Source organism: Cajanus cajan, chromosome 1 (assembly GCF_000230855.2).
Source record: "Cajanus cajan strain Asha chromosome 1, NIPB_CcT2T_4, whole genome shotgun sequence".
NCBI lineage: Eukaryota > Viridiplantae > Streptophyta > Magnoliopsida > Fabales > Fabaceae > Cajanus > Cajanus cajan.
In genome coordinates this window covers 72491285-72563373 of record NC_138517.1, presented here as the reverse complement: position 1 = coordinate 72563373, position 72089 = coordinate 72491285, and the positions used below count along the sequence as shown (strand labels likewise).

The window sequence follows — 72089 nt, the reverse complement described above, 5'->3', positions numbered from 1 at the left end:
AATATGTGGACCCTTCTTGATGTTATATTTATTGAATTATTCTTATTGTTGTTACTTATCTATTATGGGGTAGAAGGGTGTCACAAGATCAACTCCATTTCTTCATTTTTTATTTTGTAATTTCTTCCTTTCACTCTTTGATCTTGTAATGGCCATGTGTGGCTAAACTCATTAAGGATTGGTTAGATGTAACTACTAACTCCTCTTCTTCTTAAATATATGCATTTTGATCTCATTATTTGTGCATTGATTCTTCTCTTAACGCTTATATCGGCTTGATCACCCGTTGTATGATTTTTGGTTTTTGAATCCAGTTGGAAAACATTTTCGAAAACCCGAACTGAATCTTGCACCTAATCACTTCTTGTTCTAGGAATAGACTTGATTTGGTTAGTCACATTGTTCAAGTCATTGTTCTTAATGCAAAGTGTTAAACTCAAAACATAGAGGAATCATGTTTTGAGCTTAATGACTTTAGGATTCAACCTTGAGGAATCTTGTTGGATTACTTAATGAACGTGGAAATAATGGAATTAGAATCGCATTTATTTTAAGAAGATCTACGAGTTAGCAAGTGCTCTGAACCAATCCTTGTTCTTAATCATTGTCTTTACTACGTTTATTTTATTGTGTTGTTCTAATCTGTTTTCACTCATCTGCAATTTTAACATCACTCTCTTTTAAATCATTAGAGCAAGAATTACTAAACACTCAAATCCCTGAGGACGATATTTAATTACTACATCAAAACTTGGTCCACTTGCCAAGTGGAGTGTTTGCAAAAAATCTTCATCAAGTTTCTGGCGCCGTTGCCGGGGATTTGGTGCTACTTAGTAATTCTTAATCTTGTGATTTTGTAATTGTGTAGATAATTCATTTTGTGAATATTTATAATATATAGATATTTGTCTTGTTGTGTTTTGTGGACTTACCTTGCTGTGTAGACTTCTTTAAAAGTGTATGCGAGGGAAAACTCCAGCCGAAGAATTGCATTTTGATCCCGAAATTGAAAGAACGGCAAGGAGGAACAATAGTAGAACAAGAAGGCTGAGACAGTTAGAGAGAATCCAAAAACAACAACAAGATCTTCTGAGTTCTTCTACTTCATCAAATCAACCACACTTCGAAACAGAAATGGCTGAAGAGGGAACAGGTGGACCAGGTAGGCAGCCAAGAAGGAACCTAGGTGATTATGCACAACAACATGGTCCTAGGCATTTTTCTAGTATTGCAGCTCCAAATACTTCTAGGGCAATGGAGATGAAGCCTGCCTTCCTTACCTTGGTTAGCTCACAACAATTTGCTGGCCTTGATCATGAAGACCCATACTCACACCTTTCAAATTTCTACGAGTTATGTGGAACAATGGGAATACCTAAAGGTGATGAGGAAGCTGTATATTTGAGGTTGTTTCCCTTCTCTTTAACAGGAAAAGCTAAAGTTTGGTTACAATCTCACCCAAATCAGAGTTTGACAAGCTGGGGTGATGTGGAAAACAAGTTTGTGAACAGATTCTATCCATCATCCAAGTATATTAAGGCCAAGTCAGAAATTACTACTTTCAGGCAAGGTGCAGATGAACCATTTTGTGAAGCCTGGGAAAGATTTAAGTTATTGCTTAGGAAATGTCCTAACCACGGGTTTGAAGATATAGCTCAACTCAATTTCTTTGTGAATGGAATCAAGCCTGAGGTGAAGATGTTATTGGATGCAGCAGCTGGTGGCACTATGACGACTGTGAGTCCAGAGGAAGCCACTCAAATCATAGAATCTCTGGCATCTTCTGATCACCAAGCAGAGCATGGGAGACACCAATCTCATAAAAGAGGAGTTCTTGATCTTAGCACTAATGATGCAATCCTTGCTCAGAATAAATTGCTGTCCCAACAAATTGAAGCATTGACTAAGCAGATGGCCAAGATTCCACAACAGCTTCATGCTATTGCTTCTTCTTCAAATCAATCAAATCCTTCTCTAAAATGTGATTTTTGTGGAGGAGATCATCCCAATGGTCACTGTGCAGAAATTTCAAATGAAGAAGAGGTCAACTATGTGGGGAACCAACAGAAAGGAGGTAATTTTAATTCCCATAATTATAATACTAACAATTATATGCAGGGGAATCAAGGTTGGAGAAACAACAACAACAACCAAGGATATGGATGGAGGAATGAAGCTGGACCATCCAATAGGCCACCACCACAACAACAACAGCAACACCAGCCTGCTTATCCTTCTATGCATGAAAGAACCAGCAAGTTGGAGGATACTCTGAACCAGTTCATGCAGGTGTCTATGAACAATCAGAAGAACACAGAGGCATCTATCAAGAACTTGGAGGTGCAGGTGGATCAGCTAGCTAAGCAATTAGCTGACATGTCTAAAGGCCCATTTTCAGCCAACACCAAGACCAACCCCAAGGAGTATTGCCAAGCCATAACAACAAGAAGTGGAAAGGTGGTAGGTAGTGATGTTGGGGTAAGTGAGAAAAATGAAAAGAAAGAAAATGTTGAATTGAGGGGGGTTGAGGAAGAGATTGAGAAGAATGAGGAAGGAAGCAATAAAAATGAGGGTGTAGATAGTGAGAAAATAAAAGAGAAGAATGGAGTAAAGAAGGAGAAAAATAAAAAGAAGGGCAAGGTGTAACACCCCAATTTTTTTAAAAAGGCATTTTTGTAATTAATGGCATTTTCGCAATTTTATTAAAGTTTGAGGGGTAAAAGGGTAACTTGGAACGGGCTGTTCCAAAATTGGAACGGGCCGTTCCAAGCAATAAAAATATACTGAAATTTCAAGTTGAGAACGGGCCCAGAACGGGCCGTTCCAACAAGGAGAACGGGCCGTTCCGGAGGGAGAACGGGCCGTTCTGCTGAGATTGAGAACGGGCCGTTCGGGTTTCAGAACGGGCCGTTCTGCTTTTTGGGAACAGGCCGTTCTGATATTGGAACGGGCCGTTCCAGTTGAAAATTTTGCCTATGTTTGAAGGATCCGGAACGGGCCGTTCCAAAATCAGTACGGGCCGTTCCGGGTGCGTCAGATTGCCTATAAATAGGAGGCAGGGGGCTGTGAAAAAAATCATACAGCCAGAAGTGGAAATTTAGAGAGAGAAAGAGAGAGAGAGAGAGAAAGAAAGAGAAAGAGAAAGAAAGAGGGAAAGAGAGGGAAAGAAAGAGGGAATCCAGAGGGAGGAGATTCTGCTCAAGTTTTAGCTCTTACTTATCCAGGTAAGGGGGAGGAGAACCTTATCTCTTTAAAATTTTGTCTACTACTATTTTTATGTTATTTTTTATGTATATTTATTTAGTGGGGTGTCCCTAACCTCATTTATTTGTTTAACCTTTGATTATTTTTGTCTATAATAATTATTAAGGTGTTCATATTTTATATTGTTTTATTATTTTATAATGATCGTCATTTTTATTTATGTTATTGGTACTATTAATATATTCTTGTTACGTAAATATATTATAAATATATTTATAATCAACTATGATATAATTGTGATATCTTGGACTCGTCTTGTTATTATTTTTCATGGATTTATAAAGATAAATATTGTTCTATGGCCATGAAGATAAAGTTTGAATTATTTGTAGCTGGAGGTTTGACCTTGGGGATTTAAATGAGTAAGAAATGAAGGTGAAATATTCTATTGTTGATTAAGGTGAAATATCCTTTTATTAGTTGATGTTATGATGATGCTCATTTATCCTGACTAGTCACTACAAGTATAATTCAAATTTTATTGTATCATGAAAATCTAATATATGAGTTGTATATATATTTATATTTATATATATACATATATATACGTTTAATATTGATTACAAATAATTCTGTTTATTCTTTTGAATTATTGTATTTATTGGATATTGTTCTTACTCCTCTCTTTTCTTTGTTTTTATAAATTAAATATATTACAAAATAGATGGATCTACTTTGGATTCCAGATCATTTTGCAGTTGATATAGCTGTGGTATTCCTTGGAAGGAGGCTATTTGATGAATCTATTACAATTTTTGTAAATTTATTTTCACTATCAATGTAAATATTGTAATAAAAGTGAAAGAAAAATATATTGTGTAAAATAATACATTATTGTAAATATTTTAGAACGATATATCATGTATTAAATTCACAAAATATGATTGTTCTTTACCTTTATCTTTATTATGAAAAAAAAGTATTGTTAACGATATAATTGTGAAAATATTATATAAGAAAATATATAATTATTATTATATAAATTGGGTGTTAGAATCGGGCGTTACACAAGGAAGTCATTTCCACTGTTCCTATTAAAGACTTACCTTACCCTCATGCCCCATCTAAGAAAGAGAAGGAAAGACAATTTGCAAGGTTTTTGGACATCATCAAGAAGCTCCAGATAAATATTCCCTTCACTGAAGCCATGGAACAAATGCCTACTTATGCTCGGTTCATGAAGGATCTCTTGACTAAGAAGAGAAGAATTTTTGAAGAAGAAACTGTGGAGCTTGAGGCTGGGTGTAGTGCCATCATACAAAAATCTTTGCCTCAAAAATCCAGAGATCCAGGCAGTTTCACTCTCCCTGTATCAATTGGTAATCTATCAGTGGGTAAGGCACTCTTAGACCTTGGAGCCAGTATTAACTTGATGCCTTTATCCATGCTGAAGAAGATAGGAGAAGTGGAAGTGAGACCTACAAGAATGACCTTGCAGTTGGCAGACAGATCCATCAAGCTTCCATATGGTATAGTGGAAGATATGATAGTGAAGGTTGATAAGTTCATGTTTCCAGTTGATTTTGTAGTCATGGATATAGAAGAGGATGTAGAAGTTCCTTTGATATTGGGCAGACCCTTTATGAAAACAGCTCGAGTTATCATTGACATGGATGAAGGAAAGCTGAAGGTGAGGGTCCAAGATGAGGAAATGAGTTTCAATGTATTTGAAACAACGAAGTTTCCAAAAGGCAACAAAGATTGCTTTAGAATTGATGTATTAGATGATGTGCACATGGAAACTCAAAATGATTTCAAGAGCTCATCGCCACTAGAGAAGGCTTTGCCTATCTTTAATGAAGAATTGGAAAAGGTCATTGGTAAAGCTTGTCATCTGCCAGTGGAATTGGAACATAAAGCATTTTGGGCTTTGAAGGCCTTAAATTATGATTTGAAGGCAGCAGGGGAGAAAAGAAAGCTTCAATTGCATGAATGGGAAGAAGGGAGATTGAAAGCTTATGAGTCCTCTAAGTCTTACAAGCACAAAGCCAAGATATACCATGACAAGAAGTTTCTGAACAGGAACTTCCAACCTGGCTAGCAAGTATTACTGTTCAATTCCAGGTTGAAGCTTTTCCCTGGGAAGCTCAAATCCAAGTGGTCAGGTCCTTTTTCAATTAAATATGTCAGATCCTATGGAGCCATTGAACTTGAAGATCCTGCCTCTGGAAGGACTTGGTCAGTCAATGGTCAAAGGCTCAAGCATTATCTGGGTGGTGAAGTTGAAAGACTCACTACCATCACTCATTGGAAGGAGCCATGATCAAATAGGGACTGTCAAGCTAAAGACATTAAATTAGCATGTTCTTGTTTTAATTTCTGTTTTAGATTCTAAGTTTTAGTTTGAATAGTGAGTAGTTAAGAGTTTTTGTGCATAGGGTTGTTTGATTTCAGAATGGATGTGCTTGATGATTGGCATGTTTTGGGATGTGCTTGATGATTGGCATGTTTTGGGATTTGTTAAGATTGCTGATCTTATTGAGGATATGTTTGTGTTTTGCGTGTTAGGATATATGAAGTTAATTTGATGTTTTAGAGTGGTTGTGTAGCATTCTGAGTTTTGGGTTTGTGATTATTTTGATGCTTTGTTTTGGTAGTAGAATTTGTATTTTGAGTTTTGAATTTCATATTTGATTGCAAGGGGTGTTGTTGTTTGGTGTTTATTATGAGTAGTGGCTTTGGTTGCAACTAGGTGATGCATAGTATGGAGTAAGACATGTTTGTCATTTGGTGTGTTTGATTTAATGTTCATATCTTACAATTGCTGCTCATGTTTACTTTATGGTTGATATGTTGCTGCAATGCATATATTTTGTTCTAAAACATTTGTGTGTGTGCAGTTTCAATAGTGTGTAATAATAGGAAGGTTTAAAGTTTCAAGTTCATGTTTCAAGTGGGTGCTTTAAGTCATATCTCTTAGGAAGTAAAAGCTTGTTTTGATGTGTTTCAATGATTATAATATTTTGTAAAATTTTGAGTTCCTTGATCATGTTGGCTGCACATTCTGTTGAAATATCTTGGTGACTCACATTGGCTAGAGCAGTTTTGAGAATTGTGAGGTATTGGTTTAATTAGGAAGTTCAAGAAAGAGTTCCAATTGAATGTATGTTGTGTGAACATGATTTTAATAGCTTGCTCATGTGCTTCAAGGAATTTTGCTATTCCCTTAATTCATGAAAAATCATTGGGAATCTGGGTAGCAGTGATTTCTAACTAAGAAATCAAATTTTAAGTACTGGCGCTGCAGTGTCAATTCCATGGCCATAGCGCCAAATTTCTGCAATGGTCTCTCACATGGAAAAAAATCTCAGCGCTCAAGCGCTAGTCCCAGCGCCTAGGCGCCAATTCTCGGGTTGATCAAATTGTATAACCATTTCCAGAGCTGCAGCGCTGGCGTCACAGCCATAGCGCCAACCCTCTAGAGCCATTTTTCCTAATTTAAACTCACTCACCGCTCCAGCGGTGGCTTTGGCGCATAAGCGGAGAGGCAAAATGTTGATAAATAAGAGGTTTTAAGCATTTTGGGTCAGTTTTAAAACTGAACCCTTCTATCCACTTCTTCGTTTCTCTTCCTCCCCCACTCACGAAACTCATTAACCTCCTCACGTTTCATCTCTTCTCTTCATAATCTCCATAAATCCTTTGTTCTTCATCATCCATTTTGCACATGAACACGAAAGGATACATTTTTATTAGCATTACAAGGTACAATCTTCATCTTTCTAACTTCCGTGTGTAATGCATGAAACCTTTGCTTGCTCACTTCAACTTTTTGGAACCTTAAGCATGATTTTGTTATCTTTTTGAGTTCTTTAAAGCATGATGATGGCATCAGTTGTGATGTAGTTCACTTGTGGAATGCAATGCTTGAATTTGGGTGTTTGATTCTTCAATCTTGCACATGCATGATCCTTCTCATTTTCTGCCTATTTTGTGTTTGAAGAACTTCCTGAATGAGAAAAGTATTTGATTTGAACACAATGAAAGCTTTGGAAAAGGTGGTCACTGAAATGTTCCATTTTATGAAGAATTTTGAGCCTTGCATGACAAGAATTCACATGCATGTTATTTCTCCTTATCATGTCTATCAATTGCTTGATCAAATGCTTAAGTGAATATGTGTTCTTTATCTAAAGTGTGAAATCATTGATCATTGGAGCTAGTAGGAAATATTTGTTCATTGGTGGCTTTGAAATAACTTTAGTGTTTAACATGTTAGAATGTTTATTGATCATTCCTTATGCCCCATGAAGAATTGTGTTTTGTTTGATCAACTTGTAGACTAACTTGGTGCAAGAATTGGTTGTAAAATTTTCAGATAGTTTGTTCAAGAGGTGGCGGCTCAAGTAGAGGCTCTAAAGCCACTCATAAAATCTCAGCTGCACCAAGCTCACCACCACCATCTGAAGTGGCCTGGGGACAGTCCTATATTTTCTGGAGGGGGTGGAGATCAAGGAGATCAAGGTGAACAACTTCATGGTGGGGAGCAGGAGCATGAGCAGGCAATGATAAAAAAAGAGATGATGGAGGGTCATTATCACCCTCGTTTTGAGGAAGAGAAGTTCCACTTTAATTTTATGCCATTTTAAATTCTAGTTGTTTTAGGTTCTGTTTTGTTAATTGTTTGAACTATGTGGTAGTTTATATACTTTTTGTGAGAAAAAAAAATGTTTTGGGAAAAATTGAAAATCATTCTTGAAAGGTAGGAAATGAGGTGGCTTTTAGATCAACAAAAAGGAAAAAATACATCTTTTGATTCACCTTGAAATGGTTGTTTTGAGACTTGCTTTGAGGTTGCACTCATCCAACTTTGTTTGATCATGAAATTGTGAGTTATTTGATTAGTATGGCATGAAAAATCAGTAGTTGAACATTTAGCCGAGCTGGTGAGTGAGAGAGACTAAACAATACATCTATCATATACACTTCCACTTTTGAGAGCCATCATCATAGCATATGTGTTTGCATTGGTTGAGTCTTGAATGATTGTTCTTGTGAGAATTTTTTGGACAGGATCAAGGCATTCCATTGTAAATAACTGAAATCTTCTTAAGCCTAGAGCCAAACAGCCAGCCATAATGGAATCCATCCTTTAAAACCTGTTTGAGCCCTAACCTTCAAATAACCTTAAACCTTTCCCAAATACCAACTCATCACCCTGACCAAACTCTTGAGAGTAAATGAAAATGAATTGGGGATTAAGTTGGGGTAGTTGGTAAGAATTGCCAAGTGGAAAGAAAATGGGGAAAGTAAGCCAATGCAAGTTGAAGGGAAGAGTCACCCCTCCATCATTTTTCTCTGTTCACATTCAAGTGTGCTTGTTATTTTCATTCTGTCATTATTTTGATCTAAAACAAAAACCAAAAAAACAAAAACAAAAACAAAAACAAAAAAAACAAAAAAAACAAAAACGAAAAAATAAAATAAAAAAATATCAAATCAAATCAAATTAAGAGCAAAATAAGCAAGCACCTGTACAAAGAGTCTTAAAAGAGAGAGGGACCTCTTGAAATCTAGGCAAAGAACCTTAAGGAAAGAGGGTGTGTAATTAGAGGAAGAATTTGGGCTGAGAGATCTGGTTGGAGTTGAATATTTAGAGTGAGCAAGATGGAGTGTTTGGTTCATATTCATTTTACTCTCTTGAGTTTAAACCCTGTTAATCTGAAAAACCACATTCCTTTGTTAACCAAGCCTCGGTCAACCCTCAACTTTTCAAAAAAAGTCCTTATGATCCTTAATTTTCTCTCAAAGAGTAGTACTGAAGAGATGATATCAATGCTTATGTTCATAGAAATGGTGAATGGACTTGAGAGAAACACTCACCCTGGAGAGCCATTGTTGAGAGAGTATGTTCAGATATTGGTTTGTAATGTTCATGCTATGATTTGCCTTGCAATTTTTGTGTTTGGGCATGGTTGTTGTTCTGGGTACCTCAGTGAGTAGAAATTGGTTTTTGATGGTGAATTGATTGAGTGTTTACCTTATTGTTGATCCAGAAGAAATCCCATGATGGGAAGTATCCTTTTGTTTTTGATTGGTATCTTGTTGGGGACCAACAAGAGATTAAGTTGGGGTAGTTGTTGAGTGTCTTTTATGTATGATTTACACTCAACTTTTGGCACTCTTTTTGGGTAATTGTAGATAATATATATGTTATTTCACCCCTTTAATCTATAGAATTAAGTTATACTATAAGAGCAGAGGAGTAGTAGCAATCTTAAGGAATTTCCTCAATTTTTGCAAGATTTTTGGCTAGGAAGAGATCCACAGCCATAGCTGTGGATCTGGAGCTCGAGCTGTGGAAGTTTGGGAAGAATATAGAGGTCCAGAAAGTTGGAGCTATAGCTGTGGATCTGCAGCTATAGCTGTGGAAATCTGAAATGTACTTTGAAGCTCCAGAGAGTTGAAGCTAAAGCTGTGGACTCACAGCTAAAGCCGTGGAAGCACCCAGGACCCAATAAAAACTCCAGAGACTCACAGCCATAGCTGTGGCTTCACCGCTTGAGCGTTGGAAGTTCCTTAAGATTGAAGGAGTTGTCACAGTTATAGCTGTGAACCCACAGCTGCAGCCTTGGAGGTTTCTTCACCCTGAAGGACTCTCCACAGCTATAGCCGTGGATCTGCAGCTGCAGCCGTGGAAATAAAAGTTACTTTTTGGTCTTGTTTTGAAGCCAATATAAAAAGGAAAAACAGGGGGCATCATAGAGATCACGAAATATACAGAGAAAAAGAGATTAAGGGCTTGGGAAGAAGGAAGAACAAGGGGAGAGAAAAGATTTGGAAGCTGGATCCTTTGGGAACGAAGATCAACTCCATTTCTTCATTTTTTATTTTGTAATTTCTTCCTTTCACTCTTTGATCTTGTAATGGCCATGTGTGGCTAAACTCATTAAGGATTGGTTAGATGTAACTACTAACTCCTCTTCTTCTTAAATATATGCATTTTGATCTCATTATTTGTGCATTAATTCTTCTCTTAACGCTTATATCGGCTTGATCACCCGTTGTATGGTTTTTGGTTTTTGAATCCAGTTGGAAAACGTTTTCGAAAACCCGAACTGAATCTTGCACCTAATCACTTCTTGTTCTAGGAATAGACTTGATTTGGTTAGTCACATTGTTCAAGTCATTGTTCTTAATGCAAAGTGTTAAACTCAAAACATAGAGGAATCATGTTTTGAGCTTAATGACTTTAGGATTCAACCTTAAGGAATCTTGTTGGATTACTTAATGAACGTGGAAATAATGGAATTAGAATCGCATTTATTTTAAGAAGATCTACGAGTTAGCAAGTGCTCTGAACCAATCCTTGTTCTTAATCATTGTCTTTACTACGTTTATTTTATTGTGTTGTTCTAATCTGTTTTCACTCATCTGCAATTTTAACATCACTCTCTTTTAAATCATTAGAGCAAGAATTACTAAACACTCAAATCCCTGAGGACGATATTTAATTACTACATCGAAACTTGGTCCACTTGCCAAGTGGAGTGTTTGCGAAAAATCTTCATCAATATAAATCAAGAATTTGTGTCCATTGAATCTCATATTCGCATGTGACTGAATTATTTAGAGATTATGGCTTGATTTATTGTGAATGAGTTATTGTTTCTAATAGTGAATGTTAAATATATGTTTAATATCGACCCTATTGTTATAAAGAATGTATTGAGTGTGTTTGATTATTCATCTCTTATTTCATGTCATGAGTTAGAGTGAGAAGTTTTCTAACCCCCTTTGTTTCAATATCTTTGTTATGAATGTTGATCTAAGTGAGACTCATTACGATAATGATAATGCTGGTGATGAGACTTAATCCTTAACTTGGGAGAACTTTGATAGGACATGTGATATCAAGACTTCAACTAGGGATATTTTTTATTAATTCTTATGATATAATTTATGTTTAGTTTTATATTTTCACCTTAGTATGGAGTTTCGTTTATGAGTTTGTTATGTGAGACTATTTACCTCATGTTGGAGATTTCAATTTAATTATTTATGCATGGATTTGGATATTTTATATCCTTGTTATAAATTTTAAATTTATATACGTATGCAGGATAGATGGTGTCACATAATTGAAACCCTTCTTGTGTGTGTTTGTGTGTGTATAGAGAGAGAAGGAATCCACTTACTTTAAAATTAAGTCTACTTAGACTTACTCCACTCAATAACATATTTTACATCAAATTTCAATGATTTAACTATTAAATTAAAAGTCCTTAACACATATATTAAGTCTACAAATTTTTAAAAGTTTTGAAAACTATTTGATACTCTTTTTTTTTTTTTTTTTAAATTCAAGTCAATGTATAAAGTACTTTTATGATTATCTATCAATTTAAATTAATTAAACAGAGTATCAAATAATTTATATTTTAAAAAAAATGTAGACTTAATTTGTGTATTAAAAACTTTGAATTTAATAATTAGATTGTTAAAATGTGATTTAAAACATAAATTATAGGGTGGTCTAAGTCTAAGTCTAAGTAGAGTAAGTGGATCTCTCCTCATACATATGTGTGTGTATATATGTATGTATGTATGTATAAACTTCATTAATTGAAAACACACATGTAACTCCCTCAATAGGACTACAACTATAAATGATTGTTTTGTTACTTCTATAAAGATAAATGATTTTAAAGATGTTGAAAATGAGAACATTATGCAATATTTTTAAAATATGAAATCACGTAGGGAGCAATTAAAATATATTTTTTAATTCTAAAAAATTTGAATTTATATATTTATTACTACAAATTTATATATTAGTATTGTCTCTGATACTTTAAATTCCTAGATCCATCATTTCCCACAACCTATAAGAAGAATGCTATGGATACCACTATTAGAACATGTAATGGGTAGCAAAACCATAAGCAAAGAAAAGGAAAGGTGAGGGAACAAAATAATTTTGTATTTGTTGGATGACCATGTTATTTTTGTATATATTTTGCATTCGTATATAAGGAAAATACATATAAAAAAAAACCGTCATACATCATGTTCATAAATGCTGTCAATAAAATATGTGTACCTATCATCATTATGTTATAGATTTGTTCAAATCATATAATTGGTGGAGCATTGCTTACCAAAATAAACAAACATAATTATAACAAAACTTTACCCACTAATATAACCAATTATAATTAATTACAACATTACAAAATAAAGCAAAATTTTTTCTACTTTAAGGATTACAAGTGAGGTCAACTAAGAAAACGAATTAATACTTTGGGGAAAAAAACACTAAGTAGTTGGTAAGGTAACTTTAAATTTTCATACACTTATTAATATGGTCATTTAAAGTTGGCTCCAAGCATCCAGCAGAACTACTAAAAGTGTTGACCAGAAAAATTCTTGATTGATCAACAACTGAAAAAAGTGTTGAACTTTAAACTTTTGACAAACATGAAATTGCATGCCATAACTTTAAAATATTTTTAAAAAATCTATGTACAACTCACCACATAAACAGTTAAAATTACCAGCTCCCTAGAGATGAACAAGAACACAAATAAAAATAGTTCAGCTTAGGAGCAACGGTAATTAAAGCAACAAACTTTTTTCTAGAATTAATGAGAAGCTTAGGTTGGTTTACACCAACAAGCACGCAGTAAAAACTAAACCAAGAAAATGGATATCTTTACATGAGCTCTTGTTCAATTTTTTATGTTCATTAGCTCATTCTCTTTGCTTTAACATTTGTACATATCTATTCAATGGTAATACTTCAATTTAAAATTTCGTGTATTAATTTCTCAAAGAGACATTCACAGTTAAAGCTACTCACAGTGAACAGAGTTTTAAAATATGCAAAGTTAATTTTTTTCTCTGCCTATTATAATTTTAAAAATCGGATCGGTCATCAAATTGATTAAGGTACTGGATTAATGTGTAAAAGATTGAATCGGTGAATCACTAATTGAACTGCAAGATCCGGTTTCTATTAATTTCTTAAAAAAAATATTCATGTTGAATATATTTTATACTTATGAATTTCAATAAACTCGTCATATCTTAAATTTCAATTTCCATCTTATTTAAAACTATCTTTATTTTTTAGTTTGTGTAAAGAAATACATAAAAAAAGTTACATGTTAAATTGTGTATTAATACAAATTAAAAATATAAATAATATATATATTATTTGCAATTGATATCACAAAATAATATATGTAATATTTACATATATTATATTATTAAATATATAATTTAAAATTAATAATACACTATAAAAGTTATTTAAGTACATATATTACACACAAATACATTAGAACAAGCGGTCATTGTAATGTTTGATAAGGCTCTTTTCTCTCCCATAAGAGGTTTGATTCTTATAATGTGCTTTCCTTTGAAGTTTTTTTTTTAAATTGATAAAAAACATCTTTGTTGTTGAATCGGTTTGACCCTCTCTGGTTCACTCGTTGAATCAGAAAATTGACCAATTCACTTCTATTTGAAACGGGTTGAATGCATAACCGATCCAACTCATGGCTCGAACCAACTAGATGATAAGTCTCATATATTTACTTATTTTTTGTTACAAATCCTTGAGTAATTTTAACTCCTACATTCAACCTTGCACAATCTTTGTTCTCTTTTGATCCAAATTTTTGTGCATATATAGCTAACTTGAAAATCATCTAACAATACACTGATACACCTCATTTTTTGTGTAGGTATTGAGTAGAAGAGGTTGGTGTTAAGTATATCGTAGATTGAAGCTTGCGAGAGTTGAAAATGAACAGCTAAGGAGTTGGAGAAGCAATTTGCGTCGAACTTGTGTTTCCTGCGCCGAGCGTGATTTGAGGCAGAGAGCATTACTCTCTGAGAAGCAACTCATGTTGGGCATGTGTGTTCTTGCACCGGGAGTAATTCGAGGCAGAAAGCATCACTCTCTTGAAGACGTTATCGCCCAACACGAGAACCCTGACCTGACCCATCCAACTCGTTTTAGGGCATACTTTCGAGGGTTTTCCCCTCATTCACATAGAGGGCATTTCCTAGGAGTTGTGGAAGGGATTCTTGGTGTTTGGAACCGTGCTATGTGTAGGTCTTTCCTTTGATTCTTCCATCTTCTTTTCCATCTCTAGTTTTGATTTTGCCCTCATAGTTGAGTGGTTGTACCCATTTTTTGTGGGTTGGATGTAACCAACTGAACTTGTTTCTAATTTTTATCCTATTAATGATAAATGCTTGTGTTCATTCGTTATTGTATTATGTTTCTATTCTTAATGCTTGTTTTGGATTGATCTCCCATTATTTGATAAAAGGTCCATTGGATATTGGAAAATAGCCCTTGAAACTAGCTTTGAAACAAAATATCTAGTGGGAATAGAAATTGAGCTTGACCCATTAGTAGTGTCAAACCCTAGCCATTAATGCGGGTTTATATGTTGGATACTCATGTGATTGATATTTAACATATGTTTCTAGGCTCTTTCTCTAAGGGGTTAGGTTTGAGTATACTTATGGGGTGACTAACTCTTATAATTTCACAATATCATTTCTTATCTCTTCCGCACACAAACTATTTGCTAAAATTATCCTTGGAATAATTTATGCTATTTAATTTCATACTCAACACAAATTATAAAATGAAATTATTCTTTAGTCAATAATAGTCATTAAATACTTATTTTACCTTATTTAGTCCCTATGGATATAATCTTTTATATTACTTGTACGATTGGTATACTTGTCGTATTTTTAGTCTGTGGTTAGAAATAGATTTAAATATAATAAGAAGAGAAATTAATCCGAAGCAAAATTCCAACACTAAACCACCAATTCCCGATTTAACCAATTTGATTGGCCAGTTCAAAGTGATTTTTAAAACATTGCTCCCTATATATATAAAGTTCCAAAAAGGCATAATCCAAATTAATGAAAAACCTAAACCCTCACACATGAAAAACCACACATTCACCTCTAAGCCACGTCATACATTCCAAATCATTAATAATCCATAATTTCTCATACTTTTCTTCATTTCATCTTTCAAAAGATAGGAATAAACAATGTCACAACAACTTTTTGCATTTGCATTTGCATTTTAATTAAACATGATAATTTTGCAATTCAAAAACCCTTAAAAACACAACAGAATGATCACACAAAATCATCGAAGCAATTTCATCAAAAACACACAATTATCCTATAGAAACAATCGATTCAACAAGATATGGATTCGAAATGAATCGTTCAATTCACCTCTCTAGAGACCATGTTGAGGTTTTGTGAAGACTAATCACCAGATGGTCCATCTCACCGTAGAGGGATTAAATCGAAGTTTGTACTCCTTCACAAGATTTGAATGGCGAGTTTAAGAGTTTTTGTAGATAGAAAGAGAAGAACGTGTAAAATTTTAACTCTATCACAATTTAGTCAATTATTACTCACTTATTCCAAGAATAAGTGGATAGTGGATACTCTAGTTTCTTTTCTACTTCTTTTTAACTATGTCATTGAAATTTGTACAATTTCTCTCTCTTCACTCTTCGTAGGTGGCCTTTCTCTCTAAGTCAATCTTACCAAACATGGGACAATCCAGTTTAAATTTTGTGTTGAAATTCTCTGAAATTCAGCAATAAGACACGTTTTGTTTAAGGCATATCAAAACGCGTTTTACATGGGTCCATGACTAATATATATTAAATACTACTCAGCTTCGCAAAGCAAAAAGCACGGAAATTATTCCACTACGTTTTGTTCTTTAGTTTCACTTTGTTCCTCGCTTACATTCTTCTCGCTTTCCTAATAAACATGTCTCCCTTAGTCATGCTGATCTTGGGTATGATTTTAACCTATGAAATCTTTTAGTTTGAATTCATCTTAATTCATTTCTGGTGTGGTTTTCTTATTGTTTAGTGATCAAGAGTTGACTTATAAGTTCTGACTTGGTGTTAACATATTGCAGGTTTCCTTTTTGTTATATTCTGTATTTTGATATGGCTACGGCCCAAATGCCCCACGGGAATATTTACTCCAGACTCACAATTCATGACACTGACTATGGACAAATTTCTGAACGATATGGAGAAGGAGAAGCCAATCAGGTTTACCAATCAGCATCTAATGATTGCCACTGATAACTACTCTTACTTGTTGGGGTCAGGAGGTTTTGGAGCAGTCTACAAGGGAATTTTTAGTGATGGAACAATTGTAGCTGTGAAGGTTCTACATGGAACTTCAGACAAGAAAATTGAGGAGCAGTTCATGGCAGAAGTGGGTACAATTGGCAAAACTCATCACTTCAATCTTGTTCGGCTCTATGGATTTTGCTTTGAAAGAAACATGAGATCACTGGTTTATGAGTACATGGGGAATGGCTCTCTTGATAAGTACCTGTTTCATGAAAAGGGGAGCATAGGATTTGAGAGGCTTCATGAGATTGCAGTTGGGACAGCCAAAGGCATTGCTTACTTGCATGAAGAGTGCCAACAGAAAATAATCCACTATGACATAAAACCAGGAAACATTCTCTTGGACAGGGATTTTAATCCTAAAGTTGCTGATTTTGGCTTAGCCAAGCTTTGTAATAGGGAAAATACTCATATAACCCTGACTAGGGGTAGGGGCACTCCTGGTTATGCTGCACCTGAGCTTTGGATGCCTAATTTTCCTGTAACTCACAAGTGTGATGTTTACAGCTTTGGCATGCTGTTATTTGAAATCCTAGGCAGGAGAAGAAACCTTGACATTAACCTTTCCGATGAGAGCCAAGAGTGGTTTCCAATATGGGTTTGGAAAAGGTTTGATAAAGAACAAGTGGATGAATTAGTAGTAGCATGTGGGATAGAGGATCAACATAGGGATGTTGCAGAAAGAATGATTAAGGTAGCTTTGTCATGTGTTCAGTATAGGCAAGAATCGAGACCTGTAATGAGTGCTGTGGTGAAAATGTTGGAAGGTTCAGTTGAAATTCCAAAACCTCTGAACCCATTTCAGCATATGATTTTCCCAGATCATCATCCACTCCCAGCATCACAAACCAACATTGATACAAGTATGGGTTCAGGCTCCTCAGTCATAGTGACTGATCATGAAGATTCTAGCTTTGCACTTGCTCCTGTTGTCACCAAGCTCGAAATTGAATCAGCCTCAACGTAAAATTCATTCAGTGCCACAAAAGTTCCATCAATACTAGTTGTTTTGTATTTGGTAAAGTGGCCAGTAAACTTTTTTTTTTTCTTTTTCCTCTTTTCCCGAAAATGTAAGGGTTCACAATTAATTTGTACTTCAAGGATCAGTTTGTTTACCGTTCGTGGATCTATATCTATTTCTATATTATTAGTTAAAAAAAATATCATTTCATGCTTATTTTTATGTAAACATATTTATTTTTGTTTATACTTCATTTAATTTTTATTATAAAATATTTTTAATTGAATCACATTTATGTTATTTTATTTTATTAATTTTATAAAATAAATTATTTATCAATTTTATTTTTTTAGTTATCATTAATTTTCACGAGAAAGTGAGAAAATTATCCATAACAATAAAATAATAAATAAAAATTGGAGAATTTAAAAAGTGTGAAAAAAACACATTCTTACAATCTTTAATAAAAACATAAAATAAAAAATAAAATTAACACTTTATAAAAATTGCAAAATGTTTGTTAAAAATGATCACAATTTTTTTTTTAAAATAAGGATCAAAGGAATATTTTGTAATTTTTTATTTAATTTTTATTTATTTTGAAATTGCTCATAAATGTTTCCTACAAATTTAAATATAAGTAAAAAAAATGCGTCAATATCAAATATAAATAAATACCAATTAAATTTATTTTATTTAATATTATCAATTTCAAAATACTTTTTATTTAATTTAAGATTGTATTTATTTTTAATAATCTTTTTTATTCTTAATATCAAATTTCTAGAAAGGATAGTTTAGAAAATTGGATTATTTTTTTAATGATATTAATGTAATTAAAAGATGTTAACTCACTTTCTTATTTGACTTGGATTATTTTTTTTTATTTCTTATGTACAAGACCCACGAATAGTTATTGTATCTCTATAACTATCATTTTTATGATTAATTTATATGACTATCTAAAATTATCGAGACCTTCTAATTATTAACGTTTACTTATATCTAACTTCAAATACTTTTTATTTTTTATATCTTTATTTTTAAAATAAAATACACATATGAACAAAAATTTTCTTTTATGCTAGTATTTATTAAGGTAATTGAATCTTAATTTATATTTGGTTAAATTATATTTTTACCCTTTTTCAATGATTTAAAAATTATATTTTTAATCTTTTATTATTTTTTAATTTGTGATTTTAATATATTATATTTAATTTTATAATTTTACTCCTTCAATGTAAAATTCATAATTTTTATCCTATAATTAACTTTTATTTTGTCAGACAGTACAACATTTATTTTGCAATTTATTACACCGGGTTTTACAAACTAAATAACTCATAAGCTAATGAATATTCTATTCTATTTAACTTAATACCATCGACAATCAGGATATATATATTTTTTAACAAATTTTTTTTTCTGCAATTTAGTTTTTTTTTTTTTTTTTACTTGTTGTCCTTGTAAGTTTTCTCTCTCTCCATAATTATCGATGTAAATTATAAATATGTAATTTTAGTTCTTACTATCAAATTATATTACAAAAATACTAGTTTGTTGATTTTATGATGACACATTATTATATTTCACATAAGTAAAAAATATATATTTTTTAATGTATTTAGATTGTGAGTTAAGTATTTATAAACAGTGATTATATATATATATATATATATAAGACCCGCATGCATTCTTCTTCTTCTTTCCTCTCAACACTCTCATTTTCTCCTCATTTCATATTCTTTTGTTCCAAAATTTCTGAGCTTCCTTGTGGTGTTGTTGTTTGTTGAAGGTGCTGAGTAGAGGTGTGTGTTGCTAGTTGGAAGCACAGATCTTCTTCTTTTTCTTCTTCTTTCTCTTCCCCGAAGCTCGGATTGATCTTCTTCTTCGAGGTAAGGGAAGCTGGTGGGTTCATGTGGTGTTTTTGATGATTCGTGGTAATCCTATAGTTGCATATTAATGTTCTGGGTTGCTTTTAGTTGTTTGATTCAGTGGTAAGTGTTTCGAGATGGTTGCATGTGTTGGAAATTTTCTGATTTGCAGGTTGTCGTTCAAAAATGGTGAAGGAACTGTGTTTCTATCACAAATGGCTGAGCTTTTTTAAAGGGTTGAGCCCTTTGGGGGCTGCGAGCCAGGGGAAAGTTCTTGAGGTAAAGGACTGAGCTCTTGGGAAGTGCTTTGGAGGCGTTGAGCGCTTTTGTGCTTTTAGAATTTGAATTTATGGTTTTGTTGTAGCCTTGGATCTTAGCTTTCCAATAGCGCTGGAATCACCTAAAAAGGAGGTCTAGAACTCCAGATATGGCTGTTTTAGTGAGCATGGGTCAAGTTGTCAGTATTAGTTATAACTGTTGCGGTTTTTGTAAGTTTTGACAAAGTATATGATGCAATTAGGACTTTATGTCTTCATAAGAGTTGTAGGAAATCTTCTTATCTTTCATATGAGATAAGGACGAGCATGATAGGAGTAGTATAACTCTTGATATGCTGTTTTATGTGAAGGTTGCCATTTCACAAGGAGTGATTTGGATAAGTTAAATGTTGTTTTGGGTGCGTAGGTTAATTCATGTTGTATATGTTGTGTAAGTTGGCATGATAGATGACTTGTAAACATGATGGGTGAGTTGTATTATGTGTTGAATAGGTTGTATGTTGTGAAGTTGTTTACAAGTTGTGTGTTGATCTATTATATGTTGAACATATGATATTGTTGAAGCATGTTGAAATTAAGTGCTTAAAGTTGTTTTATGTTATGTGTTGACTAATTATATTTTGTGAAATATGATGAGATGATATAGTTGAGAGTTGTGAAGTAGATGATGATAATGTTGGGAGTTGTGAGAAGCATGATGTGAAGTGTGTAGATGTATTAAGACAATACAAAAGTTATTAGGTGTTGCTAAGTTGTTAGATGAGAGTTGTATGTTGTACTATGTGTTGAAAAAATATTAATTTATGATGGTTGAGTAGTAAATTGTGAATTGAGTTATTGAGATGTTGCGATGACTGTGTTGTTTAAAGTTGAAAGTTGATTGAGATGATGAGTTGAAAACTATGTTGATCGTGCTGTGATGATGAGTTGTTGATCACTAGGACTAGAGGAGATGTTTTCGATGTTGCTCATCCCATTGTGCGGATTGAGATAGTTGTGGTGCTCTAAGAGTCCAGTTTGTTGAAAAACCCTCCTTGGAAAGTTGTCCCTTGGAGTGAATGATGTGTTGTTCTCCTCTAGGACTTAGTTGGTCCCATGTGTGGGCAAGATCGAGGCACACGTGTATAAAGTGACCACGGTATAAAGGCCAAGTCGAGCTATACCGATTACAAGCGGTCAATTTGAGTAAAGTACGAAGTCGGGAACTTAGTTCCTAACCAAGTATCGGAGGGTTGTAGTATTTGGAGGATAGTTAGTAGGCTGATCCCATAGCTAGCTTAGTTAAGCTAGCTAATGTTGTGGTAAGCCTAAACCCAGTTGTCCTATCCTGACATAGTACTATACTTCCTTGTTTAAGTGGCAAAGTCTGAGAAACCGTTATCGTGTTGTGGATTGATATCTAAATTTTTTGTTTACCTACACTACTAGAAAGATTGTATTCTAAGTCAATTATTTTGTCATATCTACATCGGTTCTAAAACCGACTTAGATGAAGGCGACGTAGATGAATAAACATATTTAAGTCGGTTATGTAAAAACTGACTTAGATGTATGTATTCATCTAAGTCAGTTTTCATAAAACAGTCATAGATGTATGTGTTGATCTAAGTCAGTTTTCATAAAACAGTCGTAGATGTATGTGTTGATCTAAGTCAGTTTTCATAAAACAGTCTTAGATGTATGTGTTGATCTGATCGTTTTTATAACATGCTTACACCTGTGTCATGTCCCTATTAAAACCAACAATTACCTTCATCTGCCACGTTGCACTAAACTCCAGAGACTTGTGGAGACGTCTATTAAAGGTACATTTGGTGACATGAAACTCCACTCTACAGAATTTTTTCACTCTCAAATCTCATGGGAATGTTAAATGCAAGCCAAACATATTTTTAAACGTTCACAGGATTAACATTTCCAATTATAATATTACCGGAAATGTGATTCCTAGAAATCCAATTATAATACTTGAAACAAATGTCTTCTAAATGTTTTTCAATACAAAGGAAATATGTTCAGACATTTAAGTTACCTCACAAAAATATAAGAAACACATTTAATTACTAAAAATTGTGTTTTCAATTTGGTGCTTAGATTACTATAAAACAAACCAATAATGTTAGATTGAAGAAACGGCTAACTGCAAAGGGGTCAATTCAGCAAATCAAGAGGAAGTCAAAAGAATTCATGGAAACCCAAAAAACAGAAACAACAAATCAAGAACTATCATGTGAGTAATAGATAAGAAATTCTGCAGAATCTAAAAGCAAACACTACTAACTGCTAGAGGAGTTTCTTTTAGGACGTGCATTGTTAGTGTAAAGTAAGCTTTTACATAATAGACTAATCAGAAATCATTTTTATATAACTTTTAAGAGAATTATTATAAAGATTAACAAACTGATTATATATAATAGTCTTTGATTGATAGATAGTGTAAAACTTTTACATTGTCTGTGCAAGCATTCTTTATTTTCAATGTAATTTCTAATTTAGCTTAAAAGAATTTCTAATTTGCACAATAGATTATCATCCAACACAGGAAAGAGCGTCATCAATGATAAGTATATTTCCACCAAGATGTGGACAAATAAACAAATCGACCAGCCATTCTATTCGAGGCATTTAATCCAACATCCATCATAGAGCTGTAAGAAACTGCCATAACATGTTATACATAATTAAAAAAGTTGCTTGAGTCGGTAATAAAACAACACCCATAACTCGGACAAACTGAATATATCTTGAGTATTACCTCGAACTGAAAAATTAAATATTCACAGAAGATTGGAAAGTATTGTATTTTCAATGAACTAACTCTATCTGGTTAATGCTAATAGCCTAATAGATACATAGTATAATTTGCTTGCTTAGATTGCAGACAGGAGAACTTTCTCTTCAAAATAACTAATTGCAGTTTTACTCTTGTGCAGTTATGCTTACAAACCAGCTATTGTATCATGTTAATTATTCAAATTCAATCCTATCAGCACAAACTCCATTGAAAATAATCAAATAAGTCCTAAAAGCACGATCTATGGATAGCATTGAAGAAAACCAAACTGCCAAAGTTATGTATACGAATTCTAGAATTATATAAATAATATTGGCACTATCCTGTCTGTTACAGTCACTATTCAGCCCACTATTTGGTCTTCTACCATTGCAGCACTAAACTTCCCTGCTACAGCAGCCACTGTAGTTGCCAGAGGCCTCTATATTGCTGTACTTTACTATTTAAAACCCCATTAAACCATTTTTTTTCCTTGAGATAAATGTCTAACTTGTAGCAAAATAACAATACAGCTATAAATCCTCATAAGTGGGCAGAGATTAGCAATTCCCTGTAATATATTATATGGCCTTGAGCAGATAAAGACAGGAAAATTCCAAATCGATTGATTTTTAAACTGTAACTTTGGGAGGCAATAATTGTTTGAATTTAAAACAATACTAAAAGACCTTAGTAAAAGTATATGAACTAATACCAAAAAGGGTTGGGCACAGTGATAAGCTGTGCTCCAGTCGTTCCAGTAAAACACCACACCTGTACCAATAAATTCGTCTAGCACTCGAACAATTTCAAGATAACCTGAAAAAAAAGTATATATTAACTTAATACCATGGGCAACATTGAACATGTCATTCACCCTAAAACATTAAATCGGATACAAATGATGGAGCAACAACAATATATGAGGTAATACCATAACGAAGCACAATGATAAGCTGCGCTCCCTGGTTCGTTCCAGTAAACACCACAGATGGACGAAGAAATTTGTCTCACGCTCAAACAATTTCAAGATAACCTGAAAACAAAAAACAAAAAACAAAAAAGCTATGAGTATATAATAAGCCAAAAAAATACTTTATTATATAATAAATTAATGTCATGAAGAACATTGAACATGCCATTCAGCCAAAAATAGTAAACTGAATACAGTAATCAAATGAGGGAGCAACGATGGTACATTGCCGCAAATCCATTCTGGAACCCTCTAATAGCAAAAGAATCGTGCGCATTTTGCCACACGTGAATAGAGCGATAAAAGGGTTTCAGGAAACAGGAAAAAGCTTATGAACCGAGAATTACGAAGAGAGAGAGAGAGAGACTTACGAAGCACGCAGCAACTGGTGAGTGAGCTTTGGTGCAGCAATGCTCAACGGAAAAGCAAATTGAAGTGTGTGAGAGTGCGCAGTGAAGAGATGCACCTTTTCGCAGTTGCAATCTCCTCGCAATCTCCTCACAATCTGTTCCTCTTTTGGCAGGTTGGAATGGAATGGAGAAGCGTGGTGTTTACGGAATGGGAGATGAACCGAGAGAGAACAAAGTTTAGGGCGCGCATGTTGAAAGCGCGAATGTGCGGTTCATATCTAAGTCAGTTTTAGAAAAGAAACGTCATAAATTACAAGGGTTATCCAATTTTACTACGGTTATAATGTGAACCGTCGTAGATTACGTTACCTTTATTTACAAAATTGCCACCGCATTTTCTTCTACATTGGTTTTTAGAAAATTGACTTAGATTAAGCGACTTAGATAAATCAATTTGTAGTAGTGCTAGCAAGCCCAAAAAGGCTTGTGTTGTCGGTTCGGTAGGACTTAGCCACTTAGACTACTCACCCATGTTGTAGGAGATCTCCGAGTTGTAATGCGTGACGACGCATAAGTTGTTGACGAGTTGATTTTGTGTTGATGTAAGTTGTATATATGTTGTTGTGTTGTGAAGTTGTGGCTGAGTTATGCGTTGTTATGTGTTGTATGTTGAACCTGTTAAGGATGATGATAGTGTTGTGTGTTGTAAGTTGTTTATATATATATGTGTGTGTTGATTCTTTTCACTAGCTTACCCTTGCATGTTTCCATGTGGTGTGGACTACGATGATCATACTATGTATGAGAGTAGGGCAGAGATAGGCTGTTATGAGCGATTGGAGGCCACTTGGTGGTAGGAGCTGGAGTAGATGATTTTTTTTGTAGGTTACCTTAGAGTAGCATTCTGTTGGCGTTGTATATATTTATTGACCCATTGAGCCTTTATGGTTGGATAGATATATGTATTTTCTCATTATACTATTTCATATATTTAATGATGTGTAGTATTGTTCCGTAATGTAACGGCCAAGGCAGATCGTTATAAAAAAAAAAATATATATATATATATATATATATATATATATATATATTATCAATATAATATATTTACAATAGTCAGAGACGTTAAAGATGGATGCAATTGCGACGAAGAAAAAAAAAGAATGAAAGAGGAACGACACAAAGTTTGAAAAGAAAAAGAAAGTAAGTGCGTAGGATTATAAGGACTTCTACGTTGGTCACTATAAATCTAAAAGTTGGAATAGAATGACTCATTCTAAGTCAGTTGCACCACAACTAACATAGTAGAGCTAGCTCACGGTATTTACAACACTACTACCGAGTTTTTTACTATGTAGACTAACCCACGTTGTATTTGTGGCAGTACAACATTTCTATATTAGTGTATACAAAAACCTAACTTCTTAACAATATAATATTCGTAATTATTATAACACACATGAACCTAATTATTCGTCATGAATTTGTAATGCATATAATTCAATCACCAAAACTTAATTGATAAGAACCCCAAGTATACCAAGCATATTAAAACCTAATCAACCAAAAGATCAAGCAAATCAATTAATCAAAATAGATAGATAATGTCAATTCAAGGTCAACACTCATCTAGAAAATTTAACATACATAAATCAATAAAAAAAATAATTAAGGGATTGTGGATCGATTAATTTCGCTACCCATAATTTGAGTTGCACTCAAGAGTGAGACAATTCATTTTCTCGTTACATGGAAAATGTTCTTACCACAATAGGGGTTCCAAACTTTGATTCTGAACACTCCCCAAATTCTTTTTCCTTTGTTCGTAATTATAGTGACGCGAAGGTTCCCAAAAATATAAAGGTGTATTAGGAAAAACTATGTTCCCAAAAGGAAGATAAATAGATTCTTTAAGGAAATTTTTTTTGAGAAGGATTGGTCACGACCAAGACTTGATGGGGTGGCATTTAGGAGAATAAATATTGGGCAAGATGTACAGCTAATTTCAAAATTTGATGAGCATGAAATAAGGCAAGTAATATAGGATTGTGATGGAGCAAAAAGCCCTAGCCTGACAGATTCAATTTCAACTTCTTGAAGCAGTACTGGGATATAATGAAGAAGGATGTCATGAGGTATCTAGATGAGTTTCATTCTAATGGAAAGTTGATAAAAGGAACTAACTCTTCGTTTATTGCATTAATACCAAAGGTGAATCATCCTTAAGAGTTAGGAGAATTTAGATCAATATCTCTAGTGGGATGAATGTATAAAATATTGGCTAAAATCCTATCAAAAATACTTAAGAAAGTGTTGCCAAACATAATTGATCAAATTCAAAGTGCGTTTCTAGGAGGTAAAAACTTGCTGCACAGTACCTTGGCAACAAATAAGGTGCTAGATGAAGCCAAAAGGAAGAAGAGATCATGTGTTTTCTTAAAGGTTAACCTTGAGAAAGCATATGACTCAGTAAATTAGGAGTTTTTCATACACATGCTTGAAAATTGGGGTTCAGTACGAAATGGAGGCAATGGATAAAAGAATGCTTAAACTCGACAAGAGTTTTCCGTACTTGTTAATGGAAGTCCAACTATATAGAATTTGCTATTCACAGAAAGTTACGACAGGGTGACTCGTTGGCTCTATTTTTGTTTCTCATTATAGCTAAAGGTCTGAGTGGAATGATAAGGGAGGCAATGAGCAAGGGGTACTTTACAGGATACAGAGTTGGACAACATCAAGTGGAGGTTAATTTGCTTCAGTTTGCAGGTGATACATTATTCATTGGTGAGATTGATAGAAAAGAATGACTCAATCCAAGAGGGGGTGAATTAGATTTAATGACACTTAAAAAATTTATCAGAGTTTAAGGATCTTAATTTCTTTAAAACTTTTTTAAAACCAATTTCCGATGAAGTATATTGAACCGCTTAGTATATGGGAATGACTCCTATATGATTTCTTGATTAATCTTTATTGAATCAGCTTAAACAACAATTTATATGCAGTGCTTATGTTCTAATTTAAACCATTTTAATCACACAAGCATGTTAATCAAGACCAACCATTTTAACATTCAATTAAAGATTGTTTAATGTAAGAGATAAGGATGAGAGAAGAGTGCAAAGTATTTTATCCTGGTTCAGCCACTCCACATGTGACCTACATTTAGTCCTCAATCATAACCTGATCAAGATTTGTTCCACTAACTCAATGAAGAAGTTTTATAAGCATACCACACATGCACACACTTCAACACACAAGATAGACCTTTTTCTTGCACCCAAGAAAACACTTCTTGTAGAAACCCACTACAAGAATTCCTTACCACTTGAGAAACCTACTCAAGATTTTTACCACAATACACAAAAAGATTTAAGGAACGAATTCACCTGGGAATTGGACAAATTCGACCGTGAATTCTTGACCAATCTTAATAACTTTTTTCGAGAATGTAGTGATGATGATGATTCTTCTCAAAGCATTTCACAAAGTATTTTACTTCTTATTTTCACAAAAAAAAACTCAGATCTAGATAATCGATTATTTTTAAGGATAATCGATTATTTTGTTCTTCATGAGTTCTAGAAATCACTCAAGAACAGAATAATCAATTATTTTGCAGGATAACCAATTATTCCAAAGATCACTTTATGGAATAATTGATTATTTCACATATAATCGATTATTACAACAATGTTTCTCAATCTCTTGAAAAATAGAGTAGAAATAATTGATTATAGTTGTCGCAACTCAAAAATTTCCGATCTCGCGACCTATGGTTTAGACATCCTTTTAAAAGTCTCATTAATTAAGGAATGTCCGGACACCAGACTAATCCTTAATTAATGATTTTGAAAATAGGTTCATGGAATCGCCACCAATATTTTACTCAAAACATTGGAAAAAGAAAAGGTTTTTAAAAATTCAATAATGGCCTTGATAACCAGAATTGGGTTCGGGGGTCGGTTACATGTAGGGAAGGTATTAAGCACCCCTACAACGCCCTTAATTGGTACCCTATGATGAAGTTAGCATTATAAATGATAATAATAAAAATATTAAATCCCCTTTTTATTAATAATTATTTACATGCTTGAAATTTAAATTATACAATTAATCCTAAAATGTCTACATGATTATTTTTATTATAACAAAAAAAGAGATAAAGATGAGAAATAAAAGAAAGAGAAGAATATTGACTAAAATACCTCTTGAACAAGCTTTATTGAATTTTCAAATATGGAAAAGGTGCTTTGTGGCGACCTTTCACATTACAGTATGTCTCACAGATCTCAAGAAATATAATAGGAGGGAGAGAGAATATAGAGATGCGACCCAAATCTCAAGAAATATAATAGAAGGGAGAGAGATAGAGAATTTTCGTGCTCAAAAGAGTCTTATTGGAAATTTCTCTGGCCGCCCTTAGAACTATGCCTGATATCTCTATTTATAGGCGTCAGATGTGGGCCGGAATGACCCGTTCTGTATTCGGAACGGCTCGTTCCGGATCCGAACTTTATAAGTGAATTTTAAACCCTAGAACGGCCTGTTCCGGAAACCAGAACGGCTTGTTCTGATTTAGAAACGGCTCGTTCCAGACCAAATATTTTAGGCCCTTTGATTGGTTTGAAATGGCCCGTTCTGGTCTGGAACGGCCCGTTCCAACCTACAATTTTAGGCCTTTTAGGAGTCTCGAAACGGCCCGTTCCAATTCAAGAACGACTCGTTATGGACTTGGGAACGGCCCGTTCTGATTTTGGAACGACCCGTTCTGGGCCACTAAAAATAGTTGATTTGGTCTTTTGGACCCTGTAATGTCCTATCTTGTTGTTTATGTGCCCCCGGACGAAATTGGGTATCTACAGCTGCCCCTCTTTACTTGTCCTTTGGAATAGCTGTGTTGCTTTTCCAAAGGCAAGTAAAGACGTAGACATTTCGTCTGGGTCTTCTTCTCGTCTCTGTGTTGATGCTTCTATGTTGCTTTCCTTGGACAGGTGTATTTGCTCGTATCCTCACCCTTTAGAGCAGCTGAGCATTGATTGCGTACTCTATTAGGTAAGAAGGTTGACAAACTGTACACCTGATCTTCAGTCTTCGAGTAGAAGCTCCATTGTTTCTCTTGTGATAATGTGTCCCTTTATTTGTTGCTTGTTTAAGAGGGAGTATTATTATGGCTGGCCTCTCCAGGCTGCCTGCTGAACGGTGAGTATTGTTATGCCTAGCCTCTCCAGGCTGCCTGATGCTAAGTATTATTATGCCTAGCCTCTCCAGGCTACCTGTTGATATTGTGAGTATTGTTGTGCCGGCCTCTCCAGGCCACCTGCTGATGTTGTGATTATTGTTGTGCCGGCCTCTCTAGGTCGCCTGCTGATGTTGTGAGTATTGTTGTACCGGCCTCTCCAGGTCGCTTGCTGACATTGTGAGTATTGTTGTGCCGGCCTCTCGAGGACGCTTGCTGACATTGTGAGTATTGTTGTGTTGGCCTCTCCAGGTCGCCTACTGATGTTGTGAGTATTGTTGTGCCGGCCTCTCCAGGCTACCTGCTAATATTGTGAGTATTGTTATGTCGGCCTCTCCAGGTTGGCTGCTGATGATGATGATGTGATTCCTCTTTTCTTTGGGAGGACGTTTGATGAAGACGAGGATTGATGGTATGTGGTGCCCTTGTGATGGTGGGCAAAGGAGTAAATACTTAGTATTATTATGCCTAGCCTCTCCAGGCTTCCTGCTGATGTTGATGATGTGATTGTCCATTTTCTTTGGGAAGACGCTTGATGAAGACGAGAATTACTAGTAGGTGGTGCCCTTGTGATAGTGGGCAAAGGAGTTGATGGGTCACAAGGATTCTAGTGTTGCCCCTGTCATGTGAGTATTGTGATGTCTCTCCAGGCGCAATGCTGAGTCCTTTTGATTCATTGATGATTGATTGTTGTGGAATGAAAGACTGCCCCTAGGTGGATAGGCAGGAGATGTTTGTTGTGCCCTTGTGTTGGTGGGCAGAGAAGTGGATGGCTGGCAGGGATTCTAGTGTTGCCCCTGCCACATGAGTATTGTGATGCCTCTCCAGGTGTCTGCTTGTGGTAGTTTTTTTTTTTTTTTTTTTTTTTTTTTTTTTTTTTTTCTGAATTTCATTTTTTGTTTAGCTTCGGCTCTTTCATGTTTGAAGCTTGCCTTTTTCTGCTATTTTTCTAAATGCTTTGGCTTTTACAACATTTATGAAGCTTGCCTTTTTCTCATGTTGTTTTTGCTTTTTTATTGCCATCATTGGTGGAGGGATCTATTCCCATGATGTTATTTGCTGAATCTCTATTGATGAGTATTATTTTGGAAGCCACTCCTAGCTTTGGTTAGGAAGTCATTCTTGGTCTTGAAATTCTCTTAGGTCATCCTTCATTCGGTTGAGGAGTAGGGCGCGATGGCCTCTTCATGCTTATAGACTTGCTTGTTTGGTTGTTGAGCTTTTACGAATGCTTTGTCTTGATGACTCTTTTTGACCCATAACAAGTAGAATGCATAGATGCATGGATGCAATAAAAATGCAAGACAGGAGTGATTTTATTATTATTATTATTTTATTTATTCTTTGTTTGTGTGTAACACCCTTCCATATGCCCCTAAATCATATGCATGCGATGCAGTTTATGCTCATGTGTTTGTTCCTAAACATGCAATTCAATTCTTTTGTTGGGAAATTAACTTGTACGCGTTAAGGTTAATGTTGACGATTCCTGTTTATCCATGTCGTTTGTGATTATTGCTGGGATATGTTCCTTTGAACTCAAGGTTTAAGTGGCTCCTTAATTATCTAGTCGATGTGTAGTCAAGTGTCTCCCAACTCCGTTCGGGGACATCTCGATCTTTCCTCTGTGAGTATTCACTGTGCATTCTCAGTGTATATTTTCGGTACCATTTTAATGCCATAAGGGTCAAGAGAAAAGAAAGAGGGGATGTTTGTATTTTTTCAGAAAGGTTGTTAGAATGGATGTTTTTCCCAAAAGGGTTTTTTAGAAGAATGGGTGTTTGTATTTTTTTAGAAGGGTTGTTAGAATGGATGCTTTTTCCAAAAGGGTTTTTTAGAAGAATTGCTGGCTAAGGTGGGCTTTGGTGTTTAGGGTTATTAAACAAAGCATATTTGCTACAAAGAAGCTATCATTGTGTTTTAGCCTTTTTGGAAAGTGGAGTGATGACTTGGGGTCGTGCTCTGATTAAATGATCCCTCTTGAGCCGCCTTTCGATTTTCAACTCAGGTTGCTGCTTTAACATCCTAACTTTTGCCTAGGTCACTTGAAATGTGTTCCCTAGCGGACATTTTTTTTTATCTTTTCTTTTGCCTAGGTTAACCATTTTTTCTTGTGGATTGCCTAGTAGATCTTGCCTTAACTTTTGCGCAGCTCCCTTAGTGGGTTTCCTGCCAGACCTTCATTTTTTGCAACGCTTGTGAGGTATGGGATGTCTTTATTTTTATTAAACCCTAGTCATGTTTGAATTCCTTATTGTTCTTTTGTTGTCCTTTCCATGCTATTATTGAGTAACATCTTTGTCGCAAATGCATTTTGTTAAGGGTTGATGGATGAGGCCTAGAGTGAATATTTAGAGGGAGAAGAGAAATGAAAGAGTGTTATGACATTTAAAACAATATTTTCAATTTACACGTGTCCCTTTAACAAAGCTCGAAGGCCTGGGCATGCCCCGAGTTCGTGATTCATACACAGAGATAGACGAAGGTTGCCCCCTAGAGAGTCATGGATGATTTGATAATTTCAAAAAATCGTTCCACTTGCTTGGACGTTGGTGTTTCGAAGTGAGAGTGAAATCTTTATGAATTCTTGCTTTCGAAGGGAATACTCGAGCTACCTTTGGATTTCAATGCCTTTATTCTTCAATTGGGTTTTGTCTTGTAATTCCCTAGAAGTAAGGATTCATCCATTCTTGATCATTCCTCCTATCCCGGCAATTGTCGTTTCTGCATGAGAAAGTCTTCACGTTTGAATCATCGATTTGGGCGTGTGATGCCCCCAATTACTGATAAGTGTTCCCCGATTTGATGTGTCAAGGTTCACATTTGATTACAGTAATTTCCATTATCTGGCTAACACGCACAAATTAGATTTCCCTTTTTATTCTTATTTATTATTTACAAAGAAGGCGTGTTATCTATATGAAACGTAAAATAGGATGCAAAGACACATGAGAAATTCAACGAATATCATTCTCATTGATTTTTATTTAGAGAACATTCTTTGCATACTATTATATGCGCCTTCCATTTCTAATGAATGTATGCTAATGCACTATCCTAGGAGATGCATGATATTTATTTTTTACCTAAATTTTATCATGTTTTTAACTAAGGGTTATGATGCATGATTTTTTTTTGCTATATTTTTTTTTCTGAAATAAACTACCTTATATGATGATTTAGAGTTAGGGTATATAGAAGAGCGTTAGTTTTTATTTATTTATTGATATTTGTTTGTTTGTCTATAATTCCTTTCTATTTGAAATGAACAAAAAGAGAACACAGCAAATGAAACACACATATGCTCAATCAAATGTACACCCGCGGACAGTCACGTTCAAATCCTTGGTCTGTGGTCCCTACAAGAAAAGTGCATTGTATAGGACGGTTCTAATCTCACTTGTTTCAAGGCCCCCAAGGTGCCCCCATTATAGGGACCCAGTATCTCTATCGCCGTCACCTGACAAATTCTAAGGTCTATCGCAGTATTTCAGGCTAGAGTAACCGGTTATCACCTTGAGCAGAGACGGAGCCAAGGGGGGACCTACGGGTGCCACGGCCCCCCCAACAATTTTAATTTTTTTTAAGAAATAAAGGTACATACTTGAATAACTTGATCTTGCAATATGTTCGATATATTTATCAAATGTAAATATGAGAAATAATTTTTATTAAATTATGTTAATTATTATCTAGTTTTGTCAGATAATATGCTTTTGATACTTTAATTTTCATTTATTATAAATTATATATTATTTATTCTCGGCCCCCCAGTATTGAAATCCTGGCTCCGTCCCTGACCTTGAGTGTGATTTCTAACAAGGCTCGCAGGCTCCAAGGCCAAACTTGGGCCGGTCGTACGTCAGCCACTCCCTATGTGTAATACCCTCATGCCCCCGGGTGTAGGGGGAATTGTTGTGTGCAAAGGTTTGTGTACAATTTTTATTCCAACAAGTGTTGAATTTAAACAGGCAAACAGATATGAAAGCCAAACAAATAAAACAAACAAAATAAAGGGGAAAAATATTTAAATTATTATTTTTTATAATGTTAATTTCATCATTTATATGGGTCTGACCTTCTTAAAACGTCCCTAGTGGAGTCGCTATCTGTCGCAACCCGAAAATTTTCGGTCTCGCGACCTATGGTTTAGACATCCTTTTAAAAGTCTTATTAATTAAGGAATGCCTAGACACCAGACTAATCCTTAATTAATGGTTTTGAAAATAGGTTCATGGAGTTGCCACCAATATTTTACTCAAAACATTGGAAAAAGAAAAGGTTTTTAAAAATTCAATAATGACCTTGATAACCAGAATTGGGTTCGGGGGTCGGTTACGTGTAGGGAAGGTATTAAGCACCCCTACAACGCCCTTAATTGGTACCCTATGATGAAGTTAGCATTATAAATGATAATAATAAAAATATTAAATCCCCTTTTTATTAATAATTATTTACATGCTTGAAATTTAAATTATACAATTAATCCTAAAATGTCTACATGATTATTTTTATTATAACAAAAAAAAAGATAAAGATGAGAAATAAAAGAAAGAGAAGAATATTGACTGAAATACCTCTTGAACAAGCTTTATTAAATCTTCAAATATGGAGAAGGTGCTTTGTGGCGACCTTTCACATTACAGTATGTCTCACAGATCTCAAGAAATACAATAGGAGGGAGAGAGAATATAGAGATGCGACACAAATCTCAAGAAATATAATAGAAGGGAGAGAGATAGAGAATTTTCGTGCTCAAAGGAGTCTTATTCGAAATTTCTCTGGCCGCCCTCAGAACTATACCCGAGATCTCTATTTATAGGCATCAAATGTGGGCCGGAACGACCCGTTCCAGATCCAAACATTATAAGTGAATTTTGCACCCTAGAACAGTCCGTTCTGAAACCAGAACGGCCCGTTCCAGAAACCAGAATGGCCCGTTCTGATTTAGAAACGGCCCGTTCCAAACCAAATATTTTAGGCCCTTTGATTGGTTTGGAACGGCCCGTTCTGGTCTGGAACGGCCCGTTCCAACCTACAATTTTAGGCCTTTTAGGAGTCTCGAAATGGCCCGTTCCAATTCAAGAACGGCCCCGTTCCGGACTTGGGAACGACCCGTTCTGATTTTGGAACGGCCCGTTCCGGGCCACTAAAAATAGTTGATTTGGGCTTTTGAGCCCTCTGATGTCCTATCTTGTTATTTATGTGCCCCCAGACGAAATTGGGTGTCTACAATAGTTAGTAATAATCGATTATTTTGAGTTAGTTTCCAAAATTCAATTTCACACATTTAGAACCTTTCCAAGTTACTTTTAAACATCGTCATACTCACTCTTAGACAATTAGAATTAAGATTTAACTCATGCACAAAGCACAAATATGCATAGAAAATAAAATTGATCAACAAAGCAACTTAACACATAAGAACACATAAACTACTCTTATTACATTTGGTATTCATTCATGGTCTTCATGTTTTCTCTTTTGTTCATGTCTTTTGTTAGCTTATGTCTTTTATTATCATCAAAACTCTCAGAACTTGATTCACCATCCATGAATCTCAACAGAGGCAACTAGTAGTAAGGTGTTTACTATTAAATGCTTATTAAGATGCTTTGATTTTGTAACGGGATTGAATGTGAATTTTAACAAAAGCTCCTTCAAAACTATTGGAGTTCAACAAGCTATAGTAGAGAGGTATGCAACTATGTTGAATTCTTTCCATTCATATACGTGGGAATCCTAATAGAAGCCAACCCAAGAAAGGTTGAGATGTGGAAACCAATAGTACACAAATTTACAAAGGAAGTTAGCACTCTGGAAGTCTAAAACTATGTCAGTAGCTATAAGAGTATGTTTAATAAATTTAGCTTTATCCTTATTGCCTCTGTACTTCATGTCATTCTTCAAGATGCCAAAACAAGTGGTAAGGAAGCTGAAGAGCATCCAAAGAGACTTCATGTGAGGAACTAAAGATGAAACTCAGAAAATACCATGGGCGAGTTGGAAAATAATCTGCAAACCAAAAGATCAAGAAGGGTTGGGAATCAAGGATCTTTAAATATTCAATGATGCACTTCTTGGTAAGTGGAGGTGGGACTTGTTCCATCAAAATGAATCATTATAGGGTAGAATACTAGCATCAAGTATGGTGGGTGGAAAAATCTGCAAGAAGGTGTATCTCCAACTACAATGTCATTATGGTGGAAAGACTTGGGGAAGACGTGTGGAGGTGTAGACCAACTCCATTGGTTTAACTCTGGATTTGAGTGGAATATTGGACAAGGGGATAGATCACAATTCTGGTTAGACAAGTGGACTGAAAACCAACCTTTGAAGGATAGATTCCCAAGATTATTTCGAAATTTGAAGCAAAAAAATGAAACTGTGAGTGGCATGGTAAGCTGGAGTGTACGAGTATGGAATTGGGATTTTAAATGGCGAAGACAATGGTTTGAAAGGGACACTCAACAATGGGAGGAACCGCAACAATTGGTACAAAGCAAAAGATCACAAGGACAGGAACCTGATAGATGGAAGTGGTTGTATGGTGTTGATGGCAGGTATTCAGTCAAAACAACATACAGTGCAATACAATCCATAAATACCCCTAACAGTAGCAACCCCTTTTTCAAAACACTGTAGAAGTTGGACATCCCTCTGAAAGTTGCATTATTTTGTTGGAAGATGCATCATAATGGCTTAGCAACGATGGAAAATCTAAGGAGAAGAAATATTATTCTGGTTGATGTTAACACAAGGTGCACTCTATGTGGGGCCGTAAATGAGTCATTGCAGCATGTAATGTTCCCTTGTATGTTTGCATATAGATTATGGAAGGCATGTTATGGATGTATATCGGCAACAACAGTTCTACCATAGGGATTGCTTCAACATTTCTTTCAACAACCTCTCCCTGGGATATCAAACAGAGAAAGAAATGGGTGACAGGTGGTATAGTGCGTGATTACATGGAACATATAGAAGTCAATAAATAACAGTAGGTTTAAAGGGCAACAAATTAGTGTAGACAAGTCATATCAAGAAATATTGTATTTTACTTGGTTGTAGTTGAGGTTGGATAAGTCGTTTCAATACAATTAACAATAGTGGCTCACCAATCCAGATGCTTATATCTTTGATAGTCGAAGTCTGCTAGCTGCCACACAAAAGCCTTGTACTGAGGCATTGGAAGTGGATAAGAGAAAAGAAATAAGGAAAACAATGTGGAGAAGCATCTTGGTGGTGTGAGTGGAATGTGAAATGATAGGCTCCATGATGCTATTATATATATGTGAGGGTTGTTGTTAGTTGGAGGCTGAATATATGCCCTGCAGCTAATAATTAAAAATGCAAAATGAGAGACAAATTAACACCTTATGGATTCTGCAGAATATTATGCTAACTGCTATTTGGCCTCCCACATTAGCATCACTCAATGAAAGGAGCACATTACAATTCCGATTTAAGTTATCTATTTTTTCTCTTGTTCTAAATGAGTTTATGGTACCTTTTGTACCTGATTAATAAATTTCTTTTACTATTAAAAAAAAACTGTTTTAACCCTAATGAATTTAAAGAAGAGTAATAGAGACAAAAGACCACAAGTCTTACTTTCACTAACATCAACTCCTTTTCTTTCAAAAATCCACATTTATTTTTTGTCCATTAATATCCAAAAATTCATATTATTTAATTAAAAATTATGAAATAAAATATGTATTAATTTCCAATACATAAATAATATTTTTAAAAAGAAAAATCGACGTGTTACGTAATCCTAAGTAAACCCATAACAAAATCTATTGTTATATACTATCTCACATTTTTTTTAATATCTAGAGGTTGCAATAGTTCACAAACGATCTATGATGTTCCATGCCGCTCTTTGAAACAATATAAGATGTCATATTCTTCTTTCTAGACCACCAAAGCACCCTCATCAAATATTGATATATCTTTGTTGCCACGAGATGGACACTAAATTTACCTTTGTGAGTTTCTTTCAACATGAACTTCAACATATTTTTCCTTATAATTAAGGCACATAAATCCTTTCCTTAAATATTATGATTTTGCTTGAGTCATTGCTTAATTATATTTCCTTTCCTTCTTCCTTTGCTTTCTTTTTCTCTTGCAGAAATTGATCAAACTTCTTGTTTCCTTATGTTTTGTTCCAAGAATCCACTCATAATCTTTATCACACCTAGACAAAGACTTTTGGATTTCATATCTGCAACCATGTTCAAATCTCAGAATTTCTCGCTACTACAAAAATACTATTTAACATCGCCATATTTATATCGGTTCTAGTAGAACCGATGTAAATCATAAAAAACGGTAGCAAACTTGTAAATAAATAGAAAATACAAACATGTTTACATCAGTTGAGAGGAGAAACGATGTAAAAATAAAATCCAGGAGGTGTTCTACATCGGTTTTATTTACAACCGATGTAGAAATGGAAACCCTAATATTCTCACGCCCAAAGACTCATCATCAACAATCACCCAAACTCCGTGCTGCGGCGTGTGGCGAACATGGCTAGGCAACTCCACCTACGCGAACTTCGCCCCCTTCCTCTCTTTCCCCTCTGCCTGGGACTCCTTCATCAGCTCCACCACTCACATCCTCTCCAACTCTGTGTCCGCGCCCTCGTCTTCGAAAAACCCTTCGTTTCTCTCTCCCTCAACCCTAACCCCTCCCTCCACCTCCTCAACCCTACCTACCTTCAATTGCACGTCGACGACGTATACTTCCCCCTCGACAACGCGTAACATGACTCTAAGGTCCTCCAAACAAAAACCCTACCTCTTCGCTTTCGCTTTCTTTTCGCAGTTACTTACATTCTTTTCTTCCTATTTTCAACACCATTCCAAAATTCCACTACACCTGTTCCCACCTGCACCATTTCTAACCCTCCCTCATTTCTGCACACAATCCGCTACTTTTTCTTCCATTTCCTGATTTCCTACTTTTCCTATTCTCGACAAACACTCATATTTACACTCTTTTTCACCTTTTAAGCTCCTCTGCTCTTCTGGGCACCGCTAAAGGTTCTTATTTTTACCTCTTCTTTAAAAAGAGTGATTTTTATGACGGTGTTGTTGCTCAATGCTCTTTCTATTGGGCTGTTCAAGGCCTTTGATTCATTTGTTTGATGAATCAGTGGGTTTTGGTTTCTGGGTTGGTGCTTGATCTCCTTGGTTGGTTGGTTGTTAGTTGGTGATTTTGAATTGTTCAAGTTTTGTTGAGCTGATGAATTTTTTTTTTAATAATATTTTTTTATGACATTTGTTGGATCTTGGTATTGAAATTTTGAAGTTGGATTTTTGGTCATAGGCTGTTCTGGTTGGTTGTTTTTGATTTTTTTGTTCTTTTTCTGGTGTTTTGTTTTTTCCTCATGCTTTCTGGCCTGACCGACTCTGAAAGATGATTTATGTGCATGTTGTTTACAGTGTTTTTGAAATCTTTAGCCTTGTTTGTTTGCTTTTCTTCTTCTGGGGTTCTCTGGATCTTGCATTTCTGGATGTGTTCTCTCTGATCAGGTTTTTTACTTTTGAATTTATTGGTGAATTGGCGGGATTGTGTTTTGTTTGCTTTAGTTTTGTGGTGATTACTTTTGAATTTCTCACTTTGCTGGTTTTTCATTTCATCTTCTTCAAGGTTGTTCTGGTGTTTTCCTTACGGAGAAAAATAAACTCACATGGTCTGCTTTTCACCGCAGCATACCACTCGAATCCTTCAAGAGTGGAGCTTGATATGATCATTGATATTGTGGAGTAAGACCCTATTAATTTTGCAAATGCTAAATTTTGCTAGGACCAGAAGTCAGCCAAGGTCTACCAGATCTCTGTCTTTGGGAGGTAAGATTTTAAAATTGATAATAAATAGTGGTATAACTAACTCTCTGTTTATATTGAATCAAGCTTAGGTACTTTAAGCTTTAATCAATTTTAAAACTGTCTTTTCTAGCACTTCAGTATAGGGTAGTTTGGAGTCTTTGGACACTCTTGATGTGGCATATGTTGTTCGTAATTTGTGAATTCATTATTTGTCAAAATTCTGTAATTTATTTTATGTTTTGTTGGTTGTTTACTAATAATTCATCATTACATATCATTATAATTAAATTAATGTTTTAAGATAAATTTATTCTTTTTTCTATTTTTTGTCTTTTAGGCATGGATTATGTGGATCCAAAAAGGAAGAGCAATTTTGTTGGAAAAGTTCTTCTTGCTGCAACATTAACAACACTATGCATTATCGTGATCACGAGATCTCCATCTTTGAATTCCCCTAGTCCGGTACCCTATATTCCTATGTGAGTTTTACTTAACAGTGGGTGTGGGTCTTATTCTTTATTTTGCGGGTTTTATTCCCAAATTAGTGGGATATATATGAATTTAAACTGATGGAAGAAAATGTGTTAGAGATTGAGTTGCTTGCACTTCCAATTTTAAATGGATTCTTATTCTAATATTGAAAGTGAAATATTTGATCCTGATTGGTCGGAGGTATGAATAGATGTTGCTAACTCAATCCAGATTATTTGGAAGAAAGCATAGCCTGAGCGGAACCCCTATGTGTTGCAATGTGATGATGGTTACTTATGATTTGTCTGTATTTAACTTCTGATGAAGTTATGCAACTTCTTGAAGTATGCTTGAGAATGAAATACTTATTCCAACAGAGATTTTTTCCATTAATCAAGACATTTGCTTTGGCTGCAGCATAGCTATTTTCTCTTTTGACATTATGGCTTAGATTTTCCTTGGTTTTCATACATGATATTATTTTCTCAAAACACAATTTTTCGTACTTCACTTATGATTGAAGATGTATATATGTAGCATTTTAGATGTGGAGATTCATTTTTGTTTTGGACTTGCAGATTGCGTGCAGAGACTATCCTCAACCGCGGCATTTTTGTGTCAAATTTCCTTATTCTTCCGCCCTTCATGAGAAGCACTGTGACCAAGTAAAGATCATAACTTGTTGCTTAAGGCTATGTCAGAATTTAGTTTTATGTATTAGCTGGTTTAATTGTAGTTGTTTGTTATTTTATGTTTGATATTATCCTTCTATCACTCTGATTTTTGCTTTCTTTAATGACATTCAGTGCCACTGTTATGTGTGTGACTCAGTAGCACCATGTCTGAAGTAGAAAGTGAAGTAATGGTGTATGTGAATATAAAATTGAATCGTGCAGCTTATTAGATGATATTAATTAATTATTGGTGTCTTGTTGATATATTGAAGGAAATTGTGAATCCCAAGGCTTCAAGGATTTCATGAATGAGAGCAAGTTGATGGATCTTTTGAACAGCTCCGACTATGTCCCGACCTATGAAGACAGGGATGGCAACTGGATGCTTGTCGGTGATGTCCCATGGGAGTAAGTTTTCCTCCACTTGATGACCCTAAATTATTTTGGTTCCAATAATTTGACCTTGTAATAGTTTACAAAGAAAAAGAGCAGGGAACATAAAAGTAGAAAAAAGAAGACACGAAGTTGATATGCACATCGCATTGTTATTTCAAACAAGGATAACGAGTCCTTATCCAAGAAACTTTGCGTAAAAAATTATGCATGTTCGAAGGAAATAATGCGGTGTTATTATCTTATTTTTCTATCATGTCCACGTGCATCAGAATAAATATATCCTTTTATTATGTTGTACCAATTAGTGTTAAGTTTTTGACATTGAACACGCACGTATATAGCATTGATAAACCATAACTTTTTTTCGAAATAGCCTCGAATATATTTATAGTTCCGCTCAATTATTATGTAATTAATAATATCAATATTGATTCTATGTAAACCAGGATGTTTGTTGAATCATGCAAGCGCTTACGTATCATGAAAGGAAAGGAAGCTATTGGACTGGGTTAGTATCTTAATTTACTTGCGTACTTTTACTTTTTACTTAACAAAACACTACATTTAATTATTAGTCATGATTCCAAGTATATATAATTAATCCTTCCATTAATTTAATTAATTAACATGGATGTTCTGTAGAAAGGTTCAAATTTTAATTATTGAAATAAACACATCTGAAAAGAAATTAAACTTGTTTATTGTGCCCCAAGAGCCGTGGAGAAATGCAAGAACAGGAGCTAGACTAGAAGTTACGAGTCCATAACTTGCTCCATTGTCAGTGATGCCCAGTTGACTTAGTAATTGAAGCAAGGTTAAGCTGCAGCAGACACAGATGGACAGAGCAGGGTGTTCAAAATATAATTATTAATCTGTGTATCATTATGGTTTGTTATATAATATCTTTAATAATTTGCTTGTCTGTTGTAGCTATATATTTTTTGTGGCTCTGTTGTGGCTATTTGTGAAAAAATAAGCATAATTTTATTTTTTTAAAAAAATGCAATCTACATCGGTTCTGAAAAAAACCGATGTAAAAATGAATATATTTTTTACATCGCTCTATTCTACATCGGTTTTAGAACCGATGTAGATGTCTTTAGAGAACCGATGTAGAATATGCATCTTGTAGTAGTGTCTCAATCATCTCTATCTCTTTAACCGTCATCATTGATGCATGTAAAGGCATCTATATTAGAGAATGTAACTAAAAGTCAGTCCTCCAAGAAATCCCATCCAAATATTTCGCCTGAAGTCTAACACATTTTGGTCAAATAGGTATCTTGCACCATACAAGTAGTATCTCTATATTTTCAATGCAAACATTAAAACCAATTGGGTTACGAAGTATCAACACACATCCTAAACCTTTCCCTATAGTGTCACCATAAACCTCAAACTTTCTAATTGGGTTACGAAGTATTAGCATATGAGCAAAGATTAACCTTCTCTTTGATCTTGAAAAGTAGCTCCCCATTATTTATTTGAAATAAAAGAATATTGAAGAGAAATCTTCATCTTACAAGTTAATTTTGTAAAGTTGATTTAGCTCCATTCCACTTTTATAAGATGATATCATAGTCTATCACAACGATTATTGGTTGTTGGCCTTATCAAGTCACCCACTATAAGATATGTCACTATAGATACCTCAGTTGCATCAGAATCACTTCTTAAATCAATCTTTTGTTAAATATATCAGTTGCAACTTATCTTATTTACATGATATGCTCAATATAATTGTGTATAGATGTTTATATAAATTGAATTAGGAGGAAAATTACATATTATTTTCAAATTCCTGAGAATGATATCTTAAATTATTACACGAAGTTTGGTCCACTTACCAAGTGTGAAAATCCTTCACCACAATCCTAAAAAAAACTATATTTATGTATTTGTGGTTGGTTGTTCTCAATCGTCGTTAGTTATTGTTATCGGTGTTAGTTAGACCTAGGAAATTTACTTTTAGTATTATCCGAAAACTGCTATAATATCATCTTTGAAAATTATCATTTTTTTTAATTTTTTAAAAAACTTACATTTTCTCTCATTTTAGTGTTATCTAAAAGATCCTATCAATTTTTAAGAGCCTTATAGTGTATTTGGATGGAAAATTTAAGTGGAGAAATTTATTTATTTAAAGAATTTTAAATTCTTTGAGTTGAAATACCTTGTTTGGATGAAAAATTTATAAAAAAATTTGAAATTTAAACATTTGTGAAATTCTTTAAAATAGTAGAATTTTAAATTCTCCCAAAATAGTAAGAATTTGAAATTCTTCGTGTTTGTTTTTCTTATTTCGCTTATATATTTTATCTTATCTCTTCATTCTTTTAATTATTGAATATTCAAAAATATTTTTAAAATTATTAAATATTATCTAATATTAATTTTTAAAATTATTAAATACTTTAAAATTGGTTAATATTTATTTTTATAAAATTTAATTTAAAAATTTCAACATATAAATATAATTTTTAAAATTAATTTTATCATGGTGAAATCAAATTATTATATCCAAACTAAAAATTTAAAATTTAAAATTAATTTATTAAAAAACATTTTTTAAATCATAAAAATTGAAATGAAAGTAATTTAAATATGAAGAATTTAAATAATATACAAGTTTTAAGTCAAACTTGCTTTTATTATCCGAGTGTATTTCGAAGTCGTACAAGAGAATACATAGTTGAAACCTAAAAGTTAGACCTTGTTATACGTTGCCTAATGTTCAAGATGCAATTTCCCTGCAATTAAGTATAAACGCGTTTTGTGGCACATAATTGTCAAATAGTTGCAATGTATGACTTGTAAACGAAACAAGTAGACTTGAGGTTATAATCAGACGTGGTCATAGTACACTTTCGTCAAAGACACAGTTTCTTCTTTTGCACCCACATGAGCTTGTTATATCCTTGAAAACATGTATATCCAACTTGCATGTTATATTTGAGTCTTTTGCTAATCCAAATCCCGAGGCTTTCATTCACGAGCTTAAACAACAAGCATGAGTTTTCGATTTTCACCTTCGTCGTTCTATACTTCATATGATTCTTCTGACCAGGGTCAGACTGAGGCGTTTAATGCTTTTGATAAATTTAATCAAAGTCTTGATTCCACTATGAAATGGGCAATAATAGAGTCTATTGGTAAGCAGAACTAAACCTTCTTGGATCTATGCATGCTTGGAATATATCTATTCATATTTTTATTTCACAGACCTATAACAATTATTGGTTTCTTCTTAGATTTTTGGGTACCCTTATAATAAAATTTGACATGATAATTATGTGTTAGAAAAATAATTGGTTGAGACTTGACATTTGTGTGTATCTTACCAGAATTTCAATTGAAATCAACAGCCTAGCAGTTTTTATATTGATTAGTTTTGTATCAAGGTATAAAATTATACACTCAAAAGTGAAATGGTTGATATAAAAATATCATGGCAAAGTGCTGGTAAAACTGAAGAAGTATATAGTTTCATGATAAATATGTTGTTACATGTTAATCCTTCTATTAGAAAATGTAAATCTCTTAATTATGTTCTATTTCAATTTTCAGTTTATGGATTGGTGGTAGTAACAACAATTATAGCTATAGTATATGCCATAATTCAGTGCTTGAAGAAGGCAGGAGAAACAATTCCTGCATATTCCCAGCTTCCAAGTACAGAAAAGGATCATAATGCTTCAAAGTCATATCCTTCAACTAGTGAAATTGAAGTAGTGATACCTCCAAATTCCACGGTTCAAGTTTCAAAAGTTGAGTTTGCAACAATGGAAAGATTCCTAAGCAACATCAACAAGGAGAAACCCATCAGATTCTCTCCTAAACAACTTGATGTAATTACATGGAATTACTCAACCATATTGGGTTCTGGTGCTTTTGAGGTTGTCTACAAAGGGGAATTGTCCAACGGAGAATACGTGGCTGTCAAAGTTATCAATAGTTTGGATATAGCAATGGAAGAGCAACTCAAAGCAGAAGTTGGCACCATTGGAAGAACTTACCATGTCAATCTAGTCCGGCTTTATGGCTTTTGCTTCCACTGGGACAAGCGAGCTCTTGTTTATGAGTTTGTGGAAAATGGTTCTCTCAGCAAGTACTTGTTTGGAAGCCAGAACCAAGACATCGAGTTGGGGAAACTTCATGAGATTGCAATTGGAACAGCAAAAGGAATTGCTTATTTACATGAGGAATGTCAACAAAGGATAATTCATTATGATATTAAACCTGAGAATGTTCTTTTTGATTTGAACTTGGAACCGAAGGTAGCAGATTTTGGCCTGGCAAAGCTTTGTAGCAGAGGAAGTAATGTTTCAGTCAATACACACTTTAGAGGAACAATGGGATACGCTGCTCCTGAAATGTGGAAGCCTTATCCGGTGACTCACAAGTGTGATGTTTATAGTTTTGGTATTCTTCTCTTTGAAATTGTAGGGAGGAGAAGGCATTTTGATGACAACTGCAATGAATCGCAACAATGGTTTCCAAAATGGACATGGGATATGTTTGAGAATAATGAATTGTCTGTAATGCTTTCACTTTGTGGAATTGAAGAGAAAGACAAGGAGAAAGCCGAAAGAATGTCAAAGGTGGCTCTATGGTGTGTTCAGTATTCACCAAATGATAGACCTCTTATGAGTACTGTGGTGAAGATGTTAGAGGGTGAAATTGAAATTTCTCCACCTCCATTTCCCTTCCAAAACCTGGAGTCTAGGAAGCCAAACTTTGCAGATTCAGATACTACATCGTGGCAGACAGAATCTTCTGGAGAAAACAAGCAAAATACATTTCAGATTGAAAAATCTACTTAATTGTATCATAACAGTATAGAGATTGTTGTAAAATAGAAATTCATCCAATTTTATGCATTTAATACAGAAAAAGTGTTGTTTTGAGCTCTGTTGGAATTGCATTGCATATTCAGAAACCAAATTCTTGGTGCCTAATCTAAAACGTCTCAGAATTTGTTTTAAACCTTGGCAACACTTTTGCAAAAAGAATTTTGTACGTTTCATCAAACCAGAGGACTGGAGTGAAAGCAAGGGTGTTTTAGGCAGGAGTGAAATTAGGAATGTGGTAATTAGAGGAGGGGCATTAGGAGTGAAAGCAAAGGATGTTTTAACTATTTGGACTTGTGAATGTTAAAATGCATCTCTGGTTCTCATTCCTCCTTATTCTATCAACACTTCCAATTTTCACTCCTACCAACTTCTCCCTTGTGTTCTTAAGGCTGTCCTTCAATGACAAAACAGAATACATTTAACAATTTGCAAACTCTAGTCATACATAATGTATTATGTCTTGTAAGCTTCTGTCACATACATAATCACATTTTCCACGTTTGAAAGAAGTAAAGCTTATAAGATAGGAATAAATTTGTGTATACATATTGATTATAAGTATCTTTTCCAAATTATATACAATAGGTTTATTTATTTAAAGATATGTGTTGACTTCATTTATTTATTGAAAAAGAATAGACTCAACAGAATCAAATTACAAAAACTAAAATGTTTTTACAACATAATTTAAGCCATGGATACCCCATCAATTAGCTTTCGTTCCCCCATTATACTATTTGCTAGAGTCTAATCCCATCTCTTACTTGATCATAAATAGGAGTAGCACATACATTGCACGGTAAGGTTACTATCATAATTCTGATGGTTGGACTGGATGTGATTAACTGGTACATGTCCAGGTCTCTTATCTGACCAATGATTTCAAAAGAAGTATTCCAAAGCTGTAAACATTGCATTTTTGAGTTACGGGAGATGACATTCGAAGCTTGGGTGCTGCATAACCAGCATTTCCATTTTCAAATCTTGGCTAAGCAAAAATAATTAGTGAAAAAAAATAATATTTATCAGATTAAACTTGCCATTGTTTGGACAACAAAGTTTGAATAGACAACTTTCAAAAAAATTCACACATTTTGTTATAGCTGATGCTGCTGTTTGAGGTCGTACTCAAGCCACTTACATGCCTATACTTCTTTCCTTCACTTACAAAATAAGTTAGCTTGTTTCAGATAGTTCAGGGCAAAAATAAGTATTGATAAGTGGTCAACAGTAGAAAAGAAATATTCCGTAACATTTTTAAGCAATGGAAAACAAGCATCAAATAATTTGTCTCATTCATCACCACTGGTAAAGCACAATTCAATTTCATCATACCTCCTCATAGAATCATGTACAACTACTGGTTCTGTTACCGTAGCAGAAGAGCTAGAATTAATACTTTTACTAGCATTGGTGCGTGACTCTTGGACTAAATGATCAGAGAAAGTCCCATCCATGATTTTCTGAAATGAGTTCAAAGGTTTAGAGATTTCCACTGAACCTTCCAACATTTTCACCACATCACTCATTATTGGTCTTGATTCTGGCCTATACTGAACACACGACAATGCAACCTTAACCATTCTTTCAGCCATTTCCTTATAAATATCCTCTATTCCACAAACCGTTATTACTTCTTCTAATTCTCCTGCATCATATTTTTTCCAAACCCATATTGGAAACCACTTCTGGCTTTCTAGAAGGTTAATGTCCAAGTTTCTTCTCATTCCCGTGATTTCAAATAATAACATTCCAAAGCTGTAAACATCACACTTGTGAGTTACAGGAAGTGGCATCCAAAGCTCAGGGGCAGCATAACCAGGAGTGCCCCTACCTCCAGTCATAGTTATATGAGATATTTCCCTATTGCAAAGCTTAGCCATTCCAAAATCAGCAACTTTAGGATTGAAGTTGCTGTCCAAGAGAATATTTTCTGGTTTGATGTCATAGTGGATTATTCTTTGTTGGCAATCTTCATGCAAGTATGCAATGCCTCTTGCTGTTCCAACTGCAATGTCATGAAGCTTTTCATATTTTAGGGTCTTGTTTTCATGAAACAGATACTTGTCAAGAGAGCCATTCCCCATGTATTCATAAACTAGTGCTCTCAGATCTTTCTCAAAGCAAAATCCATAGAACTGAACTAGATTGAAATGATGGATTTTTCCAATTGTACTCACTTCTGCCATAAATTGTTCCTGTATTCTCTTATCTGAGTTCGCGCGTAGAACCTTCACAGCCACAATGGTTCCATCACTTAAAATTTCCTTTATAAACTTGTCCAAAACCTCCGGAACCCAACAAGGTAGAGTAGTTATCAGTTGCAATCCTGAGCTGCTTAGCAGTATACCTGATTGGCTTTTCACTTCCCACATTACTCGGAAATTTATCCATTATGTGAGTTAGAAATATGTCTGAGCTGCTTTCAGTGTTGGTCTCGGATCTTCTACAACGCCAAACCAAAAAAATCAACAAGGACAGGATCACAATAGCAACATTTTATTACACTGTCAAAATTTGTGACATAAAAAAAAACCAATGTAGAATTAGAAAAGAAAAAAAAATGAAAATATAACGGGCTTAAAAGTTAAAACCTACTAACTATAGAGGATATGGTAAGCCCTAATGCATTTTTCATTGGTTCGTTGATAAGAACTCAAAAATAGGTAGTGGATGTGATGTGAGACTTGTCTGCAAAATCGAATGGAAGAAGAAGGATATATCTACAAGATCTATAGTAAACATCACGTGATTGTGATCATTAATTCTATATTTTATAGTTGCCCCCTCGGTCTAAGGTTTTATTTTGAGAATGGATATTCTTAATGGCATAAGCCGGTTAGCAAACTTACAAGAGGGAAGACACAATTATAAGAACGAAATCTCTACGACAAATACTAAGTTTTAGTTTTCTGTTCTTTCGTGGTACAATCCACCAAGGATAATGCTAATCTATTTATAATATATAAATCCTAAGCTGTGAAGTAATACGCTTACATGACAATATCATATTTTTACACATTTCTTACCGGTTAACACATGGGTCAATATCTGGTTAAATATGAAAGGCCAAAGGCAAAGGAAGTTCATGAACACTTTTTTGTATGTACTAATGACATGTCATGAGTAAACAACATTTTCCGTGTTATTTATTCAAGTGAGTGGCTGACAAGGAACTCCATGACTGAGAATACAAAGAGCTGACAACGACTAATAGAAAGTGTTTCTTCTTTTTGTGCTTTTTATTTAACAACATTGTCTCCAAGTTTGAAATTATATACAATAGATTTATTTATTTAAAGATATGTGTTGACTTCATTTATTTAACAATATAGAATAGATATTCATCAGAATCAAATTACAAAGGAAAACATTTGACAACATAATTTAAGCTAAGAAACCTTCTATCAAGTAGTATGTAGTCTTCCTTATATTATACCCCTTTGCTAGTGGCTAATTCAATCTCTTACTTCCTCATGACAGTATTAGTAGCATAGTTCCTTTACAATCACATAAGAGGCAGAATTAACACTTCTATTATTATGATGGTTGAACTAGATGACCTGGTTAAATCCCATTCTTTATGTGCTTAAACTGATTCACGTCATAACATTATATCAGACAGACAGGCCCTTATTTGGACAACAAAATTTGAATTGGCAGAGCATCTGTCCAAATCTAGACCTGTTATAGATGATGTTGTTCGGGGTTCTACTCTAGATATATACTTTCATATACTTCTTTTAATTCAAATATTAAATAATGTTTTAGAAAGTGAAGGGGGGAGGGGAATAAAAGGAGATTGGTAGATACCCACAATTTAGTTAAGTTTATGGTAGGTTGCTTACAAAGAAGAGGGGAGAGGAGAAGAAAGAGATCATCTTGTCATTCATGAGAAAATTTAGCCTGAGTATTGGGAATATACACCCTTTGCAGAGTATGGTTGTTCTAGTCTATCAATTGGGGAGTTCTTCCCAGCGTTATTAAGTAAAGAAACCAGATGTTTATAAGACATTATCACCAAAAAAAAAGGAGAAATAAAGATTTACAATAGTAGAAAAGAAATATTTTATAACTTCTAATCAATGGAAAACCTTCATCAAATAGTCTGTCATATTAATCACAGGTGGTAGAGGTCAATTCTATGTCATCATAGGAGTATCATATACAATGACTGGTTTGGTTGCTAAAGCAGAAGAGCTAGTAGAATTAATACTTGTGCTAGTATCAGTTTGGGATGCTTGCACAGAATGACGTGGGAAAATTGCATCCATGATATGCTGAAATGGGTTCAAAGGTTTAGAAATTTCAACCGAGCCTTCCAACATTTTCACCGCATCACTCATAATTGGTCTTGATTCTGGCCTTTATTGAACACAGAACAAAGCTACCATAACCATTCTTTCATCCATATCCTTATACATCTCCTCTATTCCACAAGCCATTATTAACTCTCCTAGTTCTCCAGCATCAAATCTTTCCAAATCCAAACTGGATAACAACACTTTGATTATTTTCAAGTTGTTATTTAATTTTAATAAAATTTGATATAAACATATAAAGTGATATGAAGTTATAATTCGACAGTTAGATTAATATAAACAAAATTTGATATAAACATATTTTATTATGTTTTGAAATGTATATATTATGTCAATTTTGTTTTATAAAAATGAAGTATCAAATCATCTTAAATTAATATAAAATTTTGTATATATGATCTAAGAGTAAAGAATTTTCAATCTAATGATTGAATTTACAAAATTCATATTTAATATAAAGTTATTGAAAGATATAATACTTAATAAAAGTTACACCAGTATCGTTTGAACCCTCCTCATATATATATATATATATATATATATATATATATATATATATTTATATATATATATATATATATAGAGAGAGAGAGAGAGAGAGAGAGAGGTTTACTTACTTCAAGAGTAAGTTTACTTAAATTCACTTTACTCAATAACTTATATTCTAGATCTAATTTTAATGATCTAATTGTTAAATTAAAAGCTTTTAACGCATATATTAAGTCTATAATTTTTTTTAAATAAGTTATTTTGATCTATGTATTAAGAACTTATAATTCAATAGTTAGATTATTGAAATTTGATGTTGAATATGAATTATTAAGTGAAGTAAATTTAAGTAAATTTACTCTTAAAATAAATGAATTTCTTTATATATATATATATATATATATATATATATATATATATGAAGATTGTTGACAAACTCTCACCTTATTTCCTGTTGAAATATGTTACCCATCCACATCAAAAATTTTAGACAAAAAGAGAACCCTTCTTTTATTTTAATAAATTTATTGTAATGGATATTTTGATAATTTCTTTAAAACATCATTTCTCTCTCTTATTCAACTGATTTTAATTTTCTCTTTCATCATTAATTTCTTCCTCTTCTTCTATCTTTTACTATGATTTTTCTCTGTTTTCCCATCGCATATTTCTCTATGCCTTTCACTATATATATGGCATTTTTCCAAAACCATCGCTTTAAAGGTTGCAATTTATCACAAACACCAAATCTACGGTGAAAGATCTTTTTTTTTCAAATTTGTGAATGCAATGCAATAAGAAAATATACTTGATCAAGAATTTAAAAAAGTTTAGCGAGAAAACAGATCAATTACATCCGGTCCATAGCAACACTCTTAACAGTTCCTCTAAAACCACAACCACAAGAATCTTTACAATCAAATTTACATCAAAACTAATCAAAAATTTCCTCAAACCGTATGAAGAAATAAGCTAGGATATGCTTAAAAATAGAAGGGGAGACGTCATCTTGTCAATTGCGAGAGAATAGGGACTTTTCAGTATCGGCCTTTCAAGTTTGTAGAGTGTGCATTCTTATTAGGACTTTAGAGCTTAACTTAAAAATCTAGTTCATTAAGTAGGAGAATTTCAAGACTTGAGTACCATATTAAATTACCCAACATGACAGTTCTAACATTGCGACTCCTTATAAGAACCGACGTTCACAACAACTTTTACTCTATCAACATTAATTCAATAGTAAGGCAAGGAGGATATTTATTGAACACATGTCTATAAAAGTTGATTAAGTCATGATTTGTAGATATTTCTATAAGTTGTTTATGTTCTGAATGTTAGACTATAATAGTTCTTCTTTTTTTTCAATTTTAAATAATGTTATACCTATAAAATAAAAGATTGTAATTTGATATAGTTTGTAATCTTTATATAAAGTCTTTTACTAAAATATCAGTAGTTTTCCCACTCTACATCACTCATTTTCTCTTTGTTTTTATAAACAAAATACTACACAGGACAATTAAAGATTTACAATAGTAGAAAACAAATATTTCATAACTTTTCTAAACAAAGGAAAACTTTTCATCAAATAGGCTGTCTTTTTAATCACAGTTGGTGGAGGCCAATTCAATGCCATCATTCCTCATAATAGGACTATCATATACAATGCCTGGTTTAGTTACCACAACAGAAGAGATAGAATTAATACTTGTGCTAGCATCAATATGGGATTCTTGCACAGAATGACATGGGAAAATTGCATCCATCATATGCTGAAATGGGTTCAAAGGTTTAGAAATGTCAACTAAGCCTTCCAACATTTTCACCACATCACTCATCATTGGTCTTGATTCTGGCCTATATTGAACACACAACAAAGCAACCATAACCATTCTTTCAGCCATGTCCTTACACCTCTCCTCTATGCCACAAGCCATTATTAACTCTCCTAGTTCTCCTGCATCAAATCGTTTCCAAACCCAAACTGGGAACCACTCTTGGCTTGCTGGAAGGTTAATGTCAAGGTTTCTTCTCCGGCCAATGATTTCTAATAAAAGCATTCCAAAGCTGTAAACATCACACTTGTGAGTAACAGGAAATGGCATCCAAAGCTCAGGTGCAGCATAACCTGGAGTGCCCCTACCTCCAGTCATAGTTATATGAGTATCATCCCTATTGCAAAGCTTAGCCAATCCAAAGTCAGCAACTTTAGGATTGAAGTTGCTGTCCAAAAGAATATTTCCTGGTTTAATGTCATAGTGGATTATTCTTTGTTTGCAATCTTCATGCAAGTATGCAATGCCTCTGGCTGTTCCAACTGCAATCTCATAAAGTTTTTCATATCCTAAAGTCTTCTTTTCATGGAACAAATACCTGTCAAGAGATCCATTTTCCATGTACTCATAAATCAGTGCTCTGAGATCTTGTTCAAAGCAAAATCCGTACAAGCGAACTAGATTGAAATGATAAAGTTTTCCAATTGTACCCACTTCTGCCATAAACTGTTCCTGAATTCTCTTATCAGAGTTCCCACGTAGAACCTTCACAGCCACAGTGGTTCCGTCACTTAACTTTCCTATATAAACTTGGCCAAAACCTCCTGACCCTAACAATGTAGAGTAGTTATCAGTTGCCATCATGAGCTGCTCATCAGTAAATCTGATTGGCTTTTCTCTTTCCATATTACTCAGAAATTTGTCTATAGTGAGTGTCAGAAAATTATGACTGCTATCAGTCTGTTTCTTGGATCTTGTACACAAAACAAAACTCCAAACAATCATGAACCACAGTAACAAAGCTGCAACATGCGTTAATACACCGTTAAAAACTGTGACAAAACCAATGAAAAACCAACATAGAATTGAAAAAGAAGAAAACAGAAATATTTAACTGGTTTAAATCCTACCACTACCAGCTAGTATGGCTATGCTGTCCACAGCATCCATGCTTGACAATATTTCGTTGATAAGAATTCAAAAATATAGTAGTGGATATAGGGGATGGGATGTTGGATTTATATGCAAATTCTTAAGTGAGGATTGCTCCCCATTTATATACACCGTTATCCCTAGCTAATATTAAATCTCCAACATACATCCCTTACACCAAGAACTAGACATCTAATACGGGTTAGCCTAATAAACTTATCATCAATCAATAATCATTGAGATAGTTAAAATATAAACTATGATATACTTTGAAACCTTCTTAAGAAGCGACAATCATCCTAACTTATAATTTTATAAAATCTAAGGTGAGAATTGTTTCTCACTTATATACATTATAATGAACTTATTATTAGTCGATATCGGATCTCCATCATAAAATATTAATATGAGCATGGATATTCTTCGTTGAATGAGCTGGCTAGCAAACTTGCAAGACGGCCAAAAAGAAAATTACATGAACAAAATAACGACAAATACTAAGTTTCAGATTTCCTCTTTCCTAGCACCATCCACCCAGGCTGTTGTCAATTTAATATAGAAGGTCAAGGGCAAAGGAAGTTCATGAACTCTTTTTTACCTACCTACACATCAAGATTAAACATCATTTTCCAAGCTATTTACCAGAGTGCCTGACAAGGAACTCCATGACTGAGAAAACTAAGAGATGACAACGACTAAAAGAGGGAGAGCTTAATAATGATGTTAATTCTTTTTTAATTAACATCATTATCTCTTGGAAAATTTTACTTCTTCTATTTTGTTTCTTAGCTACCCACTTTCCTCGATTCAAATGTCTCACACAGTGGTGGATTCGTTTCATATGAGAGGGAAGGGGAGGGAGAGTAAATGGGAAGAAAATTAATTTTTCTCCTTTTTGTTTCATAATCACCGGTATGAATGAGTTGACCAAGATGAACTATTTTTCCTGTGTGAAGCAAGAGTCAATAGGAACCTTAATGATTTTCTGTTTCTTGTCTGCAAAATGTATTTAGATGCAAGATAGCAGCGTTAGCATAACATGTCCTGAAACTTTGTTGAATTGCGGAGACAATTTTCCTCAAAGCTCCACGTGTACCTTTGCTTTGGGCTTGTTTCAGATCCTCTTATTCTCCATTAATATACATCAAAAGCTTAATATTCTACTTTTCCAAAGCTAACATTCTTGAAGCTAGTTTCACTCAACACCTTAGCTGTTACATGGATAGCTATCTTAAGATTGTGTTTGGTAGTTTTCAAAATTCAGACATCTTGAAGCTAGTTCAAAAATATAAACACAAATGCGTATAAGATGAAACAGGAATAAGAATCCTGATTTAATTTGTCCATAATAAGATTAGAAATAAAATAACTACAGAAGCTATTACGAAGTTCGATGTACAAGATGTACATAAAGAGGAATTTTTACCCATCTTTATAATTAATTCTTTTTCAATCACGATTTAGTACAACTTTATATGATGTTTGGAGGCAAAAGGGGAAGAACACTATCAAAACCAAGAAAAAGATACATATTTGAAAAGGATACAATATAATCAATAGTGGAATGGAAAGTATTATACAACTTATTTTAACCCGTGTAAAACTTTCAACTTTCATCAAGTAGCATGTGTTCTCCATCACACGTTGCTAGAGGCTAATTCAATCTCATACTTCTTCATAATTGGAGTAGCACATACAATGCTGGAGTCTGTTACCATAACAGAAGAAACAGATGAAATACTTGTGGTATTATAGGTCTGTGACACTTGTTGGACTGGATGAGCAATGTAAGTCCCACCCATCAAATGCTGAAATGGGTTCGCAGGTTCTGGAATTTCCACTGAACCTTCAAGCATTTCCACCACAACACTCATTGTGGGCCTTAATTCTGGCCTATACTGAACACACCACAGAGCTATCTTAACCATTCTTTCTGCAATCTCCTTACTTTTCTCCTCTATCCCACAGACTATTATTACCTCCCCAAGTAATCCAGCATCAATTTTTTTCCAAACCCAAATTGGGAACCACTCTTGGCTTTCAGCAAGTTTAACATCAAGATTTCTTCTCCTACCTATGATTTCAAATAACAGCATGCCAAAACTATAAACATCACACTTGTGAGTTATGGGAAACGGCATCCAAAGCTCTGGTGCAGCATAACCAGGAGTCCCCCTTCCTCCAGTCATGGTTATATGAGTATTGTCCCTATTGCAAAGCTTGGCCAAACCAAAATCAGCAACTTTAGGATTGAAATTCCTGTCCAAGAGAATATTTCCTGGTTTTATGTCATAATGGATTATTCTTTGTTGGCACTCTTCATGCAAATAAGCAATGCCTCTTGCTGTCCCAATCGCAATCTCATGAAGCTTTTCATATCCTAAGGTCTTCTTTTCTTGGAACAAATACCTATCAAGAGAGCCATTCCCCATGTACTCATAAACCAGTGCTATCAAGTTTCTTTCAAAGCAAAATCCATAAAGCCTAACAAGATTGAAATGATGAATTCTTCCAATTGTACCCACTTCTGCCATAAACTGCTCCTCAATTTTCTTGTCTGAACTCCCACGTAGAACCTTCACAGCGACCATGGTCCCATTAGTAAATATTCCCTTATAAACTGTTCCAAACCCTCCTGAACCCAACAAGTTAGAGTAGTTATCAGTTGCAATCCTTAGCTGTTGATCAGTGAACCTGATTGGCTTCTCCCTTTCCATGTCATTCAGAAATTTGTCAATAGTGAGAGTCAGAAAATGTGTAACTGGACTTACTGATTTACTATCACTCTGATTTCTTAATCGGCACACACAAATCAGAATACATATCTTCACTGCTACCACCACTGCAAAATATCAATACACAGTTAAAAATCTTGTGACCAAACCAATGAAAACTACAACAGAACAGAATAAAATAAGATGAAAACAAAATATATCAGACGTTAAAATCTTACCAAAGATTATTACAATCCCAATTGCAGCGCCATCATCAGCGGCTGTTGACATTAGACAAGAGTAAGATTTCAAAATACTAATGGATGGTGAGCAACGATGTGAAAGAAAGTGCCTTCACAGCTAAATTTATATGCAAAATCCCAGGTATTTATATCAAATAAAATAAGGATTTAATGATTATGGCAACGTAAAATCTTTACATTGTCAATTAATTAAAAATAATTTTTAAAATAATTATTTTAAAAATCAATAAGTTTACTCATCATGCTATAAACTACTTTATATTATGATATAAGGTCATAGATCAATAACAAATTTAGACATTAATTTATAACATAACAAATTTTTTGAATTTTACCATTTAAATTAGGAAAATTAAGTATTTTTTTAAGAATAAAACAATTTGAATATGAATCTATCACAACATTAATATACATCAATTAAATATATATAGAATTAATTTATTAATTATCTCCAATATACTATACACCTTTCTAATAATTAATTAAAAATTTTACTATGCAACTTCATAATTTACTCGAATCATAAAATAATAATATAAGCATCCTAAACTTTAAGCCAAGGAATACCGCATAGTCTTCCTTCCATTATTTAGATGTCATCATTTCGGGCTCAAAGGATTACTTTGACACCATATGGATATACTTGATCAAATAAGTTAGCTGAATTCAAAGACGGATTGAAACAAACTTACATTACAAACAAAATTCTAAAGACAAATGCTACGTAGGTTTTATATATAATTCTACACTTTCCTGGTACCATACCATTCTCCTAGGCTTGCTTCGCATGTTATATATGATAATGTGTAATATTCATTTTGCAATTCGTGGAATATTCTACCTCACGTAATAACGACATATTAACGGTACATGATTTGATATTCTATACAACTGATGGCAAGAAACTATATGATTAATTATAATTAGCCAGAGAGATGAGTCGAATAATAAAGCAAACAAGAATTAATTTTTAGTTTATGGCGTGTCATTATCTGGAAAATTTATTGTATGCTCATTTTTCTTCCTATTGGAGCATGGATAAGATCAGATGCGCGTGTAAGAAACACGAAGAAATTTTATTGATGTTGATATGCCTCTAGAGGAAGAAATACTTGTCGCGAGGAATACACAAAAATTTATCCATTATGTATTTGAAAATCTTATAGATGGCACTTTTAGCAAATGTTTACATTCACCTGTGTTTCCTAGATACTAGTTTCTTTAAAACCTTAAACTTTCAACAATTAAGAAATGAAGAAAACAAAAACAACTAAGCCATGGTGTTTGTATTGGGTGCTGCCAAACAATCTCACTATAACCCAAATGAAAATTGACATACAAAGAAAAATCAAGAAGGCAAAAGTAAAGAGTTGTCTATTTATCTAAGTCTCACAAAATGTTTTCACCAAAATCATGACTATCAAATCGTCAAAAGCAATTTGAGATTATTCAAACAAGGAATATGTTGGAGATGAATTTGTAGCATGTAAGTGCTAAATTTAATGAGAGAATTTGAATTACAAAGAATTAAAGAGTTTAAGATAATCAAACAATACTCAAAAAAATTGATTGACATTGTCAATAAGGTATGATTACCAGGCAAACAATTCATTGATTCTAGAATTGTTGAAAACTTTTTAATAATCATACTTGAAAGATATGAACCTTTAATAATAGTCTTAGAATACAAAGGATTTGAGTAAAATTACTTTAACAAAAGTGTTACACGCATGGAAATTATTAGAGTGAAGTAGGCTTATGAGATTGTTAGTACCAGAAAATGAATCCGGAGATACTCGAAATACAGGGATGCTCGAAATCCTAGATGGTCGAAAAATGGTAGAGAAGTTTCTAAAGAAGGCATACGAAGCTTGAAGAGAATCAAGAGATACGCGAAGACATTTTTCGTGAAACTCTCGAAATCCTCGAACCAGGAAGAATGCTCAAGAAAAGGGCTCACAGCCTCGCAACCTCTCAAAGTACAAGCAAAATCAGGAAACATTCAAGTATAGTTTTCGTTGGTTACTCGAAATCCCAAGAATCCGGACATACACGAATACACTTCGTAACCTCTCAGAATGGAGAACTTAAAGGAGACACGATTTAAAAGTGGTTGAAGTAACATGGGTAAGTGTTAAAGACTGAAGAACGGTTTGGGGAAGTTAAATGAGCGGTTCCAGAGGTTATCCAAAGACGTGCCCAAGAATAAGCCACTATGTGGAAGTTTAGGACAGTTATGCATTTTCGGGACACGTCAAAAACCGTTATCTTTCCCAGATCTTTGTCTATAAATTAAACGAGCCATGCTCGTAGCAAAGGGTCAGAAATCTAATTCCCACAATACCTCACACGCACTCCGCAGCCTGCACATAAGGCATACTGTGCATACGAGACAGCTTTGGGTACGATTTCTCGACCACCTTTGTTTTCCTTTTTTAGGAGTAGCGTAGCATAGCCTAATCTAGCCTAGTGTAGTGTAGTCATTCTGAACATGTTTCGTTATCCTTACGAATTGTAATTCTGTTACCATTTAATGAAGGATATGATTTCTGCAGTCAATATACATACATGTCATCTGTTTAATTCACGTAAATTATTACATGCATGAATTTGATTGTACAATTAGCATAGATCTTCTGATGTGCTGAAACAAGCATAGATCTTCTGAAGTGCTCGAAATAACGAGCATAGATCTTCTGATGTGCTGAATCAACACCCTAATCAATTAACTCTATTCGTTGCTTGTACGAATTTATTCTTTCACGGAAAGTCTTCGATTCTATCATGTCACGAACACGCATAAATTGAAACGTGAACTCGTGCTAGTTCAAACAAAAAGAACCTACGAACGAAATCCTCCACAAACAGAGATAAAAAGGAATTGTAGAGAGTATATATTTAGACAAATGAAAGAACAACAATGATGGTAAAAACAAGAAGAAGAAACCATTCCAAGAGAGCAACCACAATAATAGCATTCAAATTTTTTCACAATGTCTTGATTACAAAAAGATTGGTCATTCACAACAAAGATGTAGGTGGAAGCCCAGAATGTTACAAATGTGAGCAATATAGGAGACATGGAAAAATGATGCACACCTCATAAGCAGCAAGAAAAAGTCAACGTTGTTGAAAATATAAGAACAACAACAACAACTACTCTCAATGTCATGCTTTAAACACGAAAAACCCTTTCAAAGGTTTAACTTATTAATAGTGGTTGTACAAACCTTATGACTTATGACCAAGAGCTCTTTAAAGAACTTAACAAATTGATATCTCTCAAGTCCAAATGAGGAATATGGAGTACACATTGCGATAAAAGGAACAAAGAACAATTGTTATTAAAAGCTATTTAAGTTTGAAATTAAAATCTAATGTTTATACATTCCTAATAATATTAATCAAAATTTATTGAGTGATGCTCAATTGTTGAAAAAAGGCTGGAAAGTGTTATTTGAGAATAAAAATTGTGTGATTAATGATATAAACAATAAAAGAAGTGCCTAGTGTTCATATGAAAGGGAAGAGTATAATTTACTTTAAATTTAGTGAAGGAGGAACCAATTACATATAGGTGAAGATATAACTAGAGAACGTACAGAACTCATGAATAAAATTAGATTATATTTCTCTAGTAAAAATATATCTTATAAAATACAAATACAAAATAACTCATCAATGTTTTATATCCACACAGAAGTGATAAGTGAAATATAAAATATAAAGTGGATAAGTTGACTAAATCAACCCATTTTCTTTCGATTTACAATAATTAGGTATCCTTAGAGAGGTTGGCCAACCTTTATTTTAGTTAGATAGTTGAACTCAACTCATTTAAATAATCAAGTCTAATATCAAATTTGAGTTTATTTATTTAAATAAGTAAATGAGTTTGAATGAGTAATTGATTAGTCAAGTTTGAATAATTCACAAATAGTTTGACTCGTTAATGACCAAACTCAATTATTAGAAGTGTAAAATTGGTTTTTTCTAAATTAGTAGTATATATAAATAATACTTCTTAGAAAAATAAATGTTGATACACAAGAATTTATCCATTATGTATTTGAAAATCTTATAGATGGCACTTTTAGCAAATGTTTACATTCACCTGTATTTCCTAGATACTACTTTCTTTAAAACCTTAAACTTTCAACAATTAAGAAATGAAGAAAACAAAAACAACTAAGCCATAGTGCTTGTTGGATGTTGCCAAACAATCTCACTACACTACTAGAAAAATGCAAAATAGCGACCGAAATTTATCAATCGCTATTTAGCGACTGATTTAGTGACCGATTCTGAATAATCAAAATATCGACTGATTTAGCGACCAAAATAAGACGTCGCTAGAAATTCGGTCTCTATTTCGGTCGCTAGCTACTAAATTGTAAAAAATGTTGCGACCAAATTAAATTCGGTCGCTAAATATTAATTAAAATTAGTGACGGATTTGAATTCAATCGCTAAATATTAATTAAATTTAGCGACAGAATTGAATTTGGTCGCTAAATATTAGTTAAAATTAGCGACATAATTGAATTCGGTCGCTACATATTAGTTAAAATTAGCGACGAAATTAAATTCAGTCGCTAAATATTAGTTAAAATTAGCGACGAAGTTGAATTCGGTTGCTAAATATTAGTTAAAATTAGCGGAAGAGTTGAATTCGATCGCTAAATATTAGTTAAAATTAGCGATGAAATTTAATTTGGTCCCTAAATATTAGTTGAAATTAACGACGGAGTTGAATTTGGTCGCTAAATATTAGTTAAAATTAGCAACGAAATTGAATTCGGTCGCTAAATATTAGTTAAAATTAGCGAAGGAATTGAATTCGGTCGCTAAATATTAGTTAAAATTAGCGACGAAATTCTATTCGGTCGCTAAATAAAACTTAAAAATAATTATAAATTGCTTAAAAGTGATGATAATATTGTTGTTGAGTATCAATCCCATTTTCTTTTTTTGTAAGAGCAAGACATTAATTTATAATAAAAAAAATATTTATATGCACTCCTACATAATTAATACCAATAGTTATTTATGTGAAAAAATATTTAGAGGTTTTTTTATGATTGGATTTTTAATCATTTTTTTAATTAGAGTATATGAATTTTTTAAAATTTCTTATTTATTTTGATCCATATTTATAATATATATTTCTAACTTATGATAACTTTATTTTTAAATAAATTTTTATATTTAAATTTTATTGATAGAAGAGATGTGATATCTTAAGGAAAAAAGAATTATAACATCATCTCTCTTTCTAATAGGAAGAGTACAAATGTATTTTCTTAACTATTAGAATTTCTTTATTGTTGTGTGATAAAATTGATTATTTTAAATTATTTTAAATTATTTAACTAGAATCTTATTAATAATTTACTATATGATTTTGATATTTTTGTAAAACTAATATATGGTTTTAAACTTAATATAAAAATATTATGATATAACTAGATAAGATTTTAAATTAGTATTTTATTAATGGTTGATAATTAGAAAATAAAACAAGGATAAATACATTTTTTAATTTTATATCTTAGATTTAAGATGAATAAATATATTAAGTTAATTAATAATTTATTTAAAATGTTAAAATTTAATTTATAAAAATAATATTTTAAAAGAGAAGGGTTATAATAACACCGGTGTAACTTTTACTAAGTATTTGTATTACACCGCTCAATAACTTTATATTAAATGTGAATTCTATAAATTCAACCGATAGATTGAAAGTTTTTTACTCTTAGCTCATATATACAAAATTTTATATTAATTCAAGATGATTTGATACTTCATTCTTATAAAACAAAATTGATGTAATATATACATTTCAAAATATACTAAAATATGAACACTTTGATTACCTTCAAGTTGTTGTTCAATTTTAACAAAATTTGATATAAACATATAAAGTGATATGAACTTTCAATCTAACGGTTGGATTTACAAAATTCACATTTAATATAAAGTTATTAAGCGGTGTAATACTTAGTAAAAGTTACACCGATGTTATTATAACCCTTATCATTTTAAAATATATAAATTATTATTTAAACTTTTAAATTTATAATAAATAATTTAAATTGTATGATAATATTAATTTTAAATAGAAATAAGTAAATTGTTATTTATACAAGTAAGTATATATATATATATATATATATATATATATATATATATAGATTAATTAAATATAATATAATTATTATTATTATTGGTAATATAATTATTATATAATTTTTATATTTTTATAGCGATCTGGATACACCAAAATGAGAGGGATCCAAAAATAGTATAAATATGAGATTATATAGTTGAGGATGACTTAAATGAATTAATTTGTACTACTTATACTGACAACATGCATCTGCTTTTCAGTAGCTTATCTCATCAGAACTCCACAGTTAAGCGTGCTTAACTTGGAGTAATATAAGGATGGGTGACTTTCTGGGAAGTTTCTCAGAAAATGTGCAGTAAAGACAAAACACGTTAAAAAGTGAAGTATCGTGAAATAGCATCCTTGAAAGACCAAATATGAAGGTTGTTACATTAATAAATTTATTAAAATTAAACAAAAATTAAACCTGATACTTTTAAGATCGGTTATTTCGTAACCGATCTTAAAAACTAGACTTTTAAGATCGGTTCAATAACCGATCTTAAAAGTTCAGCTTTTAATTAAGATAGTCTCTTTTAAGATCGATTCTTTAACCGATCTTAAAAGTCAAAAATAACTTATCTTAAAAGTCTTTTTTCCATTAGTTTGGGATGGGAGCTTTCATTAGTCGATTTTGCCAGATTTTTCAGTGAGGATAAAGGGATTGAATTCCCACACTTCTACGTCAATTAAAATTAATCAATGTAGATGACCACTTTTATTTTACATCAGTGGCATTTGTATCAATTGTTCAATTGATATGGAATGTTGTCTATGTAGTGGTTAGAAATATAGGATAGTGTATAAAAGCCTACAAGTTACAACTTTTGAGTGTGTCTTAGCATATTCATAAATTTTGTGATTAATCAGGTTGCTCAAGATTACAAAAGGTTTATATGTTATTTGGATAAAATGGATAAGTTGACTAAATCAACTTATTTTCTTTTAGTTTACATTAATTAGGTATCCCTTAGAGAGGTTTTGGCCAACCTTTATTTTAGTTAGATAATTTAACTTAACTCATTTAAATAATAAGTCCAATACAAATTTGAGTTTATTTATTTAAATAAGTAAACGAGTTTGAACGAGTAAGTAATGAGTTAATTAATTTGAATAATCACTATAAGAAAAATGTTAATTTCTGATAGAAACAAGTAAATTTTTGACGGATTTTTTTTTGACGGATTTAAATCCGTCAGAAAAAGTGGCATCGAAAAAAAAATCCGTCAGAAATACCATATTCCATCATAAATTTCTGACGAAAAATTTCGTCGGAAATTTTTGACAGAAAATTCTATTGAAAATTTTTGATGGAAATTTTTGTCAAAAATTTCTGTCGGAAAATTCTGTCAAAAATTATAATTTTTGTTTTATTTTAATAAATGTATTAATGTGACAGTCCTCATATTTGGCCTCTCAAGGGTTTTCTTTCATGGCATTTCACTTTTTACCGTGTTTTATCCTTACTTGCGCAATTTCTGGAAAACTTCCCTGAAGGTCATTCATCCCTATATTACTCTAGGTCAAACATGCTTAACTGTGAAGTTCTTATGAGTACAAATTAATTCATTTAAGTCATCTTCAACTATACAATCTCATATTTGTACTATAATAATAATATATAATAATTTTATATTACGAATAATAATAATAATAATAATAATAATAATATATTTAATTATTCTTTATTTATATGTACTTGCTTTTTATAATCAACAATCTACTTATTTCAATTTAAAATTATAATTTAAATTATTTAATTTTATAATTTATAATGATAATATAATTTATAAAATTATAAATATTTATTTATTATATACTTATAAATTAAATTTTAACATTTTAAATAAGTTATTAATTAATTTAATATATTTATTTATCTTAAATCAAAAATATAAAATTTAAAAAATATATTTATCCTTGTTTTATTTTCTAATTATCAACCATTAATACTAACTTAAAATCTTATCTAATTATATCAAATTTAAAACCAGATATTAGTTATACAAAAATATTAAGATCATATAATAAATTGTCAATAACTAAGATTTTAGTTAAATAATTTAAAATAATTAATTTTTCAATTATATTGTTAATTAGAAAATAATTTATTCCAAAGTTAATTAATTTTTATATATTAATTATTAGTAAAATTTAATAACTTTTAATTTAACAATTTAATCCATGAAATTCAACAAATACCACGAGTTATTGAGCGGAATAACTTTACTGAAAGATATTTTGTAAGTTATTTGATTCCTCCTCTCTCTCTTTCTATCTCTCTCTCTCTCTCTCTCTATCTCTCTATCTCTCTCTCTCTCTCTCTCTCTCTCTATATATATATATATATATATATATATATAGAGAGAGAGAGAGAGAAGAGGGTCATACTAACACTGGTGTAACTTTTATTAAGTATTACACACTGCTCAATAACTTTATATTAAAATGTGAATTTTGTAAATCCAATCGTTAGATTAATATAAAAAATATAATAATATAATAATTATATTACGAAAAAAAATTAATAGTAATATATTTAATTAATCTTTATTTATATATACTTACTTTTATAATTAAAAATCTACTTATTTCTATTTAAAATTATAATTTAAATTATTTATTTTTTGATCAAATATGTAAATTGTCAGAAAATTTGAAAATCATTTGATATTTCGTTTCATTAATTTGAATTAATGTATAAAATGATTTTATGATTATCTGTCAATTTGAATTAATGAAATGAAGTATTAAATAATTTTCAAATTTTCAAAAAATTTGCAGATTTGATCTATGCATTAAGAATTTTAAATTGAACAGTTGGATAGTTGAAATTTAATGTTGAACATAAGTTATTGAACGGAGTAAGTCTAGGTAAACTTACTCTTGGAATAAAAAGGTTATCACGTACCATTATATATACTAGGAGAAAGAATAAACACACACTTCGTGTCTTTAAATATTTTTAAAAGTAAAATAATTAAAATTTATTTATTTATTTCTTAAGAATTAAGGGTATAATTATCCATAATTTTGGAGACAAAAATTAGTTACAAGATGATGTATATTTTCCTTTCTCTATTACTATATATAATCAAACAACTATTTATATATATATATATATATAGAGAGAGAGAGAGGTTATTATACTAACACCGGTGTAACTTTTATTAAGTATTACATACCGCTCAATAACTTTATATTAAATGTAAATTTTCTAAATCTAACCGTTAGATTACTATAAAAATATAATAATTATATTACGAATAATAATAATATATTTAATTAATATTTATTTATATATACTTACTTTTATAATTAATAATCTACTTATTTTTATTTAAAATTATAATTTAAATTATTTAATTTTATAATTTATAATGATAATAAAATTTATAAAATTATAAATATTTATTTATTACATACTTATAAATCAAATTTTAACATTTTAAATATAAATTATTAATTAATTTAATATATTTTTTTATCTTAAAAGAAACATATAAAATTCAAAAAAATGTATTTATCCTTATTTTATTTTCTAATATAAAATTTTGTATATATTATTTAAGAGTAAAGAATTTTCAATTTAATGGTTAAATTTTCAAAATTCTCATTTAATATAAAGTTATTGACCAGTGTAATACTTAGCAAAACTTATACCGGTGTTATTATAACCCTCCTCATATATATATATATATATATATATATATATATATATATAATTTTTTGATTTTTTTTAATATATGATTGTTAATTTTTGTAAATACATTCTTATATTTTCGAAAAATATAAATTTTTCGGGAATATTTCATCAGTAATATAACCTTTTCTACGAACTTTTTTTTCATCTAAAACATAAATTTTTCGACGAAAAAATCCGTCAAAAATTTCCAACGAATACAAATCCGTCAGAAAATTTATATTTTCTGACAAAAAAATTCGTTGGATATTTCTGATAGATTTTTTCCGACGGATTTTTATGTCAAAAAATTTATATTTTCCGACGGATCCAAATTCGTCAGAAATTATCCGTCGAAAATTTACGTTTTTCTTGTAGTGAATTCACGAATAGTTTGACTTGTTATTGACCATACTCAATTAATAGAAGTATACAATTGGTTTTTTCTAAATTAGTAGAATATGTTAAAACTTATAACTTGTGAGATAAGAACTCTATTTATTTAAACCTTAAAAATATATTTTGTTGACAAAATTAGTAGTTTACTATTTTTTAATGTCCTAGTCTAAACTATTTATCTTTAAAAGTAGTTTTTTTTAAGAAATCACTACTATTTATTTCTTAAAAATATATTTTTATTTTAAACAAATTGGCTCAAGATCTCGCAGTTAAATGAACTAAGTCTATTTTGAATATATAGAAGTGTTTTTGAAAATTTTTCTTAATTAAAAATAAGAAACATTTTTCCGTAAAGAAATATTTTTAAATTTATATTCAAATAAATTTTATATTAAATGATTGTTGAATAACTTAAGTCGAGAAAATATGGTATCAATAAATTGTTGATAAATTTTAAATGTTAGCACTATATATTATAAAGAGGCGTAAATTAACTTGTAAAGATCAAAAGAAACAACTTTTGTTCTTCTTTTTTTTTTTTTTAATCATTGTCAGTGGTGCATGTCAAACAACTAATTTTATGTTTCTATACAGCATATGTACCACTTTAATATGTGGCATTTAAATGGAATCATATAATAACAAGATAGCCTTGGTTAATTTATATTTATTTAAATTTATTTTTTTAGTGTAAGTGTATGAATTTTGAGTTTTTTTTTTTTTTTTTTTTTGTGTTTTTGTTGGTATGCATACAATTAGGATTGAACCTATTATGTGTCCAATGTTAATTGTTGATTCACAAAAGGTATATATATTATTCATACTACTACTACCAAAACAACCAACGGTACATTATCCAGAAAGAGATGAATATCCACAAAACACTAATATAAATGCACCACCAAAAAGTGTAAGCATCCACCAAAAACACCCAAAAGTTCAAACATTCAAACCTAAACAAGTAAACATTAAACCAACCAAGCAGTCTTAAACGATTAACAAAAGAATAGGAACAAAACAACTGGAATATATTTAAAATGACGAAAATTTAAATTGCATGAAATTAAAGTGAAACTCTTCTTCCTCAAAACGAGGGTGACAACGACCTTCCATCATCTCCTTCTTCATTGACTCCTTCTTCTTTATTGCCTTCTCCTTTCTCAGCTTCTTCTTCTTCCGAATCCATTACCTGCTCCTGCTCCCCACCATGAGGTTGTGCATCACCCCCTCCTGAAAATACAAGACTGTCCCAGGCCAAAGAATAGCTTCATGAAATTGCTCTGGTGTAGGCCAAGGGTACAAACTTCCACTTGTATCTTCCTGATGTAGAGTATAATTGTAGAAATAGGAGTGCAAATCCAATTATCCTCCATGGTTGATGGCCTGTTGAAGCTAAACATGGCGAAGATGAGCCATTTGTAGTTGGTGCTGCTCCTCCATGTGCTGAAATTGCTGGGCCATGTAGGTCTGCATTGTAGATAAATCAAAAGGTCCAGTTGGCTGGACCAGAGGTGAAGAAACTAATGGTTGAGGGTGGGGACGTTGTGCTGGTGTGCGGGATCTTTTAGACGACCTAGGAAACTCTCTTTGGTTATAGCAACGGGCATTGACAAACACATGGTCAATTTCCTCCTTATGGGAATGAGTGGTTGGGGAATAGCCACTTCCTTTGCCTTACACAGGCTAGTGATTATGTTAAATTATGATGCAAATTCTAGAAAAGAAAAGAGTATTCTAGAAACATAAGATAAGAAGAGAAAAAGAAAATTCTAGAATCATAAGAAAAGTTGTAAAAGTCTCTAGAAAAATCTAAAAGAGTGTGAGACTTGTAGAGTCTACAAAATTCTAGATAATTCCACCATTATCTAGAGATGGAGCATCATGCCTATAAATAGGCAAATTGGGACTTCATTGTATCATCAACAACATCAACAACAATTACCACAACTACTACTACTCTCTAAATACAAATAAGTTTCTATTATTCCTCCAACTATTCCCTTTACAACTATCATATACTAATAGTGGTACCAGAGCTATGTTCGGTCATCTACTGGGCGTAGAAAAATCACCCAACTACTTCCAAAATTCCCTTATATACTTATAAACATTTTTCTTTGATCTATGGCCTCCAATACCGTTAATTTTTCATCTGTCCCTTTACCAGTTTTTACTGGTGAAAATTTTGATCTTTGGAAGCTCAAACTAAAGACATATTTTATCTCACAAAAACTGTGGGATATCGTTCAATCTGGTTATACAAAACCAGATAATACTATCACTCTGTCTAAGGAGGAGCAGAAGAAGTTAGAAGATTGTGAACAAAAGGATGCACAAGCATTGTTTGTTCTTCAACAAGCTGTGGGAGAAACTATCGCTAGAAGGATCATGGACGCCGATACTGCAAAAAAGGCATGGGATATTTTGGAAGAAGAATTTGAAGGCAATGAAAAGGTACGCTCCGTCAAGCTACACTATCTAAGAAGAGAATTTGAGACCATTAAAATGAAAGAATCCGAGACCATTGAAGAATACTATGGAAGAATAAAAGAAATAGTTAATAAAATGAAATTATATGGAAAAGAAATTAAGGAGAAAAGAGTGGTAGAAAAAATTCTTATCACTCTCACGGAAAAATATGATTCCATTGTAGCTTCCATAGAAACTTCCTCGGATCCATCTTCTCTATCGGTGAATAAATTAATTGGTCTCCTCGGAGCACATGAAGCAAGATTAAATAGTCGTGTCGATACAAATTCAGTTGAAAATGCATTTCAATCAAAGCTTAAATTACAGTCTAGAAATAAAGAAGATGGAGGAAAGAAAAATGTTGGAGAATATTCTAGAAACAAAGATTCTAGAAATTTCTCTGGAAACAAAAAAGATAAATACCCTTTATGTGGTATTTGCAATAAGTCGGGACATGCAGAAAAAGATTGTTGGCATCGTGGTAAGCCAAAATGTCACTATTGCAATAAACCCGGTCACGTGGAGAAGTACTGCCGTAACAAAAATAAACATCAAGCAAATTTTGTCGAAGAGCATAATCAAGAGCAACGTCTGTTCTATGCTAACCAAGAATCTTGTGACAACGGAGATGGAAGCTGGTACTTGGATAGTGGATGTAGCAATCACATGGCCAAGGACCAAAGCATCTTCAAAGACATTGATAACTCTGTCAAAGTCAAAGTTCGACTGGGAAACGACACCATGGTGGAGTCTCAAGGCAAAGGCACTGTCGTGGTGGAGACAAAGAAAGGTACGAGACTCATCAAAGACGTGTTACTAGTTCCAAATCTTAAAGAAAATCTTTTAAGCATTGGCCAAATGATAGAAAATGGGTATTCTCTTCACTTTGAAAGAGATATATGCAAAATTTATGATAGTAAAAGGGTAGAGATTGGCCAAGTAAAAATGGAAAAGAGAAATAGAAGCTTTCCTTTAAGCTTCAACCGTGGCACTAATATTGCCATGAAGGTAGAAGTTGATGAATCATGGCTCTGGCATCGGAGATTTGGCCATTTCAATATTCATGCCTTAAAGCTTCTACATCAGAAAGGTATGATGAGGGATCTACCCAACCTAAAGGAAAATAATGAAGCTTGTGAAGGATTCCTTCTCAGAAAGAAACACCGATTGCCGTTCTCAACAAGCAAAGCATGGAGAGCCAAGGACTTGTTGGAGCTAATTCATACAGATGTTTGTGGACCGATGAGGACACCATCACACACCAACAACAGGTATTTCATCCTCTTCATTGATGATTTTTCTAGAATGACATGGGTCTATTTTCTGAAGACAAAGTCAGAAGTCTTTGGAATATTTAAGAAATTCAAGGCCCTTGTCGAAAAGTAAAGTGGAAAGCAAATAAAAGTACTTAGAAGTGATCGTTGCAAGGAGTATACATCTCGCGAGTTTGACAAATTTTGCGAAGATGAAGGCATAGAGCGACAACTTACAGTCGCATATACTCCACAACAAAATGGTGTGTCAGAGAGGAAGAATCGCACAGTCATGGAGATGGCAAGATCGATGTTGAAGGAGAAAGGACTGTCAAATACATTCTGGGCTGAAGCAGTCTACACTGCAGTCTACCTACTCAACAGATGTCCTACTAAGGCAGCTCGGGACAAGACTCCAATAGAAGCTTGGAGCGGGAAGAAGCCATCAGCTAAGCACCTAAGGGTCTTTGGATCTATCTGCTACATTCATGTTCCAGATGAAAAAAGGCATAAGTTAGAAGACAAGACCGTACGAGGAATATTCTTGGGATACAGCTCACAATCAAAAGGCTATCGAGTCTACAATCTTCAGACAAAAAAACTAACAATCAGTAGAGATATTGAAGTAGATGAAAATGCTACTTGGAACTGGGAAGAAGAACGATTTGAGAAGAAGACTATATACATGCCCATTAATCAACCAACTACAAGTCTGGAAAACAACAATCAAGACATTGTTATCTCTCTAGAATCTCCAAAAATAGTTCCACAACAAGAAGAATCATCACCCGAGTCTAATCCAAGACAAGTTAGATCACTAGTAGATATATATGAAACCTGCAACTTGGCCATACTTGAACCAGGAAGCTTTGAAGAGGCAGCAAACCAAGAAGTATGGGTCAAGGCTATGGAAGAAGAGATTAAAATGATTGAGAAGAATAATACATGGGAGCTCGTAGATTTCCCTCATGGAAAAGATATCATTGGAGTAAAATGGGTATATAAAACAAAGCTTAATCCTGATGGAACTATACAAAAACACAAAGCAAGATTGGTCGCTAAAGGCTACTCACAACAACCAGGAGTGGACTACAATGAGACATTTGCTCCAGTAGCACGCCTAGACACAATAAGAGCTTTAATAGCTCTTGCAGCACATAAAGGATGGAACATCCATCAACTGGATGTCAAGTCTGCATTCCTCAATGGCATACTCGAAGAAGAGATCTATGTGGAGCAACCACCAGGATTTGTGAGGAAAGGCCATGAAGGCAAAGTGTTGAGACTGACGAAAGCTTTATATGGCCTGAAGCAAGCTCCTCGAGCATGGTATAGCAAGATCGACCAGTACTTCACTGATCATGGATTCAGGAGGAGTAAGAGTGAGCCTACACTATACATCAAGACTCAAGGTCAGCATACTCTTTTACTCTCTCTGTATGTAGATGATCTTATTTATACTGGAACCAATACAAATATGATGATGGAGTTTAAAGAAGACATGATGAAGACCTTTGAGATGACTGATCTTGGCTTGATGAGTTACTTCCTCGGTATATAGGTAAGTCAGAGAAATGATGGAATATTCATCTCACAAAAGAAATATACAGAAGCTTTACTAAAGAAATTTAATATGTACGGATGCAAACCTGTAAGTACACCGCTAGTGACGAATGAAAAATTACAAAAGGTGGATGGAGCACCAGAAGCTGATGCATCCCGATACAGGAGTCTAGTCGGAAGTCTTCTATATCTCACAGCCACAAGACCAGACATTATGTATGCCACAAGTCTTTTATCAAGATTCATGCAAAAGCCAAGTCAAATTCACTATGGAACAGGAAAAAGAATATTGAGATATCTACAAGGCACAAGGGAGTTTGGTATATGGTATAAAACCATGACCAAATCAAGGATGATTGGCTATACCGACAGTGATTGGGCAGTATCAATAGATGACATGAAGAGTACATCAGGATATGTCTTCTCACTAGGATCTGGTTTTTTCTCTTGGGCGTCAAAGAAGCAAGCAACAGTTGCACAATCAACAGCAGAAGCAGAGTATATAACAGCTGTTGAAACTACAAGTCAAGCAATATGGCTATGGAGAATACTTGAAGAAATGAGTGAACAACAAGATGGACCGACAATTATATACTGTGACAACAAATCAGCAATAGCAATGGCAAAGAATCCAGTTCATCATCAAAGAACGAAACACATAGCCATCAAATATCACTTCATCAGAGAAGCAGAGACAACTAAGCAAATTCAACTTGAATACT

At 33.1% G+C, this 72089-nt stretch overlaps 4 protein-coding genes, 2 long non-coding RNA genes and 2 pseudogenes across 6 annotated transcripts; 4 read left to right on the top strand and 4 right to left on the bottom strand.

The window, feature by feature from the left end:
* The first annotated feature begins 960 nt into the window (after positions 1–960).
* LOC145955485 (uncharacterized) lies at positions 961–5527 on the top strand. Its single transcript, XM_083070272.1, has 4 exons — positions 961–2043; positions 2215–2478; positions 4259–5274; positions 5329–5527. Exons 1-4 carry the CDS (start codon positions 961–963, stop codon positions 5525–5527), a joined length of 2562 nt encoding a protein of 853 aa, XP_082926398.1.
* Positions 5528–15937: 10410 nt separating this feature from the next.
* Positions 15938–17610, top strand: LOC109789001 (G-type lectin S-receptor-like serine/threonine-protein kinase At1g34300). The gene is made up of 2 exons (XM_020347857.2): positions 15938–16069; positions 16196–17610. Exons 1-2 carry the CDS (start codon positions 16042–16044, stop codon positions 17386–17388), a joined length of 1221 nt encoding a protein of 406 aa, XP_020203446.1. The 5' UTR covers positions 15938–16041; the 3' UTR covers positions 17389–17610.
* Positions 17611–18213: 603 nt separating this feature from the next.
* Positions 18214–24066, bottom strand: LOC145950685 (uncharacterized). The gene is made up of 3 exons (XR_014428541.1): positions 23655–24066; positions 23245–23346; positions 18214–23129 (listed from the first exon to the last, which is right to left on the bottom strand). It is a non-coding gene; the product is annotated as an uncharacterized LOC145950685 (long non-coding RNA).
* A 12723-nt stretch (positions 24067–36789) lies between these two features.
* Positions 36790–42006, top strand: LOC145950684 (uncharacterized). Its single transcript, XR_014428540.1, has 5 exons — positions 36790–38741; positions 39058–39856; positions 40138–40273; positions 40708–40769; positions 40975–42006. It is a non-coding gene; the product is annotated as an uncharacterized LOC145950684 (long non-coding RNA).
* A 1006-nt stretch (positions 42007–43012) lies between these two features.
* On the top strand, positions 43013–45247 carry LOC109788998 (LEAF RUST 10 DISEASE-RESISTANCE LOCUS RECEPTOR-LIKE PROTEIN KINASE-like 2.2). The gene is made up of 2 exons (XM_083062303.1): positions 43013–43413; positions 43829–45247. The coding sequence occupies exons 1-2, from the start codon at positions 43272–43274 to the stop codon at positions 45082–45084; spliced, it is 1398 nt and encodes a 465-aa protein (XP_082918429.1). The 5' UTR covers positions 43013–43271; the 3' UTR covers positions 45085–45247.
* A 910-nt stretch (positions 45248–46157) lies between these two features.
* LOC109788991 (rust resistance kinase Lr10 pseudogene) lies at positions 46158–47770 on the bottom strand (annotated as a pseudogene).
* A 3459-nt stretch (positions 47771–51229) lies between these two features.
* LOC109788988 (rust resistance kinase Lr10 pseudogene) lies at positions 51230–53107 on the bottom strand (annotated as a pseudogene).
* Positions 53108–53113: 6 nt separating this feature from the next.
* Positions 53114–56695, bottom strand: LOC109788989 (rust resistance kinase Lr10-like). Its single transcript, XM_020347851.3, has 2 exons — positions 55806–56695; positions 53114–55694 (listed from the first exon to the last, which is right to left on the bottom strand). Exons 1-2 carry the CDS (start codon positions 55855–55857, stop codon positions 54490–54492), a joined length of 1257 nt encoding a protein of 418 aa, XP_020203440.1. The 5' UTR covers positions 55858–56695; the 3' UTR covers positions 53114–54489.
* Positions 56696–72089: the final 15394 nt, after the last annotated feature.

What these genes read in the sequence shown, in the direction of transcription:
- LOC109789001 (XM_020347857.2), top strand. Translation starts at nt 16,042, where the DNA reads ATGTCTCCCTTAGTCATGCTGATCTTGG. An exon ending in CTTAGTCATGCTGATCTTGG is followed by an intron (nt 16,070 to 16,195) that starts GTATGATTTTAA and finishes AACATATTGCAG; the next exon opens with GTTTCCTTTTTGTTATATTC.
- LOC109788989 (XM_020347851.3), bottom strand. Translation starts at nt 55,857, where the DNA reads ATGTCAACAGCCGCTGATGATGGCGCTGCAATTGGGATTGTAATAATC. An exon ending in TGGGATTGTAATAATCTTTG is followed by an intron (nt 55,695 to 55,805) that starts GTAAGATTTTAA and finishes GATATTTTGCAG; the next exon opens with TGGTGGTAGCAGTGAAGATA.
- LOC109788998 (XM_083062303.1), top strand. Translation starts at nt 43,272, where the DNA reads ATGAGTTTTCGATTTTCACCTTCGTCGTTCTATACTTCATATGATTCT. An exon ending in GGCAATAATAGAGTCTATTG is followed by an intron (nt 43,414 to 43,828) that starts GTAAGCAGAACT and finishes TTCAATTTTCAG; the next exon opens with TTTATGGATTGGTGGTAGTA.
- LOC145955485 (XM_083070272.1), top strand. Translation starts at nt 961, where the DNA reads ATGCGAGGGAAAACTCCAGCCGAAGAATTGCATTTTGATCCCGAAATT. An exon ending in AAATTTCAAATGAAGAAGAG is followed by an intron (nt 2,044 to 2,214) that starts GTCAACTATGTG and finishes CAACAACAACAG; the next exon opens with CAACACCAGCCTGCTTATCC. An exon ending in TGGTAGGTAGTGATGTTGGG is followed by an intron (nt 2,479 to 4,258) that starts GTAAGTGAGAAA and finishes ATTGGGTGTTAG; the next exon opens with AATCGGGCGTTACACAAGGA.